This window comes from Cryptomeria japonica, chromosome 3 (genome assembly GCF_030272615.1).
Source record: "Cryptomeria japonica chromosome 3, Sugi_1.0, whole genome shotgun sequence".
NCBI lineage: Eukaryota > Viridiplantae > Streptophyta > Pinopsida > Cupressales > Cupressaceae > Cryptomeria > Cryptomeria japonica.
Genome location: NC_081407.1, coordinates 851,605,217 through 851,677,305, shown reverse-complemented (window position 1 = coordinate 851,677,305; position 72,089 = coordinate 851,605,217). Strand labels below are relative to the sequence as shown.

Below are 72,089 nucleotides of genomic sequence, written 5' to 3'. Positions count from 1 at the left end.
ATAGAACATGACATGCCTGTAGAGTATGGTATACATGCACAAAATAGATATGGTGTTCCTCAACATGAATCTATACCAAGTGGTCCATATATGCAACATCATTACAGACCTCCTCCATATGAACATGTGTATGATCAATATCATCCATATATGCAACAAGCTCCTCCTCAAATTGGTGTCTCAAACATGGGGTATGGTTCAAGAAGTCGATCTCCACCTAAGAGCAATTTGGAGCAACAAATCAGAGACTTACAAAAGAAAATGGAGGACATAAATGCACTGAAGCCAACATACACAATGAGAGACATATGTCCTTATCCATTTGACAAGAGAATTCCAATGCCTCCTTTTCCTACACACTTTGTGACGCCTAAATTTGATAAGTATAGAGGAAAAGGGGATCCTAAGGCACACATAAGACAATTTTTCACAACTTGCATTGAGGTAGCAGCAAAAGAGACATATTTGATTAGATTGTTCCCACAAAGCTTAGGTGATCAAGCTATGGAATGGTTCTCCCAACTTCCACCTGGTATTAAGTCATGGGGTGACCTAGCAGAAGCATTTATTCAACATTTCTCCTACAACATAGAGACAGACATATCAGTCACTACTTTGTGCAATACTAAGCAAAAAGAGGGAGAATCTTTTGCATCATTTTTACAAAGATGGAGAAATCTAGCCAGCAGATGCTCTTGTGAGATTCCACAAAAACAAATGGTAGAGATGTTCACCCAAAATGTTAACAAAGAGATTGGTTATGACTTAAGGAAAGCTTGTTTGTCTACCTTCAAGGACGTTATCGAAAAAGGCTTAGCAACAGAAAAGGTCCTAATTGAACAAGGAGTCATTAAGATATTTAAGGAAAACAAAGATGACTTTAAAGGAAAAGACAAGCCAAGATTTTGGAATAAAAACAAGAACACAGTCAATGATGGTGTTGTTGATGCCAACACAGTGCGACCTAAATTCATCTTTTCAGGATCAAGTTCTACAAACAATCAAGTAAATACTCAAACAACTTCCAGATCACGAAGGAAGCACACTCCATTGGGAGAACCACTTGAGTCAGTTTTCAAGAAGCTTGTGGCAAACAAGGTAATCACAGTTCCAGATTTTCCTCCATATGAACCAAAGGTTAAGCCGAATTGGTGGAATGATGACGAGTATTGTGAATTTCATAAGAGCAAGGGTCATAAGACAGGAAATTGTCATCGACTGAAGAACATCATACAGGATCTCATTGATAGAGGTGACATTGAGATTGAGGGACATTCGTCTAATCAAGAACATGAGATGTTTAAGGAACCATTCCCAAAACATGACAAGGGAAAAGCTAAAGCCACAGATGACCAAGCCAACTATACTAGAGCACCTTACAACTATGATTCAACTATCAATAATATCTCGATGGACAATTACGTCTCTACTATTATCATCAAGGACAAAGCATCTGAGAATTCTACTCAGAGACCCAGGATTGTCCTAAAAGGTGTTGGATCTTCTTCCGAACCTACCTCTGAATGTCACGTTACAACCCGTCGAGGTAAAATTACTTTGCAAGGTGCTCCAGCTAAAAACACCGCCTCTTCATCAACCAAACCTGAGTATGACCTTGTAGAACAGTTAGGGAAGACACCCGCGCTCATTTCAATCCTTGAACTATTACGCATATCTCCCGCACATAAAGCCATTCTTGATAAAATCTTGAGAGATACTGCCGTTCCTACTGATCTAAACGTGGACCAATTTCAAGCCATGGTGGGATACCTTTCCATTCCACACTCCCTTATATTCACAGAAGCCAATGATGCCTCCGTAAGTCAGCCACATAATGCACCATTACACATTGAAGCCTTCATACACAAACATCGAATAAAACGAGTCCTGATAGATGGAGGAGCGGGTCTAAACATTTGTACATTGAACACTATTAAACAATTGGGATATTCTGATAAAGTTGTGAATTCTATAAACAAAATCACCATTAAGGCATATGATGACGAAGAGCGCTCATCCAAAGGCACAGTCACCTTACCTCTCAGAGTTGGGCCAGTTACAAAGGATGTGGTTTGTCAAGTCCTAGATCTAGATCTCACATACAACATACTCTTGGGACGTCCATGGATTCATGAGATGAGTGCAGTCCCATCTACATATCATCGATGTATCAAGTTTCCACACAATGGAGTTGAAGTGACCGTCAAAGCAGATCCAAATCCATTCATATATTGCAACAATCTGCAACCTCAATCAGAAATAACAATTCTAGCCAATCGCGAAGTTGTTCCTTCATCAGCATATGTGGATCCTGAATCCTTAAAAACTTCTACATCCAAACAAGCAGAGCTAAAAGAAAAGTTCAAGATTAAAGACCTAGGATGTGGTGAGTATATATTTCATGTTGACCAACTCCCATTATCTCCTAAGGTATTCTGTCAACAAGAACAACCTACAAACAATTTTCAATGCCAAGGAATTGGGTGTGAACCACCTAGTGTTGTGGCTACTAAGTCTGAATGCAAATCTCCTCTAGTGGTGCAAGCACCTCTTGATATCAATAGTCCTAAGAGTGGTTCTAGCGAAGAATCTATTGAGTATATCTCTATCCCTCTTGATAACTCACATAGCTTTACCATGTCATCTACTCATTCCATTTCCACTCCACTTCCAGACTTGGATCAACAAGAATTACAAAAGCCCTCACTCATTGGGGATCAAAAATCAAGCGTCGAAAAGAAAAATCTAAAAGTCAATAATAAAGAAAAGTCCTTTAGTCCAAATCAAAATCAAAAGCTATTGGACTCTAAAAAAAACAAGGTCAAGGATAAAAATCCTATGAAGCAAAAAGAGCAAGAGTTGATCTCCCCTAACACCAAAATAACTGGGGGCAAAAGTTCTACAATTTCAAGTCAAAAAGCACACTTGTTGATCTTAAGTCTCCATCATGCTATCCTACTTTCACTTCTTTTCACAATCATAAGCCTTCATCACTCATCCACTTGTTCCACACATCCATCCCCTTTTGGTGATACATCACAGACCTTTAATGGAGCTTCCTCGAAGGACTTTGCTATCAGTGATGCCCAAACTTCTTCAGGTGACACGCATACGGGCCTGTGTAGTCCACACACTAGTAATTCTATCTCAATTCTTTCATCAAGGAAGACAAACACTCAAGCTACACATCATTCAGTCAAGGAACAGTGCATCTACAATCATAAAGTCAAGCCTCACACATTTGAGGTAGGGGACTTAGTTCTAAAAGAAAATACCAAACATCAGCAAGACAGAGAGAAGAAGGGCAAGTTCGAACCAAACTGGCTTGGTCCCTACATTATTACAGCAGCATATGGATCTGGTGCATATTAGCTCTCAACTACAGAAGGTGAAGCTTTGGAGGATCCTATCAATAGCATGCACCTTCGCAGGTTCTACACATAGCTCTTCAGAATATCCAAAAAAATTCAAAAATACAAAAAAAAATCAAAAATTTCAAAAATACAAAAAAAAAAAATTATAAAACAAAAAAAATTGTTACTTGGTGAAAACCTGGCAAAGAGGTGCCTTGTGACACAAAAAACATTGAAAATTTGAAAAAAGTAAAGAGAAATAATTTCGTCCAATGGTGAAAACCACTTCGGTGGCGCCCTGGGCAAGTACCATGGTGAAAACTGGGTCACCAGTGCCATGTGTAAAGACATTGCTCCTCCCTCCTTCAGGATTCTCTTTCATCATTTCACTTTGCACACACTCACAACCTATTCGTTCATAATAAACTTACCCATTCCCATCATGGCTTGTTATTGATCTACCCAAGATTGGTTAGCCATTCATAATAAACCTCCCTTTTCGCCTCCCTTTCCATCCATAATAAATCAGATCCTATCTGTGGCTAAGGCAAAATCCTACGTCTAGTGATGGGTGTGGAACTGAGAACATCACATGTTTCAAGGAGTAAAGTTTCTTCCAGCTTTCTTCAGTTTATTCGCGCACAATCCGCAGTAAAGCAAGATTTGCATCACAGATCCGCAATAAAGTTTCATCTTCTCCGCAATAAAGTATCAGTTTCATGGATTCAGTCAGTTTTAGATGAGACACAGCAGCAACAATGGGCTTCAACAAATCAAATATTTCAACAGACTCAGACAACATTATGGTTCAGTGCTATCTATCCTTTCTGTGAAAGTGAACATTGTGACCACAATCAAATAAGACTTATACAGGTGACAAGAGACACTAAACTTGAGGACTACAGTGGATGTTAGTGTCGAGTCTTGGTTTTCTTTTGATTTCATCTTTTTTGGTGACATGTCTTTTAGCTTTTCCGGGATGTCTTTGACTAGAGCTTCTATCTCCAAGATGTCTTTGACTAGAAAGGCGAGGATGGGGTATCGTCACCTATTTGTATTTTCTGTCTGTGGATTGTCTCTTAGTAATGCTATGACTTGTCCAAGGATATGAGGACACTGTGAGTCTAGTGTGAACTGGGGCATTCCTTGTTTGTGACTGTCTTATCTCCATGCAAACAAGTACAATGACTTTCTGGGTCGAACATATGCCTCGATTGTCATAACCTATTTTGCCATAATAAAGCTCAATGATGATAACGCACAAGAAGCTCTTTCACTTTCATATCTTCTGTCTTCCATCCCCCTTTCTTGATTGACTTCCATCGTCCTTCTCAAGTCCGCGTAGCCTGCTATCACATGACTGAGTATAATGACACACCAAAAACATTTGCATTTCATGTAGCTGCACCTACATTACCACATATAAGTATTTCATACATACATATAGATATCACAACTGCATCACATCCTGCACACAACACCTGTTAGCACAATTTACATTTGCATTATCATATTCATCTGCATTACTTACATTCACATTTGCATCATGCATACACATATAAAACATAAACGAACAAAAAATAAAAATAAAAAATAATATTGCATTGCATCATATACATATTTGCATCCATATCATAAGCATCACATAAGAACATCTCATCACATAGGTACACATGCATATAGTTGCCGCAAAGATGAATCATCTCATATATATATATATAAAGTGTCATGATACAATGATGTCAAAATCATATTGGTACAATCACCCGCAGGTGTCTACATCATTATACAAAATGGTACAAAACTGATACAGAGGAACTCACTGATCACTCCTGCCAACACTATTGGTAGTGCTAATCCTATCCATGTCATGGTATCCCATGCCACGTGTCCCACCCTCATCTCCAGTCTTGGATCCTAGAACACTCGTCTAAGGGCATCCTTGTCTCTGTCTCGATCATACGGAATCAGCTCCCCATCAATCGGTTTCCGCATAATCCTGTAAACATCCTCCAGGGTGACTGTCATCTAACCCATCGGTAAATGGAACGTGCACGTCTCAGAGTGCCATCTCTCAGCAAGCACAGTCAGCAAACCCATGTTTGCCCGAAACTCAGGCACATATAGTACATGTCTCAAGCCCATCTCCTCGATGGCAGCTTGGTCCCCAAGTGTCAACTCAGGTCGCAACCTCTGCGTCGACGGGAATCTCTCCCGTGACTCCAGCATCGGCAAATACTCCTGCAGTCAAGCAAATCAATCATGTCAGTTATAGTGGCATTCACTGTTTATCACAAAATGCTACTTTTTATCTAAATGCATATGGCTATCTATCCTAGTGGTACTCCCTGTTCATCACAAAGTACTACGTGTGTGACACTCCCTGTTCATCACAAAGTGTTACTCACATTCGCACTCCCTGTTCGTCACAAAGTGCTGCTCATATTTCAGTACTCCCTATTCATCACAAATTACTCTATCTTGGTACTCACTGTTCATCACAAAGTGCCTTGATCTATCCTAGTCTTCCTAGAGGACCTGTTTGAGTGTATCCTCTCAACAGCTTATCCAATCGACAGCATATGTTTATCACAGAACTGCCGATTTGACCTAGAAGACCAAACTTGCATTTTTCAACGCAAACGCGCTTACATTACATAAACGCGCTCAAAGACTGAATAGACGCGCCTGAAAAACACAGACGCGCTTGCCTGACACAGACGCGCCTGGCGGACATAGACGCGCCTGGCACCGACGCAGATGCGGTTAGACGGTTTTTGACATTTTTCAACTCTACTTCTAAGCGCATTTATTGCCCTATTCGACATGCATTAATGAAAAAATTAAATGCGTCAAAGTACGAGGAGGTTTGGTGGTACTTACCGACTCTCCTGCCTCTGCTGGCCTCTGAAATCGACGAACACGGTCGAATCTGTGAGTGAAAGCCATCACTGCTGACTGCTCCTGCTCTATTTTCGCTCTGCAATGTGCTCTCGTGGATGTGTAGATGACAATGAGGATGTATTTTCCCCCGTGGTCTATCTTATAGACTACCCCTAGCCCTCGCTTTCGTTTCCCGAGTAAGTCTTCTTTATACCGTGACTTTGTCACTTTATCCGGTCAGTCCATTCTAGCCTCTCTTTCTTATCGAGAGATTGTCTGCAATCTTTTCAAACATTTTCATCCAATCTCTCGAGGGGGCATATCATTCCCATTGTGGGGCAACTCTGTATCAGTTCATATTATCTTCTTTGAAACAACGCGACAAGCCGCATTGTCTCAAAGAGGGGCAAAATGTAGACACCTAAAATTGTCATGTCTAATTAAATAAATATTTTATTTATTTAATTATCTAAGCTTAATTCTTCTATTAATTAAATAAATCTTTATTTATTTGATTAATTCATTTATCCTCTTCTAGCCTTATTTCTCATTTAAATAAATACATTTATTTATTTAAATTATCCTTTTCCTAAATTAAATGAATATCTTATTTATTTAATTGATCCCACTTCTTTTATTAATTAAATACATCTTTATTTATTTAATTAATTCATTAACCTTTTCCACCCATGACACATGTCATTCATCTCTTAATTCATACACTACCTACCCCTTTCATTATTTTATTATTTCTTTTACCTACCCTCTAATCATAGCCGACCTCCTTTTACACCTCTCAATCTTATCCCTCCATTTCATATAGTGTCTTCTATATAAGGAGATGCTTCCTTCATTATCAAACCCTAATCATTCTATGCATTCTAATCAATCATCCTAATCACTGATCTTAAGGACTTGACTATACTACGATCCTACTTGCAACCACATTCCGTTCTTTGTTGAGCTCTTGTGCACATAAAATCTAAGAGCAAATATATCAAGCAAGATCAATGGAGATAGGAAGAATGGAAATCAAAACCCCATTGGACATGTAATGGTATAATCTTTGTGATTTCATTTGATTTGCATTGTCTTAGGTAATCTTCATATTTTATGGTGGATCTTTGTTGATTGTTAGGCTAGGGTTTGGTGGTTGAATTCATTTAGCCTTTCAATATTGTTATTATTGTTATCCATTTTCACCATATACAGATATGATTTTCAGCTATTGCAAATGTTTTTGTTTCTATTTCAAAGGTTTGATTTCTAAAAGTTGTTTTGATAAGGGATCAATTGTCAATGTAAATGTGATAGCGTGATATGACACGACAAGATGGTTTAAGTGTTTTAAAAGTTTGCAAGTTTTTAGATCTTCAGTTTTTGAGTGCAATGATGATGATTTGATAAGAACCGAGTCCAATAGGAATGATATATCCTATGATACAGAATGAGGTTATTTTGATCAAGCGTTGTAGTTTCATGATTAAAGGATGATAGATCCTGATGAGAAACTATGTTTGAGTGATCAGTTTATCTAAGAAAATGTGATGTTGCACTTTAAGGTGTTAGATCTTTAAACTTGTTGGAAATGAATACTTGAGACCTTTAGCGTGTCTAGCTCTTGAATTTATTTTGACAGAAGATAACCTGATTGAATGACCCAAGAAGATGACTTAGTCTCTATGTTTGACTGTTTGAGAAATGGGTTGTTTTTGTTTTCTAATTTTGATGCAGTTTAACAGAAATGCTAACAAAGTGACCAGGAACTCTGCTATACTGACCAGAAACGCTGAGAAACAGACCAAAAATACTGTTCTGCACTCCAAAAACACTGACAGACAGACCAGAAATGCTGACAAACAGACCAGAAATGCTGACAAACATACTAGAAACGTTGACAAACAGACCAGAAACATTGTATTGTACCACAGAAATGTTGACACACATACCATAAATGCTGAGAGATAGACCAGAAACACTGAGAAACAGACCAGGAACGCTGACAAATAGACCAGAACTCTGCTCTACAACACAGTGACTCTAAAGGTCAAATAATGATGTGTACTTTAACAAATTGGGTGTTTAATCTTAGGAGATTGTTGATTTGACCCAATTTTGTGATTTTCAGACTCAGAAAATGGATATGTAGACCTAGCAAGCACAAACTAGGAGATTTGATGCTACAACATGAGCAATTTGATATGCAACTCACAAGAGTTGTTGATTAGACCAAGGGATTTGACCTTTAGACCAAGAGAGCTACTGTTTAGACTAGGAACTCTGCTATATTGACCAGAAACGTTGTTAAATGGACCAGAAACGCTGGCAAAATTACCAGAAATGCTAACAAACTGACCAGAAAAGCTGTTAAACTGACCAGAAACTCGAATGTTTAGACCAGAAACTCTGATGTTTAGACCAGAAACTCTAATGTGTTCAACCTTGGAGAGTTAATGTTAAACTATGATAAATTTGACATTCACACCAAAAGATTTGACGTTCAAACTAGAAATGCGGCTGTTTGGACCATAGTTGCGACAGTTTGAACTGCAGATGCGACTGTTTGAACTTTAGATGCGACTGTTTGGACCAAAAGTGCTAATGTTTGGACTGTGAATACAACTGTTTGGACTGATAAAGCTAATGTTTGGACCAAAAGAGCTAAGGTTTGGACTGAGAATGTGACTGTTTGGACCGTGGATGTGACTGTTTTGACTGAAAGAGCTAACTTGCTGTGAAACTTGTGAATTTGACAGTTTGAAGTTTGAGTTTTCAATGTTTGTTGTATTTCAATGGATGACATCTTGACTTGACTTACAAACACAAAATTCAGATTGTATTTTTGTCCCAAAGGACACATAAAGTGTATGTTCAAGAAGCTTTAAAGAAAGCCCAAGTTTTCATGGGTTTTGAACAATTTGAAAACACATCAATCAGTCTATCCTAAGGAGATTGGCTGGGAATGAAAACCTTTGCTTGCTGACTTAGGTACACACCCAATAGCTAATCAGAATATGGCCGCTAAGTCTCACGCAATGGATTCTCAACGCCATATTATCCGACTCCAAACGCTAATGGGGGCACGATATGGCAAGTGTCTTGGGAGAGTTACTATCTCTCTTGCACAAAGATTATCACCCTTTCGGAGGTGAATCGGGTAGTTTCTAATTTACTTGGAACTAGTAAGGGGTTTGTTCAGCGCGTTGGGGTATAAACTCAATTAAGAGGTCTCCCAGCCTTGAAAACCAAGGTTTGATATACCCGAAGGTATGGAGGAGAGCTATTCCCGAGCACTGTCGTTGCTTTGATTTTCATCAAAAACACATTTATTTTATAGTGGGTTGGAGTACTTGGCGTTAGCCGTTTCCACTTAGGTCGTTCCCCTCTCACCGGCCTTAAGGGCTAAGAGTTAATAACTCCTCGGGAGGGCAGGCCTGCTAAAGAAATGCACTATTGAAAGCAAAGGATGAGTCTGGTTTTCTGATCACCTAAGAAATGTGAGAGCATACTCGCCTATCATCAAAACACATAAGACATGTTTGTTCATTTCCATTGTAATTAGTCTATGTGCCTAATTTAACAAATATAAGTGCAAAAATCCCATTGATGCAAACAAAGTTAGTAGTTTATGTTGCATTCTTTGGCGGCGAAATAGTTTGTGACTCTGATCTTTCACAGCGAAATAAGTACCTGCAAAACCAACAATCTGCAAATTAGGTTTGGGAAAATGACAGTCCAGAAGCAGAAATGAGGAATGCAACATACAATATTTGCAAAATCAATAAAAAAACTGAAAACACCATCAAATTGACCAAAAACGCCATCCTCTATGCCAAGAACGCTGCTCTGCACACTAGAAACGCTATCCTACACACCAGAAACGCTATCCTACACAACAGAAACGTTGTTCTGCACACCAAAAACACTGTTAAACAGACTGAAAACATTGAGGAATGTGCCAAAAATGTCACCATACATACCAAAAACGATATAGTACAGACTGAAAATGCTAAAGTATAGAAAAACATAAAAACAGAGTTGAGGAATCTCCCATAAACGCCATTTGAGGTGTCGGAACGCCACAATAGAGACCAAGAATGCTATTCGGGAGCCCAAGAGAGCTAATCTGCACTTTGAAAAAACTAATCAACCTGTCAATGAAATTTCTTGCAAGCAAACTTTTTAAAGATCAAAGGGGCTAGGCCCCACAGTGGGCACCAATTAATGTGATGCTAAAAATGTTGCTAGTATAAGAGGCATACACATATAATGAGACAATATAAAAACATAATTGAAAAGCTTAATTAAAAACTAGATTAGAAATACAAACCACAAGCCATTCCTTAAAATGTCCCATTTTCCTCTATTCTTGAGGACCTTGAAGGTGTTGGATTGATGGGCTCTCAGCGGAGCAATGACCTCCAAAGTGGCAACTCAAGAGTTGAGTAGCTATTTGATCATGATTGATTATGTAGATGATATGAAATGCATGATTTAAGAAACTAAATTAACATGATATGGTTAATCCAAAATGCTAATTACTAGATGATTGAAATGCAAATGCCTATAGTAACAATGCCTAAATTAATATGAGATCGGATCCATATTGCTCCAAAATGTGGGATATTTATAGGAATGCCAAGGCCAAAGCTGAGGTGGCAGGAATCGATGGTCCAGATTTGATCTGAAGATATCAAGGACCAAGATTGAGGAAGTTGGAGAAGAGGTTGGAGGAAGAGACACTTGTCATCTATGTGGTGACAAGTGTCAAGGAGCCTTGCTCATGAGAGGGAAAGTGTCCAAGGGAGGAGACATGTGGCAAAAGTGCCATGTGTCTCAAGGAGAGAATATCCACACCATGGGAGGTTAGGATAAGAAGGTTAGAATGTGCAAGATAGGATAGGGTTAGTTAGACCCAAGATTAGATTGAATGGGTTAAGTTAGGGGATGGTTAGGTTAGGTGGTTAAAGTTAGGAGCCAAGTGCTCATTTGAATTTAGAAATTCAAATAATTGGAAAATGACAATTAATCTCAACAAACTTGAGTTTGTTAATTTTAATTAGGGATTAGAAGAATTGATTAAATTGGGGGAGGATTAATTAATTTATAATTAATTAATCAAAGGGGGATGTGAGATGAACTATATAAATAAATAACTAGTAGATGAATAGAGAAATTAATTAAATTGCTTGTGAATTCAATTAATTGGGAAGAGGAATTAATCAAATAACTGCGTATTTAATTAACTATCTTCAGACCATTTTTAGGTGTATACAATATATAATATAAAAAAATAAATAAAAAATAAAAAAATGTGTGTGTGTGCGTGTGTGTGTACATATGTATATACATATACATATATATACATACATATATATACATGTATATACATACATGTATATACATACATGTATATACATACATGTATGTATGTATATACATATACATGTATATATATATATATACATATATACATACATATATATACATGTATATACATACATGTATGTATGTATATACATGTATATATACATATATATATAGATACACACACACACATATATACATGTATGTATATGTATGTATATACATGTATGTATATGTATATGTGTATATATATATATATACATGTATATATATATATACATATATATATATATATGTATATATATATATACATGTATATATATATATACATGTATATATATATATACACATATACATATACATACATGTATATACATACATATACATACATGTATATATATGTGTATATAATATATTAAATATATACACACACATATGTATGTATGTATGTGTATTGTCTCCCTCTCCCCCCTCTCAAGCGCGTACAAGGTCTCTCTCTCTCTCTCTCTCTCTCTCTCTCTCTCTCTCTCTCTCTCTCTCTCTCTCTCTCCTTCTCCCTCCAATATATCTTCTTTTTGTTTGCATATATATAAGGTGATAAGAAGATTGACAAGGTGGTCAGTTTTCTTTCCTTTTTTTAAAGAAGATAGGATATAAAGTAGAACGTTTGAAGAAAATGAACGTATTGGTTTCTTTAGATCATGTGGATGTATTGGTTGGATAATATTTATGGGTCGTATGGTGTAATAAGGGGTCATATGGTGTATTATGACCCCTTAGGTGTTGTTATGGGTCATATGGTGTTCTATGATCCCCTAGGACACCATATAACCCCTTAGGACTCCATATAGTGTCGTTATGGGTCATATGGTGTCCTAAAGGGTCATATGGTATTCTATGACCCCTTAGGATACCATATGATCCCTTACATGTCATTAGAGGTCATATTGTTTCCTAAGAGGTCATATGGTGTCCTATGACCCCTTAGGACACCATATGACCCCTTAACACACCATATGACCCATAACGACACCATATGGTGTCCTAAGGGGTCATAGGATGCCATATGACCCCTCAGGACACCATACAACATATAAGAACACCATATGGTGTCCTAAAGGGTCATTTGGTATTTTATGACCCCTTAGGACACTATTTGGCATCATTATAGGTCCTATGGTGTGCTAAGGGATCATATAGTGTCTTATGACCCCTTAGGATACCATATGACATAGGACACTATATGGCCCCTTAGATGTTGTTAGGGGTCATATTGTGTTCTAAGGGTCACGTGGTGTCCTATGACCCATTAGGACACCATATGGTATCGTTATGTGTCTCATGTTGTCGTATGACCCCTATGATACTTAATGACCACTTAGGACACCATATGGTGTCATTAGGGGTCATATGGTCTCCTACGACCCCTTAGGACTCCATATGGTGTCATTATGGGTCGTATGGTGTCCTAAGAGGTTATATAGTGTTTTATGACCCTTAGGACACCATTTGGTGTTATTATGGGTTGTATGGTGTGCTAAGGGATCACATGGTGTCGTATGACCCCTTGGGACTCCATATGACCTCTTACATGTCGTTATGGGTCATATGATGTCCTATGATCCCTTAGGACTCCATATGGTGTTGTTATGGGTCGTATGGTGTCCTAAAGGGTCATATGGTATTCTATGACCTCTTAAGACACTATATGATCCCTTGGGTATAATTAGAGGTCATATTGTTTCCTAATAGGTCATATTGTGTCCTATGACCCCTTAGGACACCATATGACCCCTTAAGACATCATACAACCCATAACGACATCATATGGTGTCCTAAGGGGTCATAGGATGCCATATGACCCCTTAGGATACCATACGACCCACAACACCACCATATGGTGCCCAAAAGGGTCATATGGTGTTCTATGACCCCTTAGAACACTATTTGGCATCATCATAGGTCCTATGGTATTCCAAGGGATCATATAGTGTCCTATGACCCCTTAGATGTTGTTAGGGGTTGTATTGCGTTCTAAGGGTCATATGGTGTCCAATGACCCATTGGACACCATATGGTATTGTTATGTGTCTTATGGTGTCATATGACCCTTAGGACACCTTATGACCACTTAGGAAACCATATGGTGTCATTAGGGGTCATATGGTCTCCTACAACCCCTTAGGACACTATTTGACCCCTTAGGACTCCATATGGTGTCGTTATTGGTTGTATGGTGTCCTAAGAGGTCATGTAGTGTTTTATGACCCCTTGGGATATCATTTGGTGTCATTATGGGTTGTATGGTGTGCTAAGGGGTCATATGGTGTCTTATGACCCCTTAGGACTCTATATGACCTCTTATGTGTCATTATGGGTTATATGGTGTCCTAAGGAGTCATATGGTGTCATATGACCCCTTAGGATACCATATGACCCCTGGGAATACATTTTGACCCTAGAGAGGGAGAGAGGGGGAGGAGAGGGAGGAAATGGGAGAGAGATACACCTGAGAGAGGAGGAGAGTGAGATAGAGAGATAGAGATTGAGAGGGAGAGACAAGAGATAAATGAGAGAAAGAGAGGGGGGGTATAGAGAGATCTAAGAGGTGAATAGAGGGATTGGGAGAGAAAGAGAGACCTAAGAGGTGAAGGGAGGAAAGGTGAGAGAGAGAGAAAGAGAGGGTGAGAGATAGAGAGAGTCTGAGTGAGAGGGAGGAAGGGGTGGAAGGATATTACAAGAGACTAGAGAGAGAGAGATGCGAAGAGAGGGAGAGAGGGAGAGAGTGAGAAAGAGAGGTAATGAGAAAGGGAGAGAGAGAGAGAGGGAGAGGGGAGAGGGGAGAGGGAGAGAATGATAGAGAGAGACCTGAGAGAAGGAGAGAGTGAGATAGAGAGAAAGAGGATGAGAGGGAGAGACTTCAGAGAGAGAGAGAGAGAGAGAGAAATAGAAAGGGAGGTGGGGAGGTAGGGAGAGAGTGGGAAAGAGATACACTTGACAAAGGAGGAGAGTGAGATAGAGAGATAGAGGCAAATAGGGAGAGAAACTTAAGAGAGAAATAATTAGAGAGAGAGAGAGAGAGAGAGAGAGGTTGATAGTGTGATAAAGAGAAGGAGAGAGACTTGAGAGAAAGAGAAATGGAGCGAGAGGGGGAGAGAGAAAGAGAGTTAGAGGGAAAGAAATACTTGACAAAGGAAGATAAAGGGAGGGGGGGGAGAGGGAGAGAATGAGAGAGAGACACACTTAAGAGAGAGGGAGAGAGTGAGAGATAGAGATATTTGAGAGAGGGAGAGAAAGAGAGGGATATATGAAAGAGAGAAAGAGGGTGAGGGAGATGAGAAAGAGACGGAGAGATACCTGAGAGAGGGAAGAAAGTGGAGAGGGAGATGCCTAAGAGACAAAAAGGTAGGGGTTAAGGAAGAGAGAGGGGAATGTTGGGAAGAGATGAGAGACATAATGCTGATATGAGCATACTGATTACTGAAATTTGACTAAGTCTGAAATTTATAAGAATACTCAAAAAATGAATCTGCATTATAACTCTTAGAGATCTGGAACCACTCTCAAACATCTTGACAATATATACATAAAATATAACTTAAAGTATAAAGAAGATAAAAGACAAAGAGAAATGTCACTTATACTTAAATGTTATATTTTATGTATATATCCTATTGAAAAACCTAATGGAATGCTAAGTGAATTGCATTTTATTGACAAACAGAACCGTGTACGCGGTTTTAGTTTTTAAACCGCGTACGCGGTTATTATGCTTTAAACCGCGTATGCGGTTAGTATTATTTAAATCACGTACATGGTTAGTATGTTTTAAACTGCACACGCGGTTTAGCTTTGGTTAGGCTCAGCAAAACGAGCCTAAACGCGTACGAGGTTCTTTAAATTTGAAATACCTCGTGCGCGTTTTGGTGTTTTTCTTGTTTTTTTTTTTTGTGTCCACTTTTCTGACCACCATCTTTGTGCACTTACCTAAGAGTATCATCCTACTGTAGAATGTATATGTTAGGATCAGAATGGCATCGACTAAAACCAAATGTCAAAAGGAAGGAGTCCATATTGGCATACCAAGCTCGAGGAGCCTTTTCAAGACCATAGAGAGACTTTCGAAGTTGACACACAAGTGAAGGATCCTGAACAAACCCCTGTAGCTGATCCATGTAGATTTCCTCCTAAAGATCACCATGAAGAAATACACTCTTCACATCCATCTGATGAACTTCCCAATGATGGGTTGCAGCTATAGCAAGGACAAGTCAGATGGAATTCATCTTCGCAACTAAAGCAAAAGTGGTGCAAGGCACCTAACACTCCAAGAATGTAAGCTTTAATTTATTTAATTTATGTGTTAATGTGTGATGTAATAATGGACCAACCATTGAGGACTCAGTAGAGCCATGGTTGAGTTGTCGAAATTTTGGTTTGAGTCAATTGTGCTCAGGATGTTGTTAACTTGAGAAGTGATATGCTTAGGTAGTTCACAGGCAAAATACTCTAGATGAATGTATTCATGAATTAGGAGTCAATTGAGTTGTGTTTAGGTCTTGTAAGGTGTTCGAGGACCTTGAAGAGTCTTAGAATGCAACATTGCATCCTGGAGAAAAAGTTGTCAAAAGTTGCTAAGCAACATTTTGCAAAAGTTGAATTTTTGGTTATGGGCATTAGGAAGTTGGTTGAACCAACTAAAACTAGTGGATATAAGCCAAATTTCACTTCATTTTACGAGTTGGAGGTTTGGAAATGCAAGAGAAAGTTTTTGGTTTGTGAAACAATCGTGTTTCCACCGGTTTTGATAGTTTTGTCTTGTTTTCATTGCTTGTACGATCCAATATGGACTAGATGGTGTAAAATCATTGCGATCTTTGTATGTTCATTGTATTTGATTTCAATAAGGTTGATTTGCAGGTTTGATTGTTCCAGGTTGTAAAGATTCCTGTCATTCTTTGCAACCAGGAGCAAAACCCTTGCAAGTAGGGTTTAAGAGCAAGAAATGGCTCTAGCCTAGGCATTCTTTGATGGCACTTATTGAAATCATTAATAATTATAGGTTAGGATTTGTACATAGGTTTGGAATAGGGTGTGTGATGTTGTAGGTCTAGGAAGAGGAGAAACGATGAAGACCCAGGCTCATCGCTAGGAGTAGGTGAGTTAGGACAGTAAGCAAAGCGCGATTTGTGAGCACTTGGAGATTGATGTAGGCCCAAGTGGCATATGTATGGAAAGCCCACATAGTGTCCTTGAAGGTTCCCAAGTTTTTTAGAGTAGGAATTTTGACTGGTGAAAGGTTCTAGACCAATTTTGACAATCCACCGGTTAAGCCTAAAACCCCACAAAATAGTGCAGCGTTGGAAACCACACCTGTACAGATAACCTAGATGCACTTTTCCAGTATTGTCTATAAATTCCAAAAGGGTATTCGAATCCATGATTTATTCCTAGGATTGTTTGGGACTTTTTCAAATTAAACCCCAAAAACTGCTTAAGGAGGGCTAATGCAATTGGCCTATTTAGGTGTCGGTAGAGACCTAGAAGGCTTGAGAAACCATGGCAATGGAGTTGGTGAGTCTTAAAATACAAAACACAATGAAGACACCTTATTAATGCATTGGGAAACCATAAGAAGAGTTTGTGTGTTAAGATCCTAGCATGAGTGGTTGGAGCCCAGGAGAGGTGAGTGTGAGTAACTGAGGTGACAACCTCAAGTGGAGGAGTTGATTGTCCATAAACTATTGGCTATACCTAGTAGGCAAGTCAAGAAGGTTCAGACCTTGGAGGTCTCACTATCATAACCCTTGCCAAGTGCCATAGGAAGGACTTGAGTAGTACTAGGGTTGAGTAGGACAAGTCACTCAAGAAGGTAAAACAAATAGGTTCCAAGACTCTTTGCATCAGAGTGGTATCAAAGCCATTCTTTGAATGATTTGGTGTATGTCAAATTGTGAAGAATCAGAAGCAATTTCAATGCCTCCAAAGGCAATGACTCCAGAAGCCATCTGATAGATGGTGGGGGAAATGATAGAAGGATTGAAGGATGGAGAAGGAAGCAGAGGAATCAGAGAGGTAAAGAAGGAGAAGAGAAAGGTTAAGACAGAATGGGGTGATGAGACTAATGAAGAAGTAGAAGATGGAGAAGAACCAGGAGCAGTAGCTATGCCTCAATACCAAAAGTTATTCCTAGATGCAGTCAAATCCATTTTTAAGGACAATCTGAATGGATTACCCATATATGGAGGAAAACTCAATGGAGAAGAGTTGCTAGATTGGATAGAAGCTCCCAACAATCATTTTGATTATAGAGAGGTAGCAGAAGAGAAAAGAGTTAATGTGGCCAAATCAAGAATGAGAGGATCAACATTGGTTTGGTGGAATATGATGCAAGAAAAAAGGATACAAGAGGGCAAAAAGAAGATAACTTCATGGGAGCGTATGAAGATCAGACTTAAGGCACAATTCCTTCTAGGAGATTATTTATTTCAAATTCATAAGAGACTGCAAAATCTGAAACAAAGGGAGTTAGATGTCAATGCATACACTGAAGAGTTCCATGAGCTCAGTTTGAGGGCTAGGAAGCATGAGAATGAGGTGGAGAAGTTGGTCAGGTATATGAATGGCTTTAGACAAAATATACAAGATGAAATAAGTATCCTCACACCAGACACTATCCATAAGTGTTTTCAGTTGGCCCTAAGGGCAGAAGAGAAGATCAAAAGGAGGAGTGAGCAAAATCAGAAACATAGGGGAGGAAAGAATTTTAGAGGTAGAGGAAACTTTGGCAGAGGGAAACAATCACCAAGAAGTGAAGAGAAGCAAGGCCAAGAAGGCAGTGGAGACTCTCAGAGAGCAACATTTAGAGGATCCTATAGAGGAAGCAACAATTTTAGGGGCAGGTTTGGAAACTCATGTAGAGGAAATATAGTTTTCACCGGTAGGTGTTATTATTGCAATCAAGTTGGGCATACTATGAGTAAGTGCCCGGGAAAAGCCTCAAGCTCCACAAGTTCATACATGGGGGAAAGAAGAAATCAATTGTTGCAGGAGGAGGACACTTAGAGTGCAACTTCTTCAATCAGCAAACTAGGCCCAGTGACAGAGGGAGAAAATTTGATGATGAGGAGAACAATGTTCAAGATACCCCAAGCTCAAGAGCCACCACAAAGGATAAGCTTGTTTAGGACCACTTGCAGGTCACATGGAAAGATTTGTAAAGTGATTGTAGATTCAGGTTCCACTGAGAATATTATCTCAGTTGAAATGGTGGACAAACTCAAACTAAAAAGATTACCTCACCTCACACCCTACAAGATGCCATGGCTCAATCGGGGTCAACATGTATTGGTTGATGAACAAGCATGGGTGGATTTTGAAATTGGTGAGTACAAGGATAGATTATTATGTGACATATTGCCTATGGATGCTTGTCATTTGTTGTTGGGCCGTCCATGGCAGTATGATGTGAAAGCTACCCATGATGGGGAGAAGAACAATTATCTTATCACTAAGAATGGGAAAAAGTATCAAATGGATCCACTACCTGAACTACAGGAAGAAAAACAAATAGGCTCAAGTGTGATGTTGATGAGTGGAAAAGAGTTTCTCAAAGTGTTGAAACAAGATGGACATCAAGGCCATGCTATAGTATTGAAGCTTAGTGAAGAAGCTAAGGCAGATCCAATGAGTGAAGTACCTCAAGAGGTGCAAGGACTACTCAAAAAATATGCAAAAGTGATAGGGGATGACTTACCTGATTCCTTGCCTCCAATGAGAGATGTGAATCATCAAATAGACTTAGGGGCCAATCTACCAAACAAAGCCGCCTACAAAATGACACCTAGTCAAAATGAAGAGATAGACAAACAAGTGCAAGAACTCTTAGACAAAGGGTTTATTAAGAAGAGTTTGAGTCCATGTGATGTTCCTACTATGTTAGTGCCTAAGAAGGGAGGTAAATGGAGTATGTGCATGAACTCCAGAGCAATCAACAAGATTACCACAAGTTACCGATTTCCCATGCCGAGGATTAAGGACCTATTAGACAATCTAGGAGGTGCAAGATATTTTACCAAGGTGGACTTAAAGTCTAGTTACCATCAGATCAGAATCAGACCTGGAGATGAATGGAAGACATCCTTTAGAACCAATGCGGGCCTATATGAGTGGTTGGAAATGCCATTTAGCCTCACCAATGCACCTAGTACCTTCCAAAGGCTCGTGAATGAAGTCTTAGTTGAGTTTATTGGTAGATTTGTAATTGTATACCTTGATGAAATTTTGACCTACAATAGGTTCAAGGAGGAACAGCTCAAGCATTTGGAGATGGTTTTGAAGAAGTTGAAGGAAGCTCAACTCAAGATTAACCTTGAAAAATGTGAGTTTTTGAAAACAGAGCTGGTATACCTTGGTTTTGTTATTTCTCGTGGATGTTTAAAAATGGATCCAAGTAAGATAGAAGCAATACTTAATTGGCCTATCCCTAGGGGCATAAGTGAAGTTATAAGCTTTCATGGAATGGTGTCTTTTTATAGGAAGTTTGTGAGAAACTTTAGCCTTTTTTGTGCTCCTATTCTCAATACTATTAAAGGAGGGATTAAATGTCACTTTAAGTGGATAGAGGAAGCCAATAAGGGGTTTGAGATGTTGAAAACCAAGATAGCAGAGTTGCCAACCCTTAAATTGCCTGATTTCAATCAGTTGTTTACAGTAGAATGTGATGCAAGCCAAAGGGAAATAGGGGTAGTTTTAAGCCAAGAGGGACATCCTATAGCTTTCTTCTCAGAAAAGTTAAATGAATCTAAGAAAAGGTACTCCACATATGACTTGGATTTGTATGCAATGGTAGAGGCATTGAAAAAATGGAAAAAATGGAAAGAATTTGTAGTCTTCACTGACAACCATGCCCTTAGTAATGGGCAAGAGAAGTTGAACCAAAGACACCTAAAGTGGGTTGAGTACCTACAATCTTATACATTCACTATTAAACACAAGAAAGGGACAACCAACAAAGTTGTTGATGCACTAAGTAGGAGAATCATGACCATGCAGGAGATTCAATTGCAAAGTGTGGGTTTGAGTGAGTTAAAAGACCTCTACAAGGATGATAAGGATTTTGCAAAGATTATAATGTTTGTACTGATTTTTCTAATATCTCACATGTCTCTTATTCAAAATACATGGTACAAAAGGGTTTTCTATTCAAAGGTCATCTTCTTTGCATACCTCAATGTTCTATGAGACAAAATATTATTCAAGAGAAGCATCAAGGAGGTCTAGGAGGTCATTTTGGTATTGATAAGACTTTGGAGCAGGTTGGTAGGTTTTATTATTGGCTCAAGTTGTAATCAAAAGTGAGAAGATTTGTAGAGAAATGTACCATCTGCCAAAGAGAAAAAGGAACCTCAAGTAATGCAGGTCTATATCATCCCTTGGTCATACCTCAGAGGCCTTGGGAATGTTTGAGCATGGATTTTGTGTTAGGCTTGCCTAGGACACCAAGAGGATTCAATAGTGTGTATGTGGTAGTAGATAGGTTCATCAAAATGACACATTTCATACCTTGCAAGAGTACCAATGATTCCACGTATATTGCAGGCCTCTTCTTCAAGGAGATAGTCAGAATTCATGGTCTTCCAATTAGCATTGTGAGTGATAGAGAAGTAAAGTTTTTGAGCCACTTTTGGAGGACACTTTGGAGGAAGTTGGGCACCAAATTATCTTTTTCATTTGCCTATCATGCTCAATCAGATGGTCATACAGAAGTAGTCAACCGATCATTAGGTAACTTGCTAAGATGTCTTACCAAGCAACATGGGCAGACTTGGGATCTAGTACTTGGAGAGGCTGAATATGCATATAATGACTCAGTGAATCGTAGCACCGGTAAAAGTCCTTTTGAGATAGTGTATGGATTCCATCCTAGGGGCATATTAGAGTTCAGAGATCTCAGTTCAATGGCACCCAAGAGTGCACAAGGGGAGAACTTTGCCTAAGGCATTAAAGAGGTGCATGACAAGGCAATCCTTACAACAAAAATCCGAGTAGTACAAGGTTCAAGCTGATAAAACAAGGAGGAAGCTACAATTTCAAGTAGGATATTTAGTGTTGGCATACCTCAAGAAGGAGAGACTTCCAAAAGGGTAGCCTATCAAGCTCATGATGAAGAAAATTGGACCTCTCAAGGTGGTGCACAAGTATGGGCAAAATGCCTATGAGGTTGAACTTCCACCTACCTTGGGAATATCTCCTATCTTTAATGTATGTGATCTTTATCCATACAAGGGAGAGTCACCAATAAATCAAAAAGACATGCCATCACCAGTTTATGAAGATTGGGTAAAGGATTTGCCACCTAGTCAATCAGTTGAGTTAGAGAGTATCTTGGATACCAAGATAGTAAAAAAGACAAGGAAAGGGGTTTACAAGAATTATCTTATTAAGTGGAAAGGGTTACCAGATTCAAATGCCATGTGGATGTCAACGGTAGATATACTTCAGCATGGAGTGGAGATTTCAGAACTTATAACTCAAGGGACTTGAATTCTTTGACCCAAGGGAGTATGGTCTAGGGCACCTAGCACTCCAAGAATGTAAGCTTTGATTTCTTTAGTTTGTGTGTTAATGTGTGATGTAATAATGGACCAACCATTGAGGACTCATGGTTGAGTTGTCCAAATTTTGGTTTGAGTCAATTGTGCTCAGGATGCTATTAACCTGAGAAGTGAGATGCTTAGGTAGTTCACAAGCAAAATACTCCAGATGAATGTATTCATGAATTAGGAGTCAATTGAGTTGTGTTTAGGTCTTGTAAGGTGTTTGAGGACCTTGAAGAGTCTTAGAATGCAACATTGCATCCTGGAGCAAAAGTTGTCAAAAGTTGTTGAGCAACATTTTGCAATTTCTTGCAAAAGTTGCATTTTTGGTTATGGGCGTTAGGAAGTTGGTTGAACCAACTAAAACTAGTGGATATAAGCCAAATTTCACTTCATTGTTTGGGTTGGAGGTTTGGAAATGCAAGAGAAAGTTTTTGGTTTGTGAAACAATCTTGTTTCCATCAGTTTTGACAATTTTGTTTTGTTTTCATTGCTTGTACGGTCCAATACGAACTAGATGGTGTAAAATCATTGCCACATTTGTATGTTAATTGTATTTTCTTTCAATAAGGTTGATTTTCAGATTTGATTGTTCCAAGTTGTAAAGATTTCTCTCATTCTTTGCAACTAGGAGCAAAACCCTTGCAAGTAGGGTTTAACAGCAAGAAATGGCTCTAGCCTAGGCATTCTTTGATGGCACTTGTTTAAATCATTAAGAATTATAGGTTAGGGTTTGTACATAGGTTTGGAATAGGGTGTGTGATGTTGCAAGTCTAGGAGGAGGAGAAACAATGAAGACCTAGGCTCACTGCTGGGAGTAGGTGAGTTAAGACAGTAAGCAAAGTGCGATTTGTGAGCACTTGGAGATTGATGCAGGCCCAAGTGGCATGTGTATGGAAATCCCTCAGAGTGTCCTTGAAGGTTCCCAAGGTGTTTATAGCAAGAGTTTTGACTGGTGAAAGTTTCTAGACCAATTTTGATAATCCATCGGTTAAGCCTAAAACCCCACAAAATAGTGCAGCATTGGAAACCACACCTGTACGGATAACCCAGATGCACTTTTCCAGTATTGTCTATAACTTCTAAAAGTGTATCTTAATTTATTATTTATTCCTAGGCTTGTTTGGTGCTTTTGCAAATTAAACCCCAAAAACCGCTTAAGGAGGGCTAATGCAATTAGGCCTATTTAGGTGTCGGTAGAGACCTAGAAGGCTTGAGCAACCATGGAAATGGAGTTAGTGAGTCTTAAACTACAAAACACAATGAAGATACCTTATTAATGCATTGGGAAACCATAAGAAGAGTTGGTGTGTTAAGATCCTAGCAGGAGTGGTTGGAGCCCAAGAGAGGTGAGTGTGAGTAATTGAGGTGACAACCTCAACTGGAGGAGTTGATTGTCCAGAAACCATTGGCTATACTTAGGAGGCAAGTCAAGAAGGTTCAGACCTTGGAGGTCTCATTGTCATAATCCTTACCAAGTGCCATAGGAAGGACTTGAGTAGTAGTAGGGTTGAGTAGGACAAGTCACTCAAGAAGGTGAAACAAATAGGCTCCAAGACTCTCTACATCAAAAAGTCTTAGAGTAATCAACCCCTGGAACTTGGGAAAAACCTTTTGCTACCAAGCGAGCCTTATACTTATCAACCGACCCATCTGCTACAAACTTTGTTCGATAGATCCATTCGCATCAAACAAGTTTCCTTCCCTTAGGAAGAGGAACTAAATCCCATGTGTGATTCCTTTCCAAGGAATTAAACTCTTCTTGCATTGCAGCATCCCACTCGGGAACACCTGAAGCTTCTCGAAAAGACTGTGGATCAGAAGCTAAAGCAATTAAGAGATGTGGAGCAGAAGCTGAAGCAATTAAGAGATGTGGAGCCTGTTGAAATTGTGACCTAGTTCTTCTAGTATCTGATAGATCACCAAGCCAATCTCTTGCTGACTCAAATGTTTGTCGAGCCCAAAGAGGCACTGAAGATGGAGAGTCTGGGGGAGAATCATCAACCTTAGAATGATGATAATGAGAAGAATGTGAATCCTCATCATCACCGTCGCCATCTGAAGTGAAGGAAGAAGATTCCTCATCAGGATTAGGAGGATTAAGATCCTCAAAAGAACTGTCATCGTGAGGCAATGTCTCCAATGTGATAGTTGATGGAGAAGTGGTATGAGAAGAACTAGAAGAACTTTCCTCAAAATGAATACTCCTCTCAATGAACAACTCATGTGTAGAGGGATGGAGAAGTCTATAACCTTTGACATCAACTAGATACCCAACAAATATGCAAGGCTTACTCTACGGATCCATAGCCTTGTGTTTCTCTGCTAGAATGTGGGCCCATGCAAGAGTACCAAACACTTTGAAGTGATTAACTATAGGTTCCCGACCAGTCCAAGCTTGAAAAGGAGTTACCCCCTTCACAACTTTGTGAGGAACTCAATTCTGGATGTAACATGCACAATTGATAGCCTTCACCCAATATTGAGGTGCCAAAGACTTGGAGTGAATCATACAATTTGTCATCTCCTTCAAAGACCTATTCTTGCATTCCACAACACCATTCTGCTAAGAACTGTATGGAAATGTGTGCTGCATGTTGATACCTTTTGAAGCACAAAATTGTTTAAACCGATTATTAACATATTCACCCCCATTATCTGTACTCAGAATCTTGATGAACTTCCCAGATTGTTTCTCTGCAAAAGCTTTGAAATCTAGAAAATTCTCAAATACCTCAGACTTTTATTTGAGATAGTAAACCTATGTAAATATGGAAAAGTCGTCAATAAATGTCAAGACATATCTAGCCTTGCTGAAAGATGGTTGTGGAAATGGTCCTGCCAAGTCACCATGTACCAACTCCAATAGCTGTGTAGCTCTCCATGCTTTGCCTTTATCATACTTCTCCTCAGGATGCTTACCAAGAATACATCCTTGGAAAACTCCATCAGAAAATTAAATAGAAGGCAACCCTGAAGCCATGTCTTGTAGACTCAGTTATTGCAAGTAACAACAATTAAAGTGGCAAAATCGTTGATGCCACAAACAACTCACTTCATTTGCATGAGTGAGTAAAATCATCGAAGGAGAGTGAGGAATAAAGTGAGAAAACTGATATAATATGGATTGATGATCTTCTTTTCCCACAGCAACAGTAGACCCATTATAAATTTCACTAATTACCACTGTATCTTGTGTGAATTCAACTTGCTTGCCAGAACCAGTGTGAGTGATTTGATAAACAGATAGGAGATTAGTTGATAAAGATGGAACACAAAGGACATCCTTAAATGTTCCTTCACCCACATCAACAAACCCTCTCCCATGCACTTCAACAGGAGTGTCATCACCCATTAGTATGGAAGGCATAGAACATGACTCTAAAGAAGTGAAACCATCTTCTGAAGAAGCCACATGGTGCAAAGCACCCGAGTCAATTATCCAAGAATTGGGTTGTGAAGTAAAATCAACTAGGGCCTTACCCTTTCCTTTCCCCTTACTCTTATTTGTGTCCTTAAAAGATCCTTCTGATGAACTCTGTTTGATTGAATCAGGCACCTTGATATTATTCTTTTCAAGAAGATTTGAAAGGTGATCAATTTGTTTCTTTAAACACTTATGTTCATCATGACTAGGCCTCTTACAATAAGAACACTTGACCTTCTCCTTCTTAGGTTGTTCACCTTTTGATGAAGAGGTTTGATTATCTGCTTTTGAAGTAGCAAATTTTTTATCTTTCTTCTTCTCTCCTTGGTTCTTTTGTTTCTTATCTTGCTTACTAGACCATTTAAGTTCTTTTGTGCCTTGATTTACAGCTAAGGCATGTGACTTAGAGGGTTTTATTGTACCCATTTGAATCAATTTGTCTTTCTCCCTAGTGAGTTCTGCAACAAATTCATCTAGAGAAGACATTTTGAATGTGGTACCTAGGGCACATTTCGTAGCATAGAATGTAGAAACAAACACTAAACAGTTGGGACCAAGCTTAGAAAGCATACTCAAGACCAGTTGCTTATCATCTTTCTTAGTTCCACATTGTTCCAACTGCAATCTTACAGACTTAAGTGTAGTGAAGAAGTCTTGTATAGTATCAAAATTGGTTGGATTTGACCCTATGAGTTCATTCTCTAACTGATGACCTCTTAGCTCATCTTGCTTACCAAAGAGGTTTTCCAAAGTGGTCCACATTGCATTTGGTGTAGTGGCAAATTCAATGTGAAAAAGAAGGTCAGGAGAGACTGACATACATAGAGTACCAAAAGCTTCATCACATTTATTAAACCATTTAATCTTTTCTGTTGCATCTTGATGTTCAGTTTCAAGTCCCATAGTAACATGATGATATCCATGTCTTTTCAAATATATCATCATCTTAGATTTCCATTCAAAGTAATTATATGGTGTTAAAAGTGGAATTGTAGATGCATCCATGATAGCAGAAAAGAAGATTGCAAAGAATCAGGAAAAGTGCAAGAAAGAAGACACAAGAGACACCCCCCCTTTTCACTAGTCTCAAGAATCACCCCCCCAAACATTACAAGGTTGACACTTTATAATTAGTGTGTTTATAAGGTTATTTATCAGATTACAATTCTTTTAAGGCTCCAATGGTAAATAAATAGAAATTTTCAATACAAATAATTTGAGACAAGATCTGAAAAAAATTAGCCTTATAGCTACTCAATTCATCTCAATACCTTTCCAACAATTATTAGTTTTTGAAAAAATAGAGTTGTGAGGGAGATATATGATCAATTAAAGAGAAAAGAAGTAGTTGATACAACCTGCAATATGTGATAGAGAAGGAAAGAATTTTTCAATTTGACCTGCAATAATGGAGAGTTCTCAATTCCATCTTTCCGTCAAGTATCCGTTTGCAAAAATTTGACACCCGAGACAAAAGTTATGCAACTTTTAAAAAAGGTTGTTGAATTTGTCTGCTAGAAAAACGGCCTAGGCCCTGTTCAAGCTCAATTTCTGCAAAAAATATTAATTTTCTAGGAACACCATAAAAAACCCAAAAACATTTCGGTAATAGGAAGAAAACCCAGAAATCGTTTTTCCTGAAAATGAACAGAAGTTGGAATACTAAAGCCAAAATGAAAACAACTCCAATAAAAAGATTTTACTCTGATTTTTTTATTGTGTCCTCCAAACTTTGATTTTGGTGAAGTAAAATTCACATTTGACTTTCTCAAGCCTTCTGGACACTTTGGAAAAGCTTATTGAGCTTCCAATATAGCCAAAAAAGTTGCAATCAGCCAAATCTTGCAATAACACATACATATAAACCAGATTTAACTAGAAGCTATTTTTCTTTAAACTGTTCTGATTCTCTAGGTCACACGAGAATGCAAGAGAAGAAGATACTTGGTTTTTAAGGAAAAAATTAGCTATCTAAAAGTCTCAAATCTCTCAAATAAAAAAAACAAAAACAATGAGCTATACCAGACAACACGACTGTAATATCATGTTAGATTCTGCGAGAAGCGAGAATTGAGACAAGATCTAATGTCGATCATAGATCACATGCAACTCTCCAAGCAACAGATGATCGAAGATTAAAATAGCTGAATGAAGATCTAATTTTGATATGAGAGAAAAATAGAGACAAAGAAGAGAATTTGGAGAAGACTCTCATTGAGCTATCACTAAACTAGTGAAGGTGAGAGTATAGTGCTTATTATATAGAAAAATATAAGCATATACATCCAAGGGGTGCATTAACTCGTATTCACCATAAAAAGTGGGAGGTTTTACCTTCCTGGTAAATGCCAAAATATGTGGCATAACCTCCTTACAAGAAGACATGAAAGGAGTTGAGAAAGTTGGCACATAAGGCCAAAAGAGGGCGAGAAACCCAACTACCCCATAAACCACTTAGAAAATGACAAAATAGTGGTCATGGGAGGTGGCACAACAAGGCAAAAGAGGGTGTGTAACTCAACTACCCATGTGAGGTGGAGAGTTACACATGTAGCTAAAGTATTTCACCACGTGTCCTCATATAAACCACTCCTATTAACCTAAGCAAATTTTAATAATATATGTGTAGGAAAAATAAATACCCCCTAACATAAGGAAAATAAAAAACCTACACTAACAATTAGAACCAAGTTTAAAGGTGTTTATTTAATAGAAGTATTGAAAAAATGTACATATAATGAATATTTTTATTAATATTTCATAATAAATAGATAATAAGTTTTATTAATGCATAATCCTACAATATTAACCCTAAATGTAGTGTAGTCTTAATCCTAAACTCAGTCTTACCATAATTGAAACCTAAACCTAATCCTAAACTTAACTCTAACCTTAGAATTAAACGTTGCCTAGAACTTGAACCCTAAACTTAACTCTAACCCTAGAATTAAAAGTGACCCTAGCTGAGCCCTAATCCTAATTGAATTCTAGCCCAAATTCTTATCCTAATTTAACCCTAAACCTAAAGCAATAGAATCATAATCGTAATTCTAACCCTAATTGAAATCTCATACTAATCATAACTATGATCAACCATTTATCGTAATCATCCCTAACCTTGACAATATCCCTAATCTAGACCCAATTGAACCCGAATCATAAACTAACCGTAAACTTAGCTACAACCCTAGAATTAAGGCCTAATTATAAGTAAGCTATGATATAACAATAATTGAACCATAGCCCTAGATTTAACCTAACCCTAATTGAACTCTAACCCTAAACTTAACCCTAACCCTAATTGAACTTTAAGCATAATTGGATATTAATCCTTATTCAATCCTAACCCTAATCTATCACATACCTTGATCTTAATTAAGACCTTACCACAATCACACCATGAGCATAAACCCTAAACCGAACTCTTACTTAACCATAACTCTAAACCCTAACCCTAATAATAATATTTAAACCTAACCCTAATAGTTAACCCTAATCATAATTCAAAATTTATTTCTAACCCTAACCATATTCCTAACCTTAACCATGATGTTGATCATATCCCTAATTGCAATCCTAACGCTAACCCTACACCCTAATGTTAACCCTAAACATAACCTAAACATAACCATTATTTAAACACTGACCCTAACCCTAAACCTAGCCCTAACCATTATTTAAACCCTTATGTCATAAAAATAAACCTTAACCCTAACCTAATCATAATTTTTACCCTAAATTTGTTTGTAACCCAAACCCTAAACATTATGTAAACCCAAACCATAATCCTAATCCTAACACTAACCCCTAACCCAAACCATGACCTAATTCTAAACTTAAATATAACCCTAATTGAATTCCAACCATTACCTAACCCTAAGCATGACTCTAATTATAGAATTAAACCCTAGACCTACAACTTCAACCTTAATCTAGAACTAATTAAACCCTAACACTTATTGATCCCTAATCCCAATTGAATTCTAGCCCAAACCCTAACCGTAGTTAAACTTTTATCCTAATTTAATTGTAAAACCTAATGTGTTTGAATCGTAAAGCTAATTATAACCCTAATTGAACTCTTATACGAACCCTAACTATAATGAAAACCTTACCATAATCAAACCCTAACCTTGACAATATCCCTCATATAGACCTAATTGAACCCTAAACCATAACCTAATCCTAAACTTCAACCTTAATCCAACCATAAATGAAACCTAACCATAACCTAACCCTAAATTTAAATATAACCCTCTAATTAAACCCTAACTACAAATTGAACCCTAATCTAATCATAACTAAATCCTAGCCTAAACTTAATCCTAACCCTAATTAACTATAACATTAACCCTTAACTCTAATCCCTCTAATTGAATGCTAGCCCTAACCTAACCCTAAAGTTAACTTTAACCATAGAAATAGACCTTACGTACAAATTCAACCTTAATCTAACCCTAATATGAACCCCAACCCTTATTGAATTCTTATCCTAATTTAATACCAACCCTCACCCTCACCATGCCTTATCCTAACCATAACCTAATTAAACCTTAACTTGATAATGGAATCAAGCATTATTATACAATCCTAATCCTCACACCATGCTTTATCCTTAAACCCTAACCCTGTTTGAATACTAATACTAACTCTTATTGTAATTAAACTATAAATAAATTGTAATACTAACCCTAACCCTAATCCTAATCAAGATGTAAATTCTAACCCTAATAATAACCATAATTATAACCTTAAACCTAACTGTAATCCAAACCCTGAAACTAACCCTAATCCTAATAATAATGTAAACCCTAACTATCATCCTAATCCTAGTCCTAAACCCTATCCCAAACCCAAACCCAAACCCTAACCCTAACCATGAATTTAACCCTACACCAAACCACAATCCTAGGCCCTAACCGTATCCATAATCCTAACAATAACCTTAATCATGGTGTAAATCCTAACCATAACGCTAACCCTACACCTAACCCTAACCATGATGTAAATAAACATTAATCCTAGCACTAACCCTTAACCCTAATCCTAAGCATGATGTAAACCATAACCCTAGCAATAATACTAATGTTAACCCTAAACCTAACCCGAACCCAAACCACAATGTAAACCATAACCTTTACCATAGTCCTAACCACAACTCTAAAACATTACCTTAATCATAACCTTAACACTAACCCTAAACTAAACTAATCATAACCCTAAACCCTTACTCTAAAAATAGGGAATGACTCTACAACCCTTAGGATGCACCAATCATCTATTATAATTTATTAATAATATATGAAGGGTATTAATATCTTGGTGCATCTTAAGGGCTGGATTGGTGTTTCCTTAAAAATAACCAAAAACCTAACACTAACCATGATGTACACCCTAAACCTATCCATAATTCTAAACATGGTGTAAACCCCAATCCTAACTGTTGAGACATGGACCAGTTAGGAATCGAACCTAGGAACTTCCATATGCTGCTGGAGTGCTCTACCACTGAGCTACTAGCCCCTCTTGGACCAGTCCATCGTCGGTCCGAGTGTGGCTTATTTCCAACACCAACACCCCCCCTTAAGCCACACCTCTCGTGTGCTTGGGGCTCCTAGCCTGGACCTCGCTTTGATACCATGTTGAGACATGGACTAGCTAGGACTCAAACCTAGGACCTTCCATACGTTGCTGGAGTGCTCTACCACTGAGCTACTGGCCCCTCTTGGATCGGTCCATTGTCGGTCCGGGTGTGGCTTATTTCCAACATCTGGACCCTAACTATAACCCAAACCCTAACCTTAACCCTAACCATAATTAGAACCCTAAACCTAACTATAACCCAAACCCTAAACCCTAACCATAACCATGATGCAAATCCTAACCCTAACAATAACCATGATATAAACACTAACATTAATCCTAAAACTAACCCTTAACCCTAATCCTAACCATGATGTAAACCTTAACCCTAGACATAATCCTAACCATAAAAGTAACCCTAAGCCTAACCATAAACCTAACCCTAACTCCAAGCCCAACCATGTTGTAAACCATAACCCTGACCATAATCCCAACCATAACTCTAAACCTTAACCCTAACCTAACCATAAGCATAAACCCTAACCCTAACAATAATCCTTATCCCTATCCCTAAAGCCTAACCCTAACCCTAACCATAACTCAAAACATATCCCTAATCCTAAGAGTAAATCCTATCCATAATCATAATCCTAAGTTCCTTAAACCCTAACCCAAACCCTAACCCTAACCCTTACCTTAATCTTAAACCCTAATCCCAACCGTAATCCTCACCCTAACCCTAAGCATGATGTAAATCCTAAGCCTAAGCCTAAGCCTAACCTTAACCATGATGTTAATCATGTGACCCTAACCCTAACACTAACCCTAGCTATGATGTAAACCCTAACCCTAGCCATAATCACAAACCTAACCTTAACCTCAACCACGATGTAAACAATAAACCTAAACATAACCCCAAACCATTATCGTAATCATAATCCTTACCTTAACCCTAATCATAATGCTAACCTAATCATAATCCTAAACCCTAACCCTAACAACAATCCTATCCTAAACTTAACCCTAACACAAATTTAACTTTAATCCTAATCTATTCCTAACCTTAATTTAGCCCAAGCCCTAATCCTAATTGAACTTTAACTCTAATTGTACCTTAACTTTAATGTAATTGAACCATAACCCTAATTTCATCCCTAACTTTGATGTAAACCCTAAATGTAATTTTAACCCCGACCCTATACCCTAACCATAAACTTAACCTTAACACAAAACCCTAACCCTAACCATAATCTTGACCATAATCGTAAACCCTAACCCTAACCATAATCCTAAACCAAAACCAAACCCTAACCTTGATGCTAACCCTAACCATGATATACACCCTAATCATAACGCTAACCTAACCATAATCCCAAACCTTAACCCTAACAATAATCCTACCCTAAACTTAACCCTAACACAAATTGAACTTTAATCCTAATCTATTCCTAACATTAGCCCAAACCCTAATCCTGATTGAACTTTAATACTAATTTGACCCTAACTTTAATGTAATTGAGCCATAAGCCTAATTCTCATCCTAACTTTGATGTAAACCCTAAACTTAATTGTAACCTTAACACTATACCCTAACCATAAACTTAACCTTAACACTAAACCCTAACCCTAACCAAAATTCTAACCATAATCGTAAACACTAATCCTAACCATAATCCTAAACCAAAACCAAACCCTGACTTTGATGCTAACCCTAATAATGATATACGCCCTAACCATTATCATATCCCTAACCCTAATCATAACCCTAGCCATGATGTAAACCATAACCTTGACCTGAATGCTAACCTTAACTCTGATCTAAAACATAACCATAAACCAGATCCTAATCCTAACCATACCCCCAGTTATAATTCTAACCCTAACTGTAATTATGCTTACTGTAACTCTACCTTTGATGTAAACCCTAAACATAATTGTAACCCTGACACTAAACCCTAACCCTAACCATAATCCTAAACCAAAACCAAACCTTAACATTGATGCTAAGTTCCCTGACCATGATATAAACCCTAACCACTATCATAACCCTAACCCAAACCATAATGTAAACCTTATCCTTGACCATAACACTAATGTTAATCCTTATGCTAACCATAACCATAATACTTGCCATTAAATAGAGTTTAATATATCTTAGAGTATGGTATTTTCTTTGATCTTACAACAATTATATATTATTAAAAATAGTCTAAATAAATATATAAAATTTCACATATATCTGTGTAATAATATAATAATATTATAATTTAATTTAAATTAATAAAAAGATACTATATGATTATATTTTGATAAAGTTCCGGTATAATACAACCGACAATCGATTGTGGTAGGTTTACTGTGTTCCAGTAACCAGAATCTTGCTCCCCAAGTTTTCATGATATTCGGTTGTGGGGGTAGTTTTTAAAGGTTTCTTCTAGATTTGTCTTGTCTCGCTACTCTCAACTTCGGCCTCTATGAGGTTTGTACTATGGGCAGGTCCTATTTTTCCCTTTGGATTTTTTGGGGGTCGCTTCTTATAGCCCCGACTTCTCTTTTCATTGTATTTGAGCAAGGACATAGAGTTTCTGTTTTCCATGTTGCTCCGTGCGACTGCCACTAGCATATATACCTTAAATTTTAATTTTATCTATATAAAATATGCCGTGAGATATCCTTCTCGAGGCGCCTATTTGGCTCTAGGGTGTAAAATTGATTAAGAGAAGGATATCTCTCGACATATTTTATATAGATAAAATTAAAATTTAAGATATATATGCTAGTTATCAAATAAACACATATAATTGTATGTGATTTGTTTCTCATATCACTTTTGCTAATTCTTTGTAGTACTTTTTTATAGATTTTAAAATATTTTTAAAACTTACTAATAAATTCTAAATCTTAACTTCTTGAATTTATATGTATATTAATATATATACTTTCCAATATTATTATGAATATCAATTATTATGTTTTTCTTAATGGTTAATATTATGTTTTTTTTAAAATTAAGTTGTTAATACTTTGCTATTTATTATGTTGTGTATTACACATTAAAAACATAAATATACTATAAATTGTATGTTGTAGATTAGCACTTAATGAATACATTTAATTATTTAATTTATATTTTTATAATCTTTTGTATTCTAATAATCTTTTTTTCTACTTAATTTGTTTAGGATAGTAATAATAAAGAATACTAATAATAATATTTTTTAGTATTTTTTTCTATTATAAATGTTATCTTGAAATCAAATTTCTTTTTTGTTTTGTTTGATTTCTTTTGGAACCCTTTCTCTTATCTTGTTTTACATAACAAGTGTCTACAATTTAGTATATATTTTTTCATTTTAATGATAGATCATGATCAAAACATTGATTAAAAAATTATCACAAAAAATATTTTTATTCATTAATATGAATTGGAAACATTATATCTCTTTTTTTAATTTTAGAAAAGGGGTAGAAAATTATTGAATCAAAAAGAGCATAATACAACAAAAAGCACCAAACAACAAGTGATCCAAAGGCCATAGATTACCTCATCATATCATCCTCAACAATCTTATCAGTGTTTGAGCAAAATCCCGAGGTAGATCACTCCTACCCCTAACATTCCAGCCAATAATCTTCTTAGAAGCTCTCTACTGTATTCCACTCCCTTGGAAAAAAAAGAAATTGATTCCAAAGAATCCATCAAACTCAAAATTTGTCTACCTACCAAATTCTTTTTATTAGTCATCCTCCAATTTCTATTTATTCAACATATCCATCACAAACATTATATCTGTTATTAAGAAAACAAATTCAAAATAATTTTCATCACAAAATCATTAAAATACATCAAAATATAATTTGAAAAAAAATCATATTATAAATAAAAAACAAAAAATTATATATTTTTAAACATAGAGACATAAAAACTTTAAAATATATATTAGTATAAAATTATTAAAATAAAATAAAATAATAAAAACCTAGTATCTCTTTTATATTTTTTAAATAGATCTATTTAAGTCTTAAAGAGTAATATCTCACTTCAAAATAACATAAAATTTACATTTCCCCTGTTTTTTTGGAAACAAATAAAAAAATTACAATTCACCTGTCGCTTGTTTTCGGCAATGTCTATACAACACCCATATTGTACCATTGACCATATTTAATAATTAATTAAAAAATAAACATATGTTCTAATTTAATTATTAATTAATTACAAAACATGATCAATAGTACAATATGGGTGCTGCTTAGACAGAGGTCTTGTTTTCGAAGTAAAATCCCAAAAGCTACAAGGGAAAACAAGCCATGTTAAGCATAAAACTACGGTCATATGGGGCCTCCAACAAAACGGGCAAATTTATTAATCTATGATTACGACACTCTAATGCACCCCACCATAACATAAAATCTTCTGCCACGTGTTCAGAAAGTGCAGAATTTATTACCACACTACAAATAAAAAACAATTTAAATTAATTGAGTAGTGGAATTATTAGGTTTTACCCGTTCTAGAAAAATCACAATATTTACAGAACTTTCCGGAACATTTCATTTATGTGAAATCTCATTTAAATAATAAAAACTTAGCTGTAACTAACTAAATTAACAGACGGCAGACCGCGAGCGTTTGTTTATATGATTTCACAGGACATGTGTGAAACAGCCGCTTTTAGGGCCGGCTTAATAAGCACTTTAATTTATACATTTATTTTTATTTTAATTTATACATTTATTTTTATTTTCTGTCCGACTTTTCTCTAAAGTAAGCAGAGGTTTCTAGAAAATTTAACACTCCTCCAACTTCCTATGCAAAGAATACATAAGACGAATATCCGAAAGGTATGTAGTGCTCTTGTTTGAGGTCTAGGGATCCATCCTTGACGGGAACATACAGCGGAAAGTAATTTAATACGTCAAATCGTGGATTGATTTTAAATTGTTTTTTAAGAGTTGATTAAATCTTCGTTGTGGGCGTTTCGATTGCGGATAGCAGAGCGAGGAGGCCTGAGCAATTTTCAGCCCGATTTTGAATCTAGGGTTTTGTAAGTCTTGTTTATTTTTCGATTGTTAAACTTAGGGTTTTGGAAATGTTTGTTTTTTTGTTGTTGTTAAATGTGATATCGTTGATTCCAAGTGTGCGATGATATAGATTCGTTGGCGGGCATGTGGATTCTTTTGTTCTGTTTGCAGTTGAAAATTTGAGTTTTTGTGAATCTTATTTTGCTTTATGTTAGGGTTTTGATACTGGCGAGTCTGTGTTTAGTTGATACGTGACAACCTCGCTTTGTGTTTAGTGGATACATGAATACTCGCTTTGGTTTTTTAGGTTAGGGTTTTAAGGGTTTGCGACACCAAGGGGCGAAAATGAGCGTTGTGGGATTTGATTTTGGCAACGAGAGCTGCATTGTGGCCGTGGCCAGGCAGCGCGGTATTGATGTTGTGTTGAATGATGAATCGAAGCGGGAGACTCCTGCTGTTGTTTGTTTCGGCGAGAAACAGCGGTTTATTGGCACGGCGGGGGCGTCTTCGGCGCTTATGAATCCCAAAAACACGGTTTCTCAGATTAAGCGGCTGATCGGGAAACACTATTCCGATCCTGATGTGCAGCGGGATCTGCAGAGTTTGCCCTTTACTGTTACGGAGGGCAGCGATGGGAACCCGCTGATTCACGTGCGGTATCTAGGCGAGAGCCGCGCGTTTACTCCAACGCAGATTCTTGCGATGATTCTGTCCAATCTTAAGCAGATTGCCAAAGATAATTTGAAGACGGAGATTGTGGATTGCTGCATTGGAATACCGGTTTATTTCACGGATCTTGAGCGCAGAGCTGTTTTGGATGCCGCTTCAATTGTTAACCTAAATCCACTATGCTTGTTACACGAGACAACAGCTACTGCCCTGGCCTATGGTATTTATAAAACAGATTTGCCTGAAAGTGATCCGCTTAATGTTGTATTTGTCGATATTGGACATGCAAGCATGCAAGTATGCGTAGCGGCTTTCAAGAAGGGAGAACTCAAGGTTTTAGCTCATGCTTTTGACAGATCTCTTGGTGGGAGAGATTTTGATGAGGCGCTTTTCAGGCATTTTGCAGGGATTTTCAAAAGCCAGTATCAAATTGATGTTCCTACTAATGCTCGTGCCAGTCAGCGGCTGCGGGCCGCATGTGAGAAGCTCAAGAAGGTTTTAAGTGCGAATCCTGAGGCACCGCTTAACATTGAGTGCCTGATGGACGAAAAGGATGTGAGAGGGTTTATCAGAAGAGATGAGTTTGAGCAACTTTCATTACCCATTCTTGAGCGCGTCAAGGGGCCCTGTGAGAGGGCTCTGTTTGATGCAGGGCTCACTGTGGATAAAATCCATTCGGTCGAGGTTGTGGGTTCTGGTTCGCGAGTTCCTTCAATGTTGAGGATATTGACAGAGTTCTTTGGTAAGGAACCAAGAAGGACAATGAATGCTAGCGAGTGTGTTGCTCGAGGTTGTGCTCTGCAGTGTGCTATTCTTAGCCCAACGTTCAAAGTGCGGGATTTCAAGGTATGAATTAGTGCTCTTTCATTTTATGTTGGTTGTCCTCCTTATTAAGATTCTATATTTGGTGGAATTAATTAGGCGAGGCAGAGGGTATTCAAATAAGTTATTTAATACAATGTTGCGTGGAAACCGTAAAGATGCCTCAACCAGGATCAACTCTCTTTGTGACAAGTCCTTACCCTAATAATTGTAATCGTACGGCTTAGTAATCTCACAGAATTGTGTTTTGGTTTTGGCCTATTTGCTAGTCGTCCAATCTAGCATATGTGCTGTTTTGCCAATGTTTTATAATATAAATTTAACAAGTGAAATAGACAATAAAGATTTTCAATTAAATTGATCATCTTCTTCTTTCATTTTCTTTCATTTTTACAGCCTTAGGCAATTCATAACTTCCTAGAATAAATTTCAACAGGGCAGCTGTTATCCATACCCACCCTGCTCATGCGTTGTGCTACCCTGGTTGTGTTGGAGCATGTTTAGCAAGAGTTGTAAAACCATCGGTTTACCTTATGGGAGGATATTGTCTTGGTAGCAAACATGATAATCTTATTCTATACTTGTTAGAACCTCACATTTGGTTATGCCTGTACTTTCAGGTACAAGAAAGTTTCCCTTTCTCAATTGCACTGTCCTGGAAGGGGTCTACTGAGACAGAAGATAGTGGTCCACAGTACTCTATTGTGTTTCCAAAAGGCAATGCAGTGCCAAGTATGAAGGCTGTAACTATTTTCAGGCCAGGGACCTTTACGCTTGATGTACTATATGCACCTCCCAGTCAAGTTCGGGTACAACAGATAAGCTCATATACGGTATGATTTCAAACATCCAATAGAAAAATGCAACAATTCTTATGCAAGTTCTCAGTAATGTAAAAAGTATGTTGATTTTATTGGTGAATATTGTATTAGTTTATGATGTTGTTGTAGCACTGGAAACTACTGCTTTGTCGCATGAATTTGGTTGGTATTTAATGAGGTGTTTTATAATTTTAAATGGGTGTAATGTCTTGTGTTATGTTTTCTGGTATTTTTTGTTGTTAGGGTAAAGGTTTCCTTCTGATTAAGAGTTTGCTTATTCTTTTTGCATAATTGCGGGCAAAGGTTTAATAGAGATTTCAGTATTCACTTGTTTTTACTTAGTTATGGACCAAGGTGTTTAAAGCCTTCACTTGTGCTTTTTACTTATTCATGGATCAAGGTGTTTCTGGCATTTGTATGTTAAAAATATTTACTAGCCAAAATTTTGAAAATTCCAGAAAACAGGCATTTAGCTAATTTTACACCTTTTTGGCAGATTGGTCCATTCCAGACTCCAAATGGTGAAAGGGGCAAGATTAAAGTAAAAGTGCAATTGGATAAGAATGGAGTTGTCTGGGTTACTTCTGCAACTGTGAGTTTCAATGCTTACTTTTCATACGACTTCCTTATAATTAATGGATACAAAGTAGTAAGAATCGTTTCCAATGGATACAAAGTAGTAAGGATTGTTTCCAGTGTATTTAACAAACATCGTGTACATTTCTGCAGTTGATTGAAGAAGAAGAAGTGGAACTTCCTGTTACACCTGCTAAAGAAAATGTAAAGGAAGAAAAGGAAGCTGTTGCCATGGAGACAGATGATGGTCAAAGCAATGGTGTGTCTGGAGCTGATGAAAATGCTGACGTGAACATGCAGGAGGGAAAAAATGCTGCTGAACAAGCATCAACAGGAGCAACTCCAGAGAATGGAGCTTCTGAGCTGGATGATAAGAATGGCCAGATGGATACGGATGCTAAGGTCTGTTCTTCTCCAGTATATACTTTTGAAGCATTGGATAACAATACCATGTTTTGTAGAAGGCAGTTGTGGTCTTATCAGAAAAAAAGCGAGTTTTCTTTTGAATCATTACATTCCAGTTCATATTGCTTTTCTTTGCAAAATCTAGAACATTGGAAAATGTGGGCATGCTGACAGAATATTTTCTTAACTTGAGAGGAATCTGTTTGGAGCAATTGTGTTGTTAACATTTTGTAGCTAACTACTTTTGGAGGCCTTTTGTAACATTGATTTAACATAGAGGAGTTGTTTAAAGAATGGTGGGGTGACATTAATAATAAGTTGAAAAAGATACTACAAAAAATTAAAGCCAGAAATATGGCATTTCACAATCTTTTAAAGTGTCCCGTTTCTTTCTTTTAGCATTGATGGTTCTCTCTTTATGAACTAGCTCTATTGATTTTTAAATTGGTTGCTGAAATTGTGAAGGATGCAACTTGCTTAGAAAGTAGACAATTCTTGTCAAAATTCATGTTTTATCCAATGGGACTTATTATGCATGCTCAAATGTGCGTTTGTATTTTTGATGTCCCTGTATTTACCGGCACATAAGGAAGTGGGTTGGTTGAGTAGTGTTTATTCAATGTGGTTTATCGGGCATAGTGAAAAATAAAGCAAATAGCAAAAGGGAGCCTGCTTCTCTTGTATCCAGTAAGTTACTTGAGATTAGGAATCTAACTTCAGAGCAAGTTGTTCCATTGACCACATGCCTGATGTTCATGTTTGCCTCAACTCTTATTGCCCTCAATTTTCATATGTTGGATTTTTTCATCCTTATTGATGTTGATGGCTTTTCAGAGCACATTGAATTTATATGGGATTTTTGTTTGAATCTTTTTTATTTTCTTGTCTGTTTCAATGGCATTCTGGTAAATCTTTGGCATCTGATATACAGGTGTGATATAATATTGTAATTTCTCAATTGAGATTATGATGCTGTTTCATATGTTATGTACTGGATATTTAGTTTCTAAATTCATGCTTCTTTTTATTCCTTGTTTACATTTTGGTAGCATAAAGTGTTGTGTGTAATATGGGCATGGGATCTTTGTTTTACATATGCTAGCATGGTCGTTTTGATCATGAGCATTTAGGAGCCTCACTTGATTCATTTACCACTATGAAAAATGTTGACCCATTCTTTTATTATTGATCATAATGTTCTATGACCAATTGTAACTTAAACTATCAACCGCCTGATGCAATTATAAGTGCACTTGATATGCAGGTGAAAGTGGTGAAAAAGAAAAAGACCAAGAAAATTGAATTGCCTCTTGCAGAAATTATATATGGTGGCCTGGAACGAGCAGAATTGCAGAAAGCTGCAGAGAAAGAGTTTGAAATGGCCTTACAGGACAGAATTATGGAAGAGACCAAGGAAAAGAAAAATGCGGTGGAAGCATATGTTTATGACATGCGTAACAAGGTACCATTCTTATGAGACTTTTTCATTTCATTGTTTGATTTTATATTTCAGCAATTGATTTTTTTTAGTTCATAATTTATACCTTATGAGAGCATATCTTTTTATATGTGAAATTAAGATTAACTTTGCAATTGAAAAGCAAAATAAAGAAATGGAATACTTTTTTCACACGTGCTGGTAACTTACTGTATGATGTTCATATCTGGGATCTTTGGATGCTTCATTTTCTTGTATTTGAGATTGAATCATTGGTATGTAGGAGTTTGTATTTGAAAAGGAATCCAGTACTTTCTTACTAAGGCATGGATGCATGCTTCGGTTTGTTTTAATAGATGTTAAGGTGGTTTTTTCCAAAGGTCTTTTATAATGTGTTACCATTTTAGAGTGGATCATACTATTTGTTGTCATAAGTTTGTTGTTTTAAAGCTTTATTTTTCAATTAGTCTACTGTTTGGGCATTGTGATTTATCCTATATGTTAAGAATGTGTCATGTCTTGGGGGAGGGGATATCCACTTCACATGATGATGATGACTTGGTGTAGGATCTCTTTATCTTAAATAGAAGAAACTAATCATTTGATGTGTTGTGTGAACTGTGTAAAATCCTTTGCTTTGGTAGATGATTTGTCTAATTGAATATGTTCTGTTAAATGATTGTACATGCATTAATGTGTAACCAATGAAGGTTTAACAAGAGTTTGCTCTGCAAATGAACCAGCTCTATGAAAAATACCAGCATTTTGTCACAGATCAAGAAAGAGATACTTTGACCACAGTATTACAGACTGTTGAGGACTGGTTATATGATGAAGGAGAGGATGAAACAAAGGGAGTATACATTGCAAAGTTAGAAGAACTAAAGAAGGTAACTAGTTTTTTAATCCTTTATCTTTCAGTATATGAGGAAAAGTGCATAAATTTGGTTTGTTTTTTGTTACCGTGTCAAGTTATTTAACATACCTATCCAAGAGTCAAATGCCAAAAGAAGCTAGTAACCAAGAAACTGATTATTAGTAAATGTAAAATTCAGTTTGGCGATCCAATTGAGGAGCGCTACAAGGAAGATTTGGAAAGAGGACCAGCAATAAGACAACTCGAACACTGCTTCACTAGTTATAGAGAAGCAGCTATTTCCACAGATCCAAAATTTGATCACATTGATGTTGCTGAAAAACAGAAGGTGAATCTTCTTTCTTAATGTTTGTCTTTTTTGTGGGTACTCCTTTCTCATTTCAAGTAAATACTACATTTTTGGTGGTCTGATGTAAATATTGTACTTTATCCTCATGTTATGGTATTTAATCTGTCATTTCATTATGCTTTCTTAGTCTTGGATGTTTTTATGTTGCCATGATAGGTTGTAAATGAGTGTAATGATGCTGAACAATGGCTGAAGGACAAAAGGCAACAGCAAGATCTTTTGCCAAAGCATGTCAACCCTGTTTTCTTGGCTTCTGATGTGAAACGAAAAGCTGAGACATTGGATCGGTATGTATTCACTTTCTGTGTATATCATCCAGCCAAGTATTTTTGAACATTATAATTATATGATTAGGATATTTATTCATTTTCATATGTTGATGTCAATGTAATAAGTAAATATGCTTGAACAGGTTTTGTAGACCTATAATGACAAAACCAAGACCAGCTCCAGCAAAGCCACAACAATCACCACCATCTCCACAACCTGCTGAAGCCCAGGCAAATGAGAATGCCAGCAACAATACTCCCCCACCAGAAGGCCAAGCACCTCCTTCCGAGCCCATGGATACAGACAACACCCAGGCACCTGAAAATGAGTGACACGCCTCTATAATTTGTGTATACTCAAATTTTCTTATTATAAATTCATTTCTAATGCTCATTTTGTTGTGTAGCTCTCCTAGTCTGGTACTTCCTCCAAGGGGGAGGATAGATATATGGTAGGATATGAAGATGTCAGTCTGACAAATTTATCTCTATCCTATGATTTGGGATCTTGAAGTATTTTTTAGCAGCTAGCAGCATCGACTCTCAGCGCATATATAGGTTGCTTCAGATTCCCTCCAACTTATTGTAAATCCTGAATTCAAGAACAGGATTTGTTTTTTTGCTTATTTAGAAATTTATTTCAAAGCATCCATCTTGCCTGAATGCATTGAATTTCTGTTGCAGTTGGGTTGGTGAAATTTTGGACAAATGGAATATTCCCTCAGGACATCCATTCATAGTTATTGTTGTACTTTTGTTTCTTGGGCAATGCATTAAATAGTGCGTTTACTGTGATCATAGATGATCCAATTGAAATTCGGTATTTTAAAAATTGTCTGTTTTTGCTTAATATATTTTAAAGCTTTCCTTGTAAAACTGACAATTCATGTTTAGGTATGGTTTGACCTAGATATTTGTTCATCTCTCTCTCTTTCTCCTTGCCTCCTAATCTCTCTTCCTGCATGCTTATTCCACAAATATAATAGTTGCACATGTACTAGGAGTACGTATTTCGGGAAAGCCGAAAGGCCTAACATGCTTGTTCATTTTTTGGACTTGAGTTTATTTTTGATCCTATCAGAATGTTGTTCGAATTATTTTGCTTGTTTGTCAATCTTCTTTTATATTTTTGTGAACAAAAGCTCCTTAAATGCCTATCTGATAACAAAGGCTTCTTACATGGTTGTTTACATAAAAGGCTTCTCGCATGTTTGTTTACATAAATGGCTTCTCGCATCCGTTTTATACATACAAACAATTATGATTCTACCGGAACATTACTATTTTGGAGAACTAAATAATTTTAGACAACATATATTATTTGGTTGTATCTGTACATGCTTTGTTGACAAACAAGCTAAAACATTTGAATTAATATTACGACCAAAGATTGGAATTATATTTGACATCAAGAAGTTAGGTATGAACTCCCTAGATGAGAAATTTGAAGGTTAGGCGGCTTGACTGTAGGAGCAAAAATCAGAGGATTGAGAAATTAGATCGTGTATGTTGTTCTTTGAAATTTTATCTTGTTGCAAAGGCCTTAGATATCAACCCAATCCTTTAGTTTGCCCCTATTTGAAGCTCTTTAATTAGAGCTTCTATACAGTTGGACCATCCACCATGTTGCTTGCTTGTGAACGATATTTTATTTACTTGCCCTTGTACATGAGGTTTAGCATACTTAGGGTTGTAAGTTGGTCTGCGGAACTGCTTTTTCTTGGACCGTAGCTCAATCATTTGTTTTGCCCCGATTTGATCTCTTTAAGTAAAAATACTAAACAACCTTCCATGCGGTAAAATTCTTCATTAATATTTGCATTTGACGTAAGAACTGAAGGTTGTAATTTGGCTACTTTGCAGAGCTGCTTCTAGTATGCCTTAGGTTAAGGTTTATCTGTTTTATTATGTTGAATGAACGATTGTATTTTCAAAATGGATTTCCAACGCTTATTTCTCGTATGGAATTTTTATTACTGAAGGCTTATTTGGAAGTTTATTCAATTTTACTAAGTAATACTTTTAAGTGCCTAACTAATTGATTTCTATGGTTGGTCATTGTGCAATAAGTTGTATTGCACTACCCATCGGTCCTTACATTACATTACAGGCTTTGGCTTCTAGTTAAATGTTTGTTTTTCAGGTGTCGATGTATATTGATTTGGAAATTTATATGTTGTTCTGCACCACCATCTATCCTTACCTTACATCACAGGCTTTCAGGTGTTATATTGCTTTGGAAATTATCCTGTCTGCTGCGAAATTACATATGGTTGTATTGATTTGAGAATTATCTTGTTAGGCATGGTGGTTCATTTAGCCTTAATAGTAGGTGTTGAAAACTTATTATGTTTCAAATGAACAATCAAAATTTAATGTATGTGTTTGAAAATATGGATGTTAAAATTTCTATTTGGAACTTTGATGTCTCGATAAATTCATGTCCAAAATCCTTTATTGATGGGTGAGAGGCAAAACTTTAACAGCTCGAATATTGTGTGCTTTTTCTTCAAAACAACTCCAATGCATATTGCATCTTTGAAGGTGGCTTTCCGGTCATATGTACCTGCCTATTGCCAATGCTTCGAGCAGATTCATGTGCCACTTGGATATAGAGAGAAGCCAACGCTGCAAAAGGGAGGTTTAACAATCGAACTGAAACTGACATGTACAGGGATAGAAGTATGATACAGACTTCATTGATAGATAATTCTTCTCTTAAAACGTCTCTCGAAAAAACTTAAATGTTTTTCTCACAAAAAAATATGATAAACATTTCGCATATAAGTAGATAATTGCATCGTTGAGAGGAAGGTTTGCCAATTTGTACACACTCGATGGCTAAAATGATCAAATTTGTCAAGCTAAAAATGGTGAGGTGTGTAAATCAAATCTCATTTCGGTAGTGTTCTTACTCAACATCAGACCCTAGTTCAGTTAGCATTCTTAGGATTCTTTTACCCAACTCAAATTCACGTCTCGCCAAACTAGAGGACAACACTCTTTCCTGGGCCATCGTGTAGATGGGGAACTGAGTATTCTAATTATTATTATTTTTGGTTAGCCAGGGGTGTCTCCATGACCCAGCCTGACGACCCCCTGTGGGGTGAGCTAGGGTGAGACTAATCTCTAGGGATGGCGGCCCTGGTCCATCGGTATGTCACTGCCATTGGGTACTTTGAGGTGGAGAGTCAAAACTAAGGACATCGTGGACCTAGACTGGAGCGTTATTGCCAAATAGACAACCCATAAATAAAAAAGGTAGCATTATGCCTACTAACTATATGAGGATACTATGGAGTGGCTAAAATGAGGAAAATTGCTCGAGAGGAGAGTATTTATTGGCAAAGTGATGAGTATTTATTGTCAAAGTGATAGAAGTGGTGAGATAAAACTCTGGGTGAAACATTTACTCGCAAGTGCAGAGCATTATTTTCAAAATAGACGACCCGTTAATCAGAAGGGAAAGATTAAGCCCAACAACCACATAAGAGTATACATGAGAATATTGTTGTGCTCCTCTATAATGAGGAGCACATTGCTTAATAGAAGTATTTAATTGAAAGACCAAGGATAATAGAAGTGGTGACATCAAAACAAGCGGTTTGAAAACATTTTTGGTGCACAGCATGTGCAACCACATTGCTGAAGAAAAATGTTTTACTACTCTTGGGTTTGGAGTAGAAGGAGGAGCAATGTGATAAAATGGGAGTACAATCCACTGAGAAAATAATGATTGTGATATCAAAAGTTTAGATTCATGTAGCAAGACAATTCTATTCAATATTATGAACTGAAATGCTTAGTTTTTTTTTGTTTTTTTTTCAAGTGTATTCATAATCAAATTATTTTTTTAATTTCTCAATCTTAGGATTAGGGTGTCGTTGACCTTGCAAAAGTCGTGGGCATTTTATATATCTCTAATGTACTTGTAAGGCGTAATTGAACTTTGATTTTGCAAGAATTTTGTTAGTAGTTATCATATACATTTATGAGGTCAGTGGAGCTCCACTACCATTAGTGATTACATTTCTTTGGATTTATTAAAATTCCATTTTCTAAACCTAGGTGTTAGAATTGCTGAGTGAAGGCTCTTATCATATTGAATGGGACCTACATTGTTGTAGAATTGTGCCCATGCGATGTTATGTAAAATTGTTTATTATGGCAAGAGGTGTCTTATAATGGCACATAACAAAAACTCTTTAATTTGATAACATTTACCTCTCAAGATGTTAATATTTAATAATAAACATAATATTAATATATAATAATAAATATAAATATGTAATTGGCATGTTTTTATTTTATTCATACTATCTTTCTTCTTGTATAACAAATTTAAAAGTAAAATAGAAACTTTTATATGACATTAGATTAGGGGAAGAAGATGAATATATATATATTTTTAAATTTATATTTTATATTTAGAAAAAATATTATTTTAGATTGTTGAAACAATTTACTCCTATAAATCTTTGACACTCAATATAATTTTATTTTAATATAAGTAATTTATTTTAAATACATCTTATCTAAAATTACCAAAGAAATAATGTCTTATAACTCTAGGAGTTCTGATACAAATTATTAAAATTGAAGATAAAAAATATTTTAAAAATATTTGTTTAAATTTAATATCATGTTTTACATGCATCCTCCTTGTTGGAATGTTGTCATAGTGTAGGTAGGGCATTGATATTGCATCTTCTTCATTGAAGAGTAATACATACTCTTTTATTTGGTAGAGTTCTTTCTTTAATGGTTTCTCAATGTAAATTTTGTTTTGCAGATTCATGATTTGTTGATTTTATTTTTTTTGTTGGTTTATGCTTCTACACATAATACTTCATGGTAGTCTAATGTTAAATTTCTAATGAGTAGGTTTCAAGAATATTTTATCGTAGTAGTTTCACCTTATTTTTGTTGTGCTTGTGGATTTTGTCCTTTTGAATGACTCCAAGAATAATATTGTATAAAAGCTATGAAAGATGATAGGTGATTTATAAAACTAGAAGTAGAACCATAAATTGTATATGAAAATATGTTTCTATTCTTTAAAAATGGAAGATGGCGATTTAGTTGCATATATAATTTAAATGAATTTAAGTTGATTATGAGTCAACTAGTTTACATAGAGGTTAAGATGGAAGAAGATAAATGTATCTTGTTGCTTTTCTTTTTACTTCAATACTTACAAAAATATGATTGTTACTATTAGTAGTGGTGGTGTAGTTAAAGATGGATGGTCTCATATTTATTTTTCTTTTGAAGAAGATGAGAAGAACATCCACGATTGATGGTTCAAAGGATGTTTTGTATGTTTAGGGAAGGTCAAAGGATAAATGATAGCTTCTAAAGGGGATAGCAAAAAAGGTAGATCTACATCAAAGGGATGGTCAAAACTCTAGGAAAGACAATAGTTAAGTGTTAGAATTGTGAGAAGAGAGGGCATGTGTGAGCGTGAAAATGTGAGTAAACTAAAATGATTGAAATGAAATTGACAATCTAACTACACAATTATCAAGCATACACTCATGATTAGGAAGCTAACGAAAGAAGCAAATTTAACTAAAGACAAGAAAATGCAGACTCATATGCTCCTTTTGATTTGGTTGTCCTCGCTTCGACGTTTGCTTATTTAATAGCCAAGGGTGCCCAAAATTGCTCCATTATGTGTGGATACGCAAATTTAACTAAGTGGTTGATGCAAGATGGATTATGAGTGATTAAACTGACATGGTAACTTTGTTGTGGAAATGAAGACGAACGATTATTAAGGAAAATGGAAGTATTAAATAAGAATGGATCAAGAGGAGAGGTTGTTTGGAAATGTGCCACTTGTTTCGCTTGAGGACATGTGGTAATTCAAGAGGTGACAAATGTCGTCTTCAAAGACAAGTGTCAAGGCTTTAATGACAAGTGGAGGAGTGGCCACATGTCTATTTGGGAATGAAACACCCAAACATAGATTATTTTCCAAATTTATTAGAAATAAGGAATATGCACATTGTTTGGATAGGGTTGGTTATGAAGATGAGGTTGGTTAGCAACCATGGTTGCTTAGTGGGTTAGGCTTAGAAGAAGGGTTAAAAAGGGAGGTTAGAGTTAGGAGCCATGTGCTCAAAAAGAATATTCAAATTATTTAATTCAAATACAAAAGTTGGGAATAGGGGTTGACCTTGCAGCGTGACGGTTGGACGGTTGTCGCGAAACCTGTTAATAGGGTGGTCACGAGTTTGATACTCATTCTTTGCATAGGTGATGGAGGTGGAATTTCAAATAGCATCGGTGCACAAGAGACTATCACAAGGAGGAGATCGAGGTGTTAAGCCCTCAGGGTGCAATAGATGTGGGGCCAAGTCTAATAGAGTGGTAGCAAGAAGAATGTAGGACTTATCGTAGATGTTGTGACAATGATGGATGGAAGGAGCTTGGCGACATCAAATGTAGGTGAAGGTGGGAGTAGTTGGAAGATAGTAGGAGGAAGGAGATATTGTTAGAGAATGGAGAGACAAGTAGATAGAGGTGGTTGGAGGTGGAAAGGGGTAGCGATAGATGAAGGAGGAAGGTGGAAAGTTGGAGGGTGATGGTGGATGGAAGTAAAAAGAGATAGGAGGGCAGTAGAAGGACATAGATGGTAGTCGAAGGAGGTAAAAGGGCGACAGATGGGGGTAGGAGGGGGCAACAAGAGGAGGTAGATAGAGGAGGTAGATAGAGGAGGGAGATAGAGAGGAGGAAGGAAAGGAGGAAAATATCTGAGTAAAGAAATACCAAAGAGGTGTTAATGCCTTGACATGTTCTTGGGGATGGAGTCCCCCATTGTGGCTCCATTGGTTCAATGCTCAAGTCAAAAGCGATTATCGACCAAAAAGAAGAAAAAAGGCTAGGAAGAAAAGGTTGACATGAATAACATAAAATAAATAATGTAATTATTTTATTTAATAGAAGAAAAGGGGTGGGAGAAATTAATTAACGAAATGCTCAACAAGAGACATTAATTAATTAATTGGAAGTTGGCTTAATTAATTCAATTGATTTAGCCAAAATATCACATTAATTAATTAAATAATGTAAGTTATTTAATCAACAATGCGACAAAAGGCAATTAAATTTGATTAATAAAATCAATTAAATTTAAGGGTCTACAATATGTAAATAAAATACGTAGAAACAAAAAGATTTCTAGAATCATAAAAAAATATTTTGATAATGATGATAGTGATGCTTTGTTTATTTATGCTATTATTAGTGATGATGCTTGGCTCATTGATTTAAGGTGATCCTACCATATAAATCCCCACAAGGAGTGGTTTTCATCATACTATATTTAGGATGATGATGTTTTTTGAAAGGAATATAGAACCAATTTACTCTCAGTTAATATTTGATGTTCTTATCTTTTAAATAAGCTATTACATATTTGTAGGATTCTCATATCCTATTTTATAGGGAAATTCCTAAAACAACTCCCTTGAGAAAACAAATAGTTACTGTTGTCAACGGTGTTAACATTGCCAATGTCAGGAGATATAAAATGAAACTCCTCTCTTGAAAAGTGCACGAATGTATGCTCCAAGGTTCTAAAAGGCTAGGTCTTAGCCATGCAGGGTAGACTAGTGAGAACTAATGTGTTGTAAACAAAGGGGGCCTTCTAGTTTTAGAATTGAAAATATTGTTACTTTTCTCACAAATGCAAATGTTTTTTTTTTTTTGATTTTTTCAAAATGTATTATGAAATGCTAATCTAAGTAACTATGATTATGCTAATTACTACACTATTTGAGATTTAAAATAAAAATATAAAAAAAATGCAAAAGATATGGGTTTAGGGCAATCAACTTCAGAATAAAATCTAAAATCTAGCAGATAACACTAAACCATGGATAATTCAGAGCATGGAATATCAAAGGACAATGAGAAACCATATTTGTATATAATAAATTATCACAATTTATGGAAATACGATGCAATCATCTACGTGAACAAACAATACCATAACTATTTTTAGAACCCATCACATTGCATAGCCACTACTAATGCACATATGCAAGATGAAATTCCTCATATGCTCTTAGAAATTCACTGTAGCTAAGTTATCATTTGCTCTTGAATCATTCAACAATCAACAATACCTTTTACTAAGTTTGGATAATTAACATTGTAAACTGAAATATTGAAATACAAATAAAATTCATCTACATTTCACAAAATTTGGTAGAAACTTCACACTAGAGTTGTATTAATATTTCACCAGAATGTCTATGTAAAATATCCAACCATCATTACAACCAAAAGAGGGGTTTATATAGAGTCTAGAACTGAAAAATTGATAAACCCAAAACTAGGGTTTCTTGGCAAAATTACAACCCAAAATTAACTAAAACAAGTTAAAAAATTTGCATAAAACACTGGTCTAAACTAAAGATAGACTCGTCTAAACTCTAACCAAGTGGTTAACAATTGATTTGGGTGACCAAATCTATGGAGAAACACAATATTTCCATTGTTTCAAGCTGCAGACAACTGCCCCCTTTTTTAACCTACGAATTTGCATGAAAAATGAGTTTCCATTTCTCCTATCAGCCTATTGTAGTTAACTAGATGCTATTGGAGTTATCCTGATGTGAAAAACAAGGAAGAAATCCCTATTATTATCTAAATTCAGGCCCACCAAAATTGGGAGTAATATGCTACAAAACTGAAATTTGAAATTGCCTCTCCTTTCTTTGACTTTCAGGCTTCTATTTTTAGAACTTTTCAAAATTGCAGCTATTCACATTTAAACATCATCTATAAAGTGTTGTCTAAAATTTTCCATTATTCCCTATAGCTCTGCAACATTTGGTGTTTTAGTATACTTTAATTTGATTACTGGATTCTTTACAAAAGGATTGGATTTCTTGTTGGCATCCACCAATTGAAGTAATTTTGCTTGCATTATTTTTGGAATGCTTCTTTGCCAACATCATTTCCTCTATTATCTAAGAACATATTTTTATATTTTTTCCTTGAAGGATTGAACCACAATCACAGTAGCCTCCTTGTCTAGCCTTTCATTGGGGATAGTCCCATGCAAACTCTCAATAAAGTCTTTCATATGGGACAATAAAGAATGAATTGAATTTATCTGCTCTATAATTTTATCTCGGGCATTGGTGTATTCCTTAATTACCATCTTTGTGGCCCTTATCCATTCTACAACTGTATTTCTATCCACGTCTTCCTCCAAAATTTCCTTTGCATGCAGTAGGTTTAAATCAATCTTCTTTATTTTGTGAAGTACTGATATATAATCTTCCCACAAAAGAATTGAATCTTGAATATTTATTTGTTCTTTTCTACTCCCTTGTAGGAGGTCGTTCAATGCACTTAATTGGGCTTGTAATTGGTCATAATTATTCAATACTTGATGCATGACATCCTCTCCCAACTTCTCAATCTCAGTTCTCCAATTTAAAGCTGCAAAAATAAAATAATCTCTGATCACGCTTGTCCTAGACAATTCTTGTGCGAGAACAACTTGAATACTCGTCGAAGGAGTTGTTGAATCAATAGGACCCAAGAGTTGGCTGATATATTTCTTAAATTCAACATTCTATGCTTTCAACTCTTCTTTTGTTTGCTCTTCTTTATCCATTTTCTAAGGGATTGTATCTACTGCTTCCCTAAGAGAATGTCTCTCTCCTTCTTTGTTCTTCTCTCCCAAATTCAATTCCTAAATTTAGTAGTCTTCTGCCTTCATTTCCCTTTCTTGTTTGCCTACTTGTGAGACGATGATTTGGACATTTTGGTTCCCAGATTCATCTATTGTTACTACTGCCAATTTCCTTTCCCACTTTTTAGTTTTGGAAAAACATTTTCTCTAACATAGAGAAATCTACATCTGCTACTTCCTTATAGCTCCTTTGTCTATGAGCAATTGACCATGCAAGCTAGGTAGGAGTGGAACTAGTGCTTGCATCTCCTATTTGCAAGGCATCTTTTGAGTCTTGGTGTTGTGACTCTTCTTCTTCTTATTATTTATCTTCTTCATCTAGCTTTTACTTTTCTATGTGCTTTGCGAGCTCTTCAGAATGAACATGTTGCTGCAAGGGTTCTTCTGACACATTTTCTTACATTTGTTCATTTGTCACACCCTCTTCCACATGCGTCAAAATATTATCGACCTACCGTTGTGAGTTAGGAAGAGGGACTTCTTGACTTCCTCCTTCCACTTTGCCCAAGTCTTTACCCAACATGGACAGTAGAATATCTTTAGTTGCTTTGTCAAGAAATTCAATATCGGGAGCAACATCGTGGGATACTTGTTGTTCTTAGCCCGAAGGAACCTCTACCTATTCATGTGATGCAGAGGTAAAGGCTAAACAAAAGGAAATCATAAAAAAAGGTTTTCTTTCATATAGGTTCATTATGAAAACCTTGGAACTATGAACACACACATCCTTCACATAATGCATGATAATACTTTGGACTACAACTTTCATATTCAAAGACTCAACACATATAATGAAACCATTGATTTAAACCAATAAAAAACTAAAATTTAAGGCTTGTTGGTCACAATAAACAGTCACGAACAATCATTAATAACTTTCCATACTCAAAATGAATCCAATTTCTCTAGTGAGGTTTTAGATAACCTTGCTATAGACATAATATAAAATTTTCACGAAGATCCAACGGTGCAACTAAGAGTTATGGCCGTTCTACCAAAACTGGAAATGTCTATGGACTGCAACTAGGACAACAGACTGCCTTTTTATCACACATGGTATAAAGAACAATATTATGATTGTTGTCTTGGATTATTTGGGACCCCAACACCATGAAAAAATTTCCACAATTATGTGCATAAGATGTAAAATGCAAAAAGTTGAAGTTTAAAAGACTTTTCTTCTCACTGCTCTTGTTATCTCAGTCACAAGATTAATGACAATCACTATCAAAGGAATCAACGAGATAATTTTGAAGAGTTATCCATGTGAAAAATCGATGTCTTAGGGTCCCTTATTACTCCTTAAAACATCGCCAAGATCCAATACACTTAGATACATCCACCAACCTCCCATGCAAATAAAAAACACTGAATCTTTGTCTGATACATTGGGATATCAGACATTACTCAGCTCAAATACCATAGCAAACCTTCACCATTTTCCTTGCACTTATAGAATAAGAATATATACATAAAAACAACAAACATATCCAGATTTTAGCTCAATCTACCACGGGAATAAAGAGTTCTACATTTTTTTAGATCCCGGGTTACCCTAGGTAGATTTTTTTAACCTTTATTCACAAAACCAATAATATCTTGGTAAAAAATAAATGAAATTTCATGAAACCAGTGGCATATGAAAGTATATTCGAAGCTATTTCAATCCCAATCACTAAGAAATCATGGGAGTGAAGAAAAATGATCCAAAAACGAGCTAGAACAGACTGAAAAACACTCAGAAAAGCAAGAAAAAACCAAGAAAAATTGTATTGTAACTCACTCCAACTCCAAAATTCCGTACAATAGGGCCAAAATTGGCTTGAAAAAGGCCTTCAATCTTGGAATGTAACTGATGCATGCCCAATGTGTGTCTTTCCAACTTCCAACACATGTTTTTTTCCTAATTTTGACAACATTTTCAAATTATTATTATTATTATTTTTTGCAACTTTTCACATTTTTGCCAAAAGGCTTACAATTTGGGCATTTAATTAAAAATGGACTAAAATGGCCCTAAAATACCTTATTATAACAAAATAAACCAAAAATCCACAAAAATCCACATTTGGCTATATGAGGCCAATGAGGATAAATCAAGACCTAGGGTGTCCTGCATCAGAATGGTATCATGAGGTGACTCTTGAGATGAAGGTTTTGCAGATGAGGGCAATGGACCTTCTCCTTGGAGGGTGGATACTTGTGGGATATTAGGGGTCTATGAGGCAGGATACTCTTGTTTCTGTTGTGAGAATTCTACCCTTGTTCATCTTTTCTTGATCAATTTAGGACCAAGGTTTTATTCCTCATCTTTCTCCGACCAATCTTTTATTATCTTAATTGGCGAGACTCTTTTGTGCTTCCTCAATCTTCTTAACACTTTAGTTCCTTCTATTGAAGGAGCCTTAACTTCCTCCTTTTCTTTAGCCTTGACAATAGATGATTTGGTTCTTTGATGAACTGAAGAAGTAGTAGGGGCCACAGGAGTACTAGGATGTTCTTTTCTCTTGCCAGATTGAAATGATTGGTGAGGGAACATGCAAATTTTTTTTGTTTTCTTTTGTTTCATTTGTTTATGCACCTTTGAAGGAAGTTGCTCCACATAAGGCCTGGCATGACCACTTAGATTTCGAGAAGGTGAATGCTTCCTCAAGGAAGAGGCCCCTTGAGTTTTCTTCCCTTTTGATATAGTAGCCTTTTCTCCCTGTGATGGAGTCTCCATGGAAGGAATGGGATGCATAGGGTATGGATTACCCATCCATTGTTTGTTGCAGTGTAGTACAACCTTGGTCCTTAATTCAGTATGCTCCTTTTCTAATAGACTGGGATCAACATTATGAATTGGAATATCAAAAATTAATTTTTTCTTATACAAAGGATGCAACACATTCCCATCGTCAACTTTTCTAATCTGTTTCGAAACCTATACTTTTGTTGGCTCAACTGCGAAATCAAGCTTAACTTGTAGTAGTCCTTGAATTAGACTTCATGATCATATATACAATTAGCCCAATGGTCTTTGAGGTGTGGAACATGTTTAAAATGGAAACCCATAACCTTACTAAATGTGCTCGCTGAATCAAAATTATCTTGATCAATTCTTAATATGTCCAAAGAGAAATCAAGTAGCTCAACCTCTATATTCATAGCCACTTTCATGTCTAAGGAGGTTTGTGCTCCTACACTAATTGGGAGTTGAAAGCATGACTTATGTTTTCTCTTTACTAAATTGTGGGCATCTACCAGTTGTCTGCATAATTCCAGTAAAATTAACTTGTCACAAGGGTACAAGGGTAGCTTGTAGGGAGGTACGATGCAACCAAATACCCTTATGTATGTGAAAGTTTTATACTGAGTGAAGTAGCTGCTAAAACACTGAATCTCCTAGCCATTCTCAAGGGACAATATTTTACTAAATTCTCCTTCAATTGACTTAATGACTGCAAACACGAAGATGTCATTGACTATGCGGTGGTCCTTCCTGCTTCTATCCAATTGAAGCTGAGGGGAGTGATGGTATACAATTTTTCTTAGAAGAGAACCCTCTCTTCTCAGTCTAGGGTATATGACTCGAGTGGCGAGTAAATATACAACATAAGAAGTCATATAAAACTTTGTGTTTGTCTTAATTCATTGTAGCTATTCATCTAAATTGTCATTGACCATTCTTCCCCAATCAATATATTTAGTCTTAGAAATTATTGTTTTCATGAATAACAACATCCAAGGGCATAATTATTTTGTGTCTAGTAGCCTTTCCACCCTACTTAGGAGAGTGACATAATCCTTGACATCTAAGTGAAGGTAGGATCGATGAAAAACTGGCATGGTTTATTGGACTTCTCCATTAAATTATCATTGATATAGCTCATGGGATCCCTTTCTTCTCGGTAATATTGTTCTCCTTGAGTTATTGTGACATGTGCATATGAATCATATTTGCGAATCTAGAATGCATCCTCAATAGTGTCTGGGGAGATATCTAGGATCACTTTATCAAGTGGGCCATAGACCCTTCTTTCATCATAGTTGTATTTGTAAGCACAAGCCATTATCAAATCAGGAGACTATAAGGCTACTGGGAACCCTACTGCTTGAACTAATCCTGGTTGTACCAATGGAGTGGCCCAAGTAGTCCTTCATCCGGCCTAGTCATCCTCTACAAGAAAACATTGAAGTCCACATGTCCGATGTCTGTGTTATTATCATCTTGGTCCAAGGAATGTAACTTTGTTAGAGGAAGATAAGAATCAAATTTGTACTTCATCATGACCACCCTTGATCTAGACTCAACAAATCTACACCCAAAAGTAATATTAGGACTCTTATTACTTAAACTAAACAAAGAAAATAACTACACTAAATGGTGAAAACACCTTATTGGAACCTACCAAAAAATTAGAAATTTTGCAATGTTCGGGGGTCGGGGATGTTGACATCCCCTATCCCTGCCATAAAACAAGCTCTCAATATTTTTGTGGGTTGGGGAAGTCATCAACCTCAATCCCTGATTGCTTCTTATAATAACATTGATAGGGTTCAGGGAAGTTGAAATCCCTGATCCCTGATTGCTTCATATATTAACACTAATGGTAGGGGGGAGTGTAGGGGATGCTACCTTCTTTGATCCCCACCACAAAGGTATCAAGGGTCAGGAAAGCCATCACCCTTGATTCCATAGCTTAAAGACCAATCTTTTGCGGTTTAGGGAATGCTCAATCTCCGATCCCCTACAATAGGAATCAAAGATTGAACATCCTCGATCTGCAAAAAAGTTTGAGCGAATCGATAAATAATGAAGCAACTTGACAAAAACCTAATTTTGGGTCTTAGCTTTTATGGATTCTTGAACCAGGCCCTCCAAACACTTAGTGCTACAAAAATAAAAGCTAGGGTAAGGAAGGGAAAACAAGCAACCTAGCACAATGCAAAACCATAAAAATAAGACTAGGGCATGCATGAAAAAGCCCTAAAACAATCCTTGAGGCAACAAGAGGAAGGAATGAGACCCAAATGATTAGAAGAAAAGAACAAGAGACCCAAAACAAGGAAGAAAAAATAAGACAAACCAACCTCAAAAAAATAGACCCAGACTTAAACACCACACTCTTTGCATGCAAAATCACAATGCAGGCTCAAAATCAACACAAGGAAGCACAAAAGCATGAATGAACACCCCAAAAGCTTAAGAAAAAAATGAGAAAAATACAATGAGAGTGTTTCTTTATATACTTGGAAGGGATTTTTGAATGCCCATACAAGGGAGGTGGCCCATCGAGGATCGAGGGTGGAAGATCCCTGATCCTCAATGGGAGAGAGTTGGGGGCCAGGGATGTTACCATCCCTAATCCATGACTGCCTTTCAGGAGACACACACAAAAAGGGGAGGATTGGGGTTTGGACTTCCCCAAAATGGGAAAAGGGAGATGGAAAGCCCGATCTGTAGTCCCCGAAAAGACATAAAAGAAAAGGGGAGGAAAAGAAAAGGAAAAGGAGGAAAGGAAAGGAAAAAGAAAAGACACCACAAACAAAAAAGGAGAAAGAAGGGGGAAACAAAGTATAAAAGAAAACACACAAGAAAGAAAAATGTCCCTTTTCTCGAGAAGAAAAAAGGGGTGTGAGTTGTGGAGGCACAACAAATAGCCCTAAACAACATGAAATGCGGTAAGCATTCTTTATATCAAAAACTACTCGAACCATCATCATTTGAGAAAATAAGAATGTAGTACTAGTCTTGGGTTACTATTTGTTGTGAGAATTTAAAATACATCCCAAAATATCGAGGCCAAGTGTGTGCATGACGTGTTAATCTATCCTAGAACCCCTAAAGTATTGCCATAGAGAGAACTCAAGGCAAAATAATATTTTTGCAAGTTGTGTTTCTCAAAATTACTAGGTATAGCTCTGCTTCCAGTTAGGTGTCCATATCCTCGACAAAGATACCTTTGATTTTGTCATAGAGTAGCTTCAGTAGCTTCACTACCAGTGAGGCATCTATAGCCTCGATGGAGATGCTAGAATCACCATGTTGTGCTTGATATATATATATATATATATATATATATATATATATTTAGATTTTGCATAATTTTTCATCTTATTCTTCTGATCACATTATTTTGTGTCACATTTTCTTTTTAAATCTTGAACTTTGTATGAAGCTCCTTGTCAGGGTTGAAACCACAATGTATTTTCAAGAAAACACATGCAAATGGTATTCTTCTGACTTGAGTCTACCCTAAGGAAAATCCTTAATAATCTGGTAGTTAAGTGTTCATAATATTGTAGATCCAAAATGCTAGAAGGAACCACACGTTACACATAATGAATATCCAATTAAGTGCAAGTTACTTAGGAACTCACCTTATCAAACAAAGAGGAAATCATAAATAGCTTTTAGATAAAAACAAACTTATAGCATTAGTTGACTGAGATATCCAAAAGCCTAATATATTTGGGGAAAGCTCTGAACAAACTCACGTACCCCAAGAAGGATAAGGGAAAAATAAATAAAAGAAAAAGAAAAACCTAAAATCTACTATAATACAAAGGAAGAAAATCCTTAGTCCAACCAAGATCCAAAATAGTGCTTGAGGAACTTCCCGTTGATAGGCAACATAATAAGGTCCCTTTCTAAAGTACTAATCCTGAAGGAATTGTCTCCTAAGATATCCTATTTGATATGGGCCAATCCACAAGAATTGAAACTTTGTGTGACTACCTGCCTTTTCTTTGGATTTATCCCGCATTAGAACTAAATCTGAGATCTTAAGTGCCTTTACTTTAGCCCTCTTGTCAAACCATCACTTGACTATGGCTTGGTGTTTTGAAACATGTTCCAAAGCAACAACTCTCTTCTCTTCCAATTCTAATAAATTCATTAATTTGAAGTGCACCTGATCTTCCCCTTCAACATATCCCCCAATAAATCTAAGGACATGTATTCTAAGGTTGACAAGAAAGACTAGTTCAAGACCCTATACAAATTTGAAGGGCGATGTCCATAAAGAGTTCTTGAATTTTGACTCGGTTTGTACATAATGCGCATTTCGATTGAGTATGCCAGTCTTTAGGATTTTTCTCCAATAATTTTTTAATTACCGTAATCAAATTTTTATTCATGGATTCTGCTATGCCATTTCCTTGTGGATATAATTAGAATTTTTTTTCGAGTTACCACATGTTCAAAAGCCCATTGAAGTAAATGTGTAGAAGAAAAAGAAGGGCCATTATTACATACTAGAAAAAAGGGCATTCCAAACTTGGTGACAATGTATTCCTCCAAAAACTTTATTACCACCTTAGTGGTACAATTTTTACACTCCAACACTTCATCCATCACATACAATAATAGGTACCAATAGGAATATATTTTATACCTGTAGAAGAAGGGGGGTTAATCATTCCTATGAAGTCTAAACCCCAATTGGCAAAATGATGCACCTCATATACTGGTTGTAGAGGCATTGGTGCATTGCATTCTCTAGTAGAGCTTGTCTAACAAATATGACATGACCACACATGCTCACATGTATCGTTGAAGAGCGTTGGCCAATAATATCTCAATCTCAAAATTTGGTGCGCAGTAGCTTCAACAAACCCATGTTCTATCTCATACTTATCATGAAAATCCTTTAGGACTTCAAAAGCTTCAGTTTTATCCAGACATATAAAAAACAACCCCTCATGATTCCTTTTGTAAATACTGGCATCCTTAATCATGTAGGAACCACTTTTAATCTTTAAGACACTTCTTTGAGAATTGATCATTCCATTAGGGCAATGATCTTGTAATAAATAATAAATTACATCTTTATACCATTCATCAACTTTGATATCCTGGAGCGTATAATGTTGGCATATAAACTACTCATCAACTCCGAAATCCCTTGTCTTTGGACTGGTTTCATGGGTTGGATTTCATTGTCAAATTCCTATAATATTTCCATCCATTTACCTCTTCTTTCACCCAACTCATTTTGCATCAACATTGACTTTACTGCTGGGTTTGGGACAATAGCAATAATTTTGCTCCTTGGTATGTAGTGCCGAAACTTCTTTACTGCCTTTACTAAAGCAAAAGACTATTTGTCAAGATTGGGGTACCTTAACTCGACCTCCTTGAAAGGGGCACTCATAAATGCGATTAGTTTTCTTCTTGAATCACCCCCCTTTTGGGTCAATACTCTTGCACAAGAATGTTGTGAAGCGAAGGAATAAATATTGAAAGGCTTGGTATCATTAGGACTGGTGAGTACATGAGCACTGATTATGGCAGCCTTAATTTCACCAAATGCATTTTTAGCATCCAGTGTCCACTCTATCTTGGCATCTTTTTTCAACATATCATTTAGAGGACTTACTATCTCAACAAAGCTAGTTATGAACTTACGTACAAAATTAATCTTCCCAAATAAAGATTTGAGCTCCTTCTTACTATTTGGCAAGGCGAGCTTTTGGATAGCCTCAATTCACTCTAGATCAATGGAAATTACCTCTTCCAATATGGCATGGCTGAGAAGTTTTTCCTTTGTCACTCTAAAAATGCACTTCTTAGGGTTGAGTGAAATACCAAACTCACGACACCATTGTAGAACTTTCCTAATCTCATTGGCATGATCAACTCTCACCTTTGAAAATATTGTTAGGGCTAAAATTTAATTAAATTTTGTTTATATTATATATTTTTTATATTTTAATTTAATTATTGAATTCTATTTCAAAAAGGGGACATTATATCTACCTTATTTATCCTTCCATAATCTTATCATCTATCATTAGCCTCATAGTACCTCATCATTTAAAATATATCTAGAGTGATGTGTCTTGTTCCCTTGAGATGTAGTCCTTGGAGATTATATCATACCCTCAAACCATCCACTAATTCCCATCGTCCCTTATGCCATAAATTTAGATCTTCATCTAGCCATCCTTATCTTTCAATCCTTATCTCATGATCTTTCTATCTAGCAAATCCTTATCATCTTACCCTCCATCTCTCAATCCCTCCTACCATCTCATTCCTTCACCTCATTATCCCTTGTCATTGGTATCTAGCTATAGGCTACCTCATGCAATCCACTGCCATTTGATCAATCCTAACGATCCTCACAATCCAATATCACACATAAATATAGAATCTATCGACTCTAACTAATCTCTTGCAACTTCCAATCAAATCCTTGGTCTTGTTCTTAGTATGGTTGCAATCCTCAATCTAAATAAAATCATCATCATCAAGATGCATCCTTCTCAATACTTGTGTTGTTTTTGGATAGGACTTTCCTATATCAACACCACCCAATCCACCATGAATCTATCTTGGTTTTTTAGTTTGAATGGGCCAACATCATTTTTTTCTTTGAGTCATCAATCCATTAAGGTATAACACCATAATCATTCATCATTCCTCATACTTTGTATATATTGTACATCTTAAATAAATTGAGTCTTGTACATATAATCATTTCTATTGTCTTCTCCTAGGCTCATTTGTACATATGTGTCCTTAGGTTCCATCCTTTGTGTCAGTTGTCCTGGTGTTGTCAAGACTATATCCCTATCTAGCTAGTGCTTCAACCAATCTAATAGTCTCTTTGGGTATTGATTATGTTGACCATCTCTTGTCATAGGAATCTTAGTCCTATCCACTAATCATTAGCCTTTCATGAAGGCCACATCTACTCATCCACCGTCTTTATGAAAAAGATACTCAAGATGCTTTGTTATTTCTTTGGTGCTTTTGGATATTTGTTTATCTTTATCTTTTAACCTCCTATTTTTACCTACTTAAGGTCCCCATGGTCCATCATATCATGGCGTTCTTTGAATGGTGAACTTAGGGGTATAGAATTAATTTTGTGTGCTTTGTCTTTTTGGTCTATTCTATGTTGTTTCCATTAAGGTCCATGCAACCTCGTGATACGATTGGGCATTTCTTCTATTTTTAGTTTTCCAACATTGTTCTCACCAAAGTTTTTTGGAAACTCAATGAGATATTGGACTAATATTTATGTTTGTTAAGTTAGTCATATACATGTGATACAAAGTCACCTTGGTTCTTCATACTTTGATGTGTAGTATCCAATGCAAAATTAAATTAAGAGCTCATTACATGGTAGTTGTCATACAACATTCAATCTATCCCTATATATCTATCCTAGATATTTCTAATCCATCCATCCTAAATTCCTATCCCCCATCTACATAGCCCTTCTATTTTCCTCATTCCCACCTTAAACATGGAATTCCTCTACACATGATCCATGATCGATATTTCTTCTTCCATATTCCCATCTTCTATTGCTTTTGTTCTTACATCTCATTCATCATATCATTGCATTAACATTTAGTTTCATCTTATGAAATAATTTTTTTTTAGTCTATCCATTATCATTTTCATTCATTGTATTATCATCTCATTTCATCTTATATACTATAGACTTGTTAGTATATCCATTTTGATTTTCATCCATTTAATTATCATCTAGTTTCATCTTTGCATAATATAGACTTGTTAGTCTATTGATTAGTCATTTTCTTCTTTTCAACCATCATCATCAACACCAAAACCCTATTCTACTATATCCATAATGTGCATCTACCATAATTATTCATACAGTGTGCATGAATCATCTCATCCATTTCGAGAGCACACATGTGTTATCTTAAACCTACATGTCCTCATGAAGGGGAATACTCATTCTCATCCTCACTCTCATCATCTTTCCTCCCAGTCATTTCTTTTAATGATTGGGAATCTTCTCTAATATAACCATATTCTTCCAGGGGCTATGTTTTAACCTTCTTTGAAATGATTCTACTTTGTAACACCATCTCAGAGAGGGTCAAAATGTAGACACCCAAAATTGACCACTTGCATTTGGTCAATTTATCTCTATTTCATTAATTTCCCATCAACTGTATTAATTAAGTGACATCCTATTATTTAATTATTATTCCCTATTTCTTCTATTTTTATAAGGCTTATCCTAAGGTAAATAATTAATTTACTTATTTATCGTTATCCCTATCCCATTTTCTCAAAAAAATTAAATAAATAAATTCTATCTAATTAATTTACCCCTTACATGTCACATCTTCCAATTTTTTTATTATCCCCTATTCTAATTACGCCGAAGGCATCTCCTACTATGAAATGGATGGGTAATTTTTTTGGATCAATAGTTGATATTGCATAATATGCAATGCAAGACGATTCAAATGTTTTGAACCGTTGATTGCAAAAGATTCAGTGGTGCAGTTTTTTTTGTGTGAAATAGCGAGGAAGAAACTCAGAAGCCTTGTAAAAGTAAATGGAAGAGCTGTAACGTTTGGGTTTTGCAGTCCGATGATTTCTACTTTACGTACGCCGTGGCTTTTTTTCACTATTAGCCAGTTTTTTTTGCTGACTGCACGGGCAAAATTCATCATCTCGTACATTAATGTATCTTGGTCACATACCTGCCTCCTGCAAAAGCCATGCTTCTATGTGTAGGACGCTGAAAGCTTCCAGAGCCTCACCTCCACCTTGCAGTCCACCATCCCACGTGCAACCAAAATGACCGGATCTATGTCAAATTTGTCATCGCAGACTCCAACCTGGAAAGAAGTACGCTTTTCCAAATAGAAGGTATTGGAATTTGAGAATTGAAATGAAAGGTGCAGATTAATTCCAAAGGGTTTGGGGCATATCTACATTGTCTACTAAGGCTTTGTGAGGTATGTCACAAGGTTGATCTATATAATATATTATTATTAAATTTTTAAAATTAGTTTTGTTCTTTATTTAATGATTTACTTTTATTTAATTTATTATTTATTTTTTAAATTTTTATAATATTTAAATTTTGATATAAATTTATTTCACAATTTTTAATATTATCAATGTATTTTTTGTTTAGATATATTTTGAATATTAAAAAGTCTAATATATTTTAAAATTAGGGTTTCTTGAACAAAGAAATCATAAGAAATGATATTTAATAATTAAAAATTTACAATTACATATTTACTATATATTTATTTATGTATATTTATACTATTAAAATAATACTTTTTTTAAGAGTCAAATAATAATATTTAGTCATTATAAATTTATAATTGTTATCTATTTAATTATTTATACTTATATTTATTTTTATTTTTACTTTTATGATTATTCTTTAATAAGATATTCTCTTGTCAAATGGAATTTAAAAAAAATTATATTATAAGATATTTAAAGTTTTTAATATTGTATTGTGTTGCCAATCATTTTTAATCATTTTACTTATCAATCTTTAGATCTTGGAGAAGAGTTTCTCTCTCTTTCCCTCTCACTGTCTTTATATGTCAGTTCTTATATCTTTAACTTTTATCTTTCCATAATATTTTTGTTATTTTAAAAAATTGTACATAGAAAAATGCTCATAGGAATCACATTGGACAACTCCACACTCGAAATCACATTTTAACATTTTTGCTAATGGGGCTGTCCACATATGACAATCGTGCATAGGAACCATGATAATAATTTGGAGAACTTTTAAAATTTTTAAAACCACCTACCATTTTGTAGTCCACATTTTTTTGTTGTTGCCCCGAAGCATTTGGAAATTCATTTTTTGTTTAAATACATATTCATTCCAATTATAGTGGACTTTCCTTGTTTGTTTGAATTTTTTAGCAATTTTTCTTCATTTATGCATATTTTTAGCAAGCTTTTTTGTTATTTTTTTGATGAAATTAAGTAAAAAATGTGATGCCATGTCTTCTAAAAGCATTTTCAACTTTTCTTTTGGCTTTTCTTTAAATTATTTCTCGAAAAGTGGATGTTCTAATGTCCAAAAATATGCAAAAAGTAGTTTTAACTTGAATATATTGTTTCTTTATAAGGACATTACACTTATATTTATTATTTTAGCCATACAAATTTTTTCGTTGAATTAATTTTTTTAAAGGTGAATAATTAAATTAAGGATATATATTATTTTATTAATGAATTTATAAGCATTAAAAAAAAATAAAAAAAAATAATATAGATCATGTTTTATTATTTGTCATTTGATGAGTTTATACATGTTGATTAAAAATAGTTTACTACTATGTTAAAATTATTACCATTGATCTAAAGATTTATCAAAGGTATACCCACCATACGAGGTGTCAACCTATGCCAACATCTTTGTTGATGTGTTAGTTATAAATTGGTCCATGCATCTTCACATGTATATTCTCATATACTTGCAAGATTTAAATATCATATCTATATCTCCCTATGTCTCTCCTTATATCTCTCTATCTCTCGCTATTTCCCTCCCCATCTCATATCTAACACTCTTTCTCTATGTAACTCTTTATCACTCTATATCACAATCTCTCTTTCTATCTCTCCTCATATCAATCTATATCTATCTGTCACTCTATCTCTATATCTCCATTTATTTCTTGCATCTCTTCTCCTATCTCTATCTCATTATCTCTCCATCTCTCTCTGCACCTATATCTCTCCCTTTCCTTATATATCACTTCCTATATCTATCTTTATCTTTCTATCTCTCCCTCTCATTCTCTCCCTCTATATTATCTCTTTCATCTATATCTACCCCTATCCTCTCTCCATATCCTCTCTTTATCCATCTCTATGTTCCCTCTCTCTCTCTCTCTCTCTCTCTCTCTCTCTCTCTCTCTCTCTCTCTCTCTCTCTCTCTCTCTCTCTGTAATGCCCCGTCAGGAACCCTAAAGGAAAACATCATAATCTATGCAACTAAGGGTGAAATAATATATATATATATATATATATATATATATATATATATATATATATATATTTTATTAAGTGCATGAATTAAACCTTAGAACATCTAATAACATAGCGAAAGTCTAACACCTGAATTTCCTAAGGGTTACCAACGAATATTACTTCGTAAATTAAATATTTAAGATAAAATTTCCACAATGAAAGAATTCAAAATACTTCAAACAATCATATATTATATACAATAGAATTGAGAAATTGAAATAGCACACATTACAATGTTTCTTTGCTTTCAATATTCGAAAATACATGTTTTCAAAAAAGAAAATTACATCATGAGCTAAAATGTTACAAAATGAAAGTTACATAAAGTTTCTTTTCAAAACCTCTAGTTTTCAACTGAATAATGGTTAGGAACAAGAGCTGGTACATGAATCACGAACCAAGAACATCAGCGAAGTCCTTCCTCGCTTGAAGATACGTACCAGTACATCCGATGGGAAGTGACACTACCAGCCGACCATGTGATTCCGAAAGGGAACCACCCCACCGTGCTGGAGATAGTAGATAACCCTCAAGCAAGCAAAATGAAACAAGAACGAAAGGACTACAAGACTCCACTTACAATCATGTGACCCAACTCACAAAACACTAGTGACTCTAAGGAGAAAGTGTCATCGCATGTCTTATGGTGGATACCATGGTACAGCCTCCATAGGTCCCGCCCCCATCCTGGGTTATCCTGGTAACCTCTCCCGAACCTCCGATTCCAACTAAGACTCATGCGGACCTTACCAATCCTCTCACGAAGACAAGGTGGTAAGTTTGCCATTCCAGGCCTTCTCGCTACATTATGAGTCCTGTACTAGCACTCACCTATGTGCGAGGCACATTGTTTTATTTAACTTTTATTCTACACTTCCCTAGTCATTTATTAGATTTTCACTTTCTTAACCAACTTCCAACGGGTTATCCTGTCACCACTTTGGGCACGGCCCCCGCTCGAAAGCCACTCTCTCTCTTAGGACACTACGGGTTAGTTCTATCTACAAAACTCTATGGCGACATAGACAGCCATACCCAATGTTGACCTACCTCGGATGAAAGATACATAATTACTAACCTAAGGTTGACCATTACGAACAACTCACAATGGCTCATTTCCTTAAGATTATACATCTAAATTACTGGCCAAAACACAGTACACAAGACATACTGACAACATGACTTAATGTACTTAGTTGCGACCACCATATAAACAAGGTAATCTTACGTACCAACACATATCAAAAAATTAACTTGCAATACGAATATACGTTGTCAAGACACGAAGAACAATATGGTCGGTATAACACAGAATTTTACACTTATTAACATGTTTAAGAGTTCAATTACTCTTGTTAACTACTATAGGTACGCCACCTCAATAATTTCCATTTATACCATAGACTAAGATTAAAATAGATATATTTATTTCATTAAGGGAGTCTTACAAGAAGACATAATACATTTCTCCATAGAATAATGTCTTTATTTTTATTTTTATTATTTTTTTACACTAGAGTGTTACATCATTCTTTCGGAAAAAATGGAGAAGTGCACTCGTCAGACTCTACATGATCTAAAGGAGTATATCTTTCAGATTTGCTTTCACTCAGGGGAAAGTACCCCACAGACTCATTATCACTTAAGGGGGTATACCCCTCCGACGAGTCCGAACTTATAACTATCGGCTTTTCTGGCGAGCACTCTAGCTTGGGTTCTTTCCCTTTTCCAACAGTAACTTCTTTAGTTGGACTCTGAGTAGGACCTTTTTCTATCTCTTTGCTCTCTTTAGGAGCTGGGTTCTCTTCAGGAGTTGGGTTGTCCTCCACAACAGGCTTGACAGGTGTCAAAGAATCTTTCTTGACTTTCAAGTAGTGAGCATAACCTGCTACAGATTTGCGAGCTGTCTGTTTGACTCGTACCATCTCTGTAACGTATCAATAGTAAACTATTACTTCCCAGACTCTCCTAGAGCTACGTCTAATAAATCTTAATAACTAGGTTTTGAACGCAACCATACATTTCTTCCATATATTAACAAGTGTGCAATTTGAACTTAAACACTATTCCACTTCTATAGTCATAACGTAATCACAACTTCTATTATATGATTTTATTTAACAATTCCTAAAGATAAATAAAACATAACCATAACTATTTCATAAGCAAGACAATAAACATGACATACAACAGAGATTGTAAATATTAATGATCGTAAACTAAGAAATTCCTGACCTATTGAAATGTTGATCAATATGCAAGACCTTAACGCCCTTTCACTGATAAATGCTCCTTGCTTGCGATCCTTTTCACCAATACTTTCCAGCTCTATCAAAAAAAACAAACAACTCTCTTGATACTATCAAAACAATATCCTCTCTAAAGAAAAACAACTCTCTAACTCTATTCTTCTTTCTACAATCCACCGTCCTTCCTTGGATGTCAAAAATGACTTCTCCCTTCCCTCTCTACTCCCACCCCTATTTATACTAAAAAAACACCCATCGCTTCTCCTAAATCTGGGGCTTAGTAATAGTTATTAACTAAAAGTCTTTTACCTCCAACTCTTCTTGTTCCTCCACGTAAGGAGTCCATCTCCAGTTAACTATAGTTCTTTGCACTCCTTGATCGTGGTTATAACAATTATTGGCTGGGTGGAGAGATTGGTACATTACTTCAAACACTTATGTGTTTGCATTCAGCGAATTGTGTGTTTAATCTGCCAGGTCTTGAGTCAACTAAGGTTTATGTTTCAGTCTTCACCTTACGTGCTAGTCTATTCCCCTTCTCAATCGGCCAATCTGCAATTAGATGCAATGAACTGCAGCTCGTGGAAGAGTTTGGTCGTGGAGAAGTGGTTGATTATCGCTTTGAACAGCGAGAGGGGCGAGAGGTGTCATTGACCGCTGACTGCAGTGTTAATGGAGGAAACCTCTCATTGCTCGCTGACTGCAGTGTTAATGGAAGAAGAGGGAGTACGTGGTTTATGAAGGAGGAGGGTAGTCGGTGGTAATACCGACCCCTCTCTATATTAAGGGGGGTGGTTGATATTACCATCGACCACCGTTGACCTAAAACTAACTATAACCCCCGCCACCTCCTATACAATCAAGTTTATTTTATTTGTTTTAATATAATTTCTTTATTATATTTTAATAATTAATTAATAACCTTCATTTTAATATTTAAACATTAATCTTCATAGCGAATTTTACTTTTAAATATATAAATATATACTTTAATTTCAAGTGCTTATAATTAATGACTTTTTTTTTCATATAGATTTATATTCGAACAATCGAATTATATATATATATATATATATATAACTCGTTCGAAAAGCTTATTAAATATAATATATTTATAATTCTAACTTTATACATGCATAATCCAAAAACACAATAATCCGATGGGTGATATCAACTACTGATAATACGATCACCTTATCTTAACTCCAATAACTACTTATAAGTGACTATTGCCCTCCATGTATATAATGTCCTTACATATATTCAAACGATCAAATTGCAACTATCGAGCTAACAAGCTGATAAAATTCATATCAACTCATACCAAGATATTAACTCGTCCTTTATAAACAATATTAAGTCACTAGATCACTTGATTCTTTTTTTTTTTTCTCCAATTACCAAAACTACTCTTTACTCTTATAGATGTAATAAACGTAATAATTACCAATGACATACAAAAATTGGGAACACTAGACATGCAAATTGAGCAAGCATCATGCGACTTTTATAAAGATCAAACAATAAAATATGAAGACCAAACCAATTGACAGAACGACTAACTGAAGGCACTCACCCGAGTGTAACTGACTAAAAATAGGGTCAACTACTATTTCCTTCACTTCCATCGGAAAATATAAGGCACGCTCAGACCTGTGTAGCCAGGTGGAGACGATACCCCGTACCTACCCGGTACTTGTACCTGCAACATCCTGCATCACCGACCACACATGCATATATATATATAGAAATTTCAACATACACACCGATGAAGGAGAATCGCGACGTTCCTTGTCTCACCGAGATGAGTGAAGGAAAATCGTCCCCATGCATCCCATACACTCGCAGATACACAACACACAGTGCATAGATGAAGTAAAGCGTCAGTACATAGCAATGAACCATATAATGCCATAAAACATAAGTACATAAATACTGCAAATAAATTATATATCTCATAATCAGATAAAACATGGAACAATGTTATATAATTCTAAATAACAAATGATAATGTATCCACTGAGAATAACAAGAAAAAAATATCAGTTCAAACGAGTAAGGGTACTACTCTCTCTCTCTCTCTCTCTCTCTCTCTCTCTCTCTCTCTCTCTCTCCTTATTGCAAACGTAACATGACCCTATTGGTAATGGATCTTGATTATGTTCTTTATTAAATTTTTTTGTTTCAATCATGTTAGGATCCATGTAAGTGGATGTATAATTGATATGAAGACTTCGGTTAAATGGCCTACCAATTTTTCTCATGCATTGCATAAATGTATGCAAAACATAGAGCTTTTTTTTTTTTTTTTTGACCTTCCACACCTTTTCGGCGTACCCATTGCACACTAAGGTGCAATTACTAGTCTTAATCTACCCATTTTTTTTTTGATTAAGTGTGGTCAATCCTCTCGACATCAAATCAAGCACATGGGTCCTTATACATATGACATGGATTTGGTACCATAGCACATGGTTCTTGCTTCCTAAAGTACCCAAAATCAATTTTTAGTTCCTTTAATCGCCATCTATTCCTACTCTTTTTCATAAATGCGAATTTTAAATTCACACGTGTCCTTTCAAAGTACCCTCCATCTCCTCACCTCATCCTATTGCGCCACTTGACACAATCCCATGAGGTGAGAGGACCAAATAATCCTCCACTCTTAATATTCATCTTGCAATCTCAACCCTCCATCTTCTTCATCCAAAATCATATATATGCAAACGCTAACCATTTTTTTTAATGTAAATCTCACCTATTTTTTGTTTGAGAATTTTTATGTTGCCAAATTTTCATCACGAGCACACATCAAATCAAGTATCATGGGAAAATCTACACAATGAGAGGTTAATACAATTTAATTTTGTTAAACTATATACTTGTTTGACCTTCTTTTGAACAATCTAAGTTTTTTGTTTTTTTATTTGTGTTGTTTGGTTTTTATTGCTTAAATCATTCACATTGACACAAACTTTCATGCACACAATGACAAACATATTTAATCACTCAACGGAAAATTATTATTAGGGATACACACATCCAATTACAAACAACCAACAAATGTGATTGAGAACATATACATCCAATCACAAGTATAAATTCTTGATTTGATTTAAAAAATATATTCGTCTTCATCGTTTTTGTGTGGAGAGTATTTGGTAGTTCAAAAATACATTCTTCATCATTGTTTGCAACTATTTCTTTATTTGAATTTATCTTGTCATCCAAGAGATCGTTCAAATCTTGAATGTAGTTCATAATAACATGCCCCTTTTTCTAGCAATAGTAGCAAAATTTTTTGTCCTTGTTGAACTTATTTTCTTTTGAAGTAGAAGAGTTAGATTTAAAGGAAGGATCAACCTTGTTTTTGACAAGCAATGCAATTTCCTCTATACTTGAATCATTTCTATTGGCTTCATCAATCAAGGTAGAGATTATATAATCTAGAGTAAGATCCACTTTATCCAATGTGAAAACAATATTACTATAGTTAAAATGCATACTATTCAACAAAATAGCTTTTGCATCATCAATTCCCTTGGATTCTAGCCCAACATTGTTAGTTTTTTTTCCTTGAAGCCTTTTCTCCTATTTTCCTAAGTGAAGGTGCGATTTGTTGGTAGCACATCCCTTATAATTTTAATCTCCACAAAGCTTTGGAAATCAATTTGCACTCTAGACACATGGGACAAGCCACCTCTCTTTTTTGAATTATTGAGGGTAGCACTAAAGTCCCCCATAATTTATAACTTTTCCCCTTTCAACCTTTTGAAAGAGCCTCTAAAATTTGATTCTAGACTTCTTTGTTCTTTACCGTTGTCATCAGGCCATAAACATTGAAGACATAGATCTTCATGTTAACTTGATTCACTTT

General features: G+C 36.0%; 1 protein-coding gene across 2 annotated transcripts; it reads left to right on the top strand.

Moving 5' to 3' along the window:
- Window positions 1-35,995: 35,995 nt before the first annotated feature.
- Window positions 35,996-43,260, top strand: LOC131047133 (heat shock 70 kDa protein 14). 2 transcript variants are annotated; one of them, XR_009106095.2, is made up of 11 exons: window positions 35,996-36,259; window positions 36,544-37,751; window positions 38,348-38,560; window positions 39,045-39,140; window positions 39,278-39,526; window positions 40,794-40,991; window positions 41,711-41,857; window positions 42,023-42,172; window positions 42,350-42,480; window positions 42,606-43,020; window positions 43,147-43,260. XR_009106095.2 is itself a non-coding variant. In XM_057980982.2 (10 exons), the coding sequence occupies exons 2-10, from the start codon at window positions 36,582-36,584 to the stop codon at window positions 42,793-42,795; spliced, it is 2,544 nt and encodes an 847-aa protein (XP_057836965.1). In that variant the 5' UTR covers window positions 35,996-36,259; window positions 36,544-36,581; the 3' UTR covers window positions 42,796-43,260. The 2 variants fall into 2 exon arrangements, 1 of the variants encoding a protein (XP_057836965.1); XM_057980982.2 differs by having other exon boundaries at window positions 42,606-43,260.
- The last annotated feature ends 28,829 nt before the right edge of the window (window positions 43,261-72,089 follow it).

What these genes read in the sequence shown, in the direction of transcription:
- LOC131047133 (XM_057980982.2), top strand. Translation starts at nt 36,582, where the DNA reads ATGAGCGTTGTGGGATTTGATTTTGGCAACGAGAGCTGCATTGTGGCC. An exon ending in TCAAAGTGCGGGATTTCAAG is followed by an intron (nt 37,752 to 38,347) that starts GTATGAATTAGT and finishes CTGTACTTTCAG; the next exon opens with GTACAAGAAAGTTTCCCTTT. An exon ending in ATGTTGCTGAAAAACAGAAG is followed by an intron (nt 42,173 to 42,349) that starts GTGAATCTTCTT and finishes TTGCCATGATAG; the next exon opens with GTTGTAAATGAGTGTAATGA.